This window comes from Dipodomys merriami, unplaced genomic scaffold (assembly GCF_024711535.1).
Source record: "Dipodomys merriami isolate MVZ:Mamm:240054 unplaced genomic scaffold, mDipMer1.0.p SCAF_82, whole genome shotgun sequence".
Classification (NCBI taxonomy): domain Eukaryota; kingdom Metazoa; phylum Chordata; class Mammalia; order Rodentia; family Heteromyidae; genus Dipodomys; species Dipodomys merriami.
The window spans coordinates 3,345,968-3,418,056 of NW_027206424.1; positions in this window are offsets into that span (position 1 = coordinate 3,345,968).

The window sequence follows — 72,089 nt, forward strand, 5'->3', positions numbered from 1 at the left end:
CACTTACTAGGCAAGTGCTCTGTCATTTCTTTGCTTCTATTTATTATTGATTGATTGATTGATTGATTGATTGTTGGTCCTGGGGCTTGAACTCAGAGCCTGGATGAGATCCCTCAGCTTTTTCACTCAAGGCTAACATTCTAACACTTTGAAGCACAACAACGCTTCTGGTTTTCTGGTGATTAATGAGATAGGAGAGTCTCACAGACTTTTCTGCCCGAGCTGGCTGTGAAGGGCATTCCTCAGATCTCAGCCTCCCGAGTAGCTATGATTACAGATGGAAGCCACTGGTGCCTGACCCTTTCATTAAATTTTTTTTCATACTTTCTCCCAGCGTGGCCTGAGACCTTCATCCTCCTATCTTTTCCCCCTACTGCCACCGACCTAGGGTTACAGGAATGCATTACACCCAGAATGTGTTTGTTTTTTTGTGTGTGGTTTTTGTTGCTGTTGCTGCTGTTTTTTCAGACCATGTTTTGTGAAATAGAGTCTGGCTAATTTTTGCCTGGGATGGCCTCAAACTATGTCCTTCCCAGCTCTGTCTCTCATGTAGCTGGGATTATAGATATATATACCACCACTACCATGCCTGGTCTCTTTTTAAAAGCTTTGTGTTGCATGAATAGTTGACTGAAGATTTAACACCAGAAGAAAAATTGCCTGCAGTTAAAGGAAAAATCTTTGCACCTGCCCTCAACTTAAGAGAGAATAGATTCAATGTAAGAACTGTTATGATGATACACCAAGGTGAGGGGGGAGAGAGAGGGGAGGGATCAGTGGAGGAGGAAGGAGAAGGGGGAGGAGGGAGAGGAAGTGGAGGAGGGAGAGGGACAGAGGGACAGAGGAAGAGAGAGGGGGAAAGGGGACACAGAGAGGGGGGAGAGAGATGGAAAGAGGGAGAGAGAAAGTGCCAGTCTGACAAGAAGGCGAGTCACAGCTCATTCTGTCCACCCAGAGCTTTAAGAGCTGGCAAGTCCTAAGTTGCTGTCTTCATGTCTGTGAGAGGTTCCAGGCTGTGGCTGAGCCCAGGTGGGGAAGATCTCTCACATGAATGAAGAAGAAGAGCCCAACGAGGCCCAGACATAGTTAGAAACTCAGCCTAGAGGCCAGAAAGAGAATAATAAAAGTCCAATACAATGGTGAATGTATTTGAAATGTGTCAGCTGCCAAGGGTCTCCACTACATTTGCCCCCCAGTTGGGTGAGAGTGTTCACAGGACCCAGAAAACTAGAATGGAGCTCCATGTGATTCCACTTTTGTGGACACAGCGGGAGCCAGGTGGTTCTGGAAGGTTCCCGCAGCTTCGGCCCTCCCATGGCCCCTCTGGATGCTTAGGATGTTTTCCTAAAATGAAATTGCAAACATGACTCTCCAGCATGCAAGCAAACTTTCATACCCAGTATGCCAATTACAGGCTTGTCATTTTCCCTTTGTAAACCCTCCGTTTGAGCCATAAAAATGTGCTTATGATACAAATTTTTGAGCTCAAAAGGACCAATTTGTGGGGTAGGGATTGGGGGGAATTTGCAAACATCTTCTAAGATGTCTTAAGGGAAAACAACCATATACAAATCAACCATTACTGGTTTTTATCATATTTCAGTGATCTGCATGTCTCCAAATTATTTCTATTTTTTTAATCCCTTGAATTGTAAGATGATCCTGTGAAGCGTTATAGGTAGAGGGTCTCTTAAGAGACAGAATGTGATAGATGTGATAGAGCGAATGCCCAAGGAGAAGAACACAGATTTAAGAAATAATGCAAACAGAGGATGCATAAAGTGGTTGAGAAGGAACTCCCAACTTTTGAACACCAAGTCCATCCCTCCAAACAGCTGCGCTCAGGCGCTCCAAAACCCGGACGCTGGGTGCTGGATGAACAACAGACTTTGAACCCTCAGTGGGACTTACCTGCTATTAAGAACATGAAACCATATTCTCAACACGATTTCAATGGCTGTTTCTTTTGCACAGGGTAGTTCAGTTGTACCTTTCCCCGACAGCCCTGTGCTCTTTGACACACTGCAGGATAGAAGGTCTGCAGCAAGATAGAGAGTCAAGAGCGTAGACGCTGGGTTACAGTTCACAAATGTTACAATTTAAGGGTATGATGATGGAGAAGGAGATGGCGATACACCGGCAGATGTACCAGCTGCCACCGCTACAAGTAGGTCAATTAAATCACCAACATCTGCAGAGAAGAGTGTGAAACACAGTGCTCAGGTGAATGCCTGTCCGGGGTCACATGATTTGTGGCACACACTGTCCTTGGAGGAGGGACTGCGCATCTGCCCGGCACCCAGGAGCTGGGCAGCTCAAAGACAAGGGGACGGGACAGACCCATCCCTCCCTTCACAGACTGGGGGCAAGCCAGGGTCGCTGCACTCTGACCCCTGACCCTGTTTGGCAGCTTTCCAAGTCTTGATCATCCGGCACACTAGGAACTCAGAATGCACTCTACACCTCTGGGAGGGAGGCCGGAGCGGAGCGAAGCAGCCCAAGGACTCTCTCCCAAAGCTGAGTCTCCAAGGGAGCAGCCCCTCCTCCCAAGGTTAGAACCCTCACCCAGCTTCTGTCCATCATCACAGAGCAGGTAAACAGGTTCTGCGTTGGGCACCCTCCTGGGCAGCACCCAGCCCCAGGGCCCGACTACACCCTGGTTTTCTTTGTAATTGAATCTCCAGTCTTCCTAACACTGTCTTCTTCCACCTGGGACGCAGGAAAGGACCACATGGAAGTGGATTTACCAGGCAGCATTCATGTCTGCCCTTGGGGATGCACCCAAACCATTCCTACAATGTGTCCTTCTCTGCACCCCCAATTTAATGGGGCTCAGTCCTGGAGCAAGGTGTCTCCACCAGCCAGGACCAGTAGAAGCAAAGCTCCCCACAGAGCCCCCAGATCCTAGAGGGGGCAGGAGAAAATCCCACAATCCTTGAAGACAGGCCGGCGGGACGCTGTTACAGTGCATGTCCCACCTGCAGACTCCCACCCTCACACGCCAGAGCGGCTGAAGACAGATGCTGTGGTTTGAATCTAGAAACGCCCCTAAGGCTCATGTCTCCAGGGCTTGCTTGGCAGGTAATGGGCTTTGAGACAAGGCTCGGTGTCTGTGGTGCAGCTTCACCAGTGGGCAAATCCACTGAGGAGTCCACAGCTAAGTGGAGGATCTGGAGGTGAGGCCTGGCTGGGGGAAGTGGGTTTGTGAGCCTGGTCTCTGCAGGGTGTGTCCCGTCCCCAGCCACTGCCATGGGTCAGTCTCGTATCTTCCTGTCCACCATGAGGAACAGCTCAAGTCTCCCACCACCATTCACTGGGATCCTCCCCGCCTCCGGCCCAGCCCAGCCAGTGACATAGCCAAGTCCTTCTTCCTCCACCTTGTTAACATCAGGTACTGTTATCACAGTGACACAAGGTTGGCTAACGTGACTGAAGCCCATTTACAGGTGATAAAACCCAAACAGGAGGGGAAAAGATTCACCAAGGCTCCACACCAGCCCCTCCTTGAACTGGCACAGAAAGCCCAGTCCTCCAGCTTCTTCCAGCTGTTCCACAGAGTTCCAGCTTCTTCCTGGCTGTTCCACGGAGTTTCTCCCCCTTCCTGCTACCATCTTCCCTCTTCCTACCTAAGCCAACCAGCACCTGCCTAGTGGGCACAGCCCAGCTTCCCGCTGGCTCCGCTGTGCCAACCAGGGTGTGCAGGGTGACTCGGTGAGCGGTTCCTGAGTGCGTCCCGGCCCCTGCACACCTGTGGGTTCTGTGAGTTCTGAGCTAGCACGCAAAGCAGGAGCCCCGCAAGTGGTGGGGAGCAGCAGAGGCGGGCAGAGCAGGGCCGGCGCCACGCACACCATGCTCTGTCCAGAGTGGGAGCTGTGTACAGTGCGGCCCACGTCCTCCTGGACACTGTAGTCGGCTGGGACATGATCCCCACACACACACACCAGATCCCATGTCCTAATCCCCGGAGCCTGTGACTATCGCCAGCTCTGCCAAGATGACTGTGCAGATATGATTAAGTTAAGACCCTTGCAATGGATTATCCTGGATTATCTGGGCCGGCCCTGAATCCAATCATAAATGTCCTTTGGGGACCGAAGAGGGAGGAGTGATACAGAGACTGGAGGGGGCAGCCCCTCGCCGGACAGGACTGGACCGTGGGAAGCTGAGAGAGGATGGAGAGACCCCTGGCCGGAGCCTGCGGGCGCGCAGCCCTGCCAGCGCCTGGTTCCTGGAGGACATCTGGCTTCCAAACCAGATGAAGAAATTTCCTGTTGTGTTGAGCCACCAGCTCACACTGACTGGTTACAGCCACCATCAGGGGACAGGGACGCAGTCAAAGGGTAATCCCGCAGATGCTGAAGCACGGTGCCACCCCAACCTGGGCCACCAGGCCCGCTGTATCTAGAAAGAGAAGGTGGCTGCACCCGCCCACCGCCAGGGTCCCCTCCCTCGGGCTCAAGTGATCGGGTGGGCCTCCCCAAGCCACGCAGGCCAAGCCGCACAAGCCCCCAGTGGGGGGCCAAAACCAGGGAGAGCACAGAGCCGGGCTCCCATGCCGCTGGGAAGGTCTGCCCGGCTCTGCTCATTTGCTCACCACTTCCAAACCCTACTCCAGCCTGCGTCTGTCTCCACCTGTGTCCCGGAGCCTGGAAGCGCATGGGTGTGTCTGCAGCTCCCTCCCAGAAAGCCAGTGGGCGAGCTCTCTACTATGCAGGGACTCGGGCTCAACCTAAGGGGGCACAGTTACTTTGCTGGTAAGGACATAGTTAAGCCAGCAGCATGGCTGCCCGGACCACACAGCATGCTGGCCCAAGTCTGTGTCATGAGCTCTACTGGAAATCTTGCTTCTGGTCAGTGTGGATGGGGAGCGGCTGGCTCAGGCAGCGCTGACAGGGCACCCCTCGAGCGGAGGGACAGCAGGGCATGCCCCCTGGATGGCAGAGAGTAGACAGTCAATGAATAGTCAGAAAAAGAATAAAGCATTGTCAAAGAAGCAAACCCCAGGTGTGAAGCAGCCAGAGCCAGGGAGCATGTGTGTACATCCAAGTGACACCCGGGACACACTCACCCACACACACACACATCTCCCACAGCAGGCAAAGTTGTACATGTAGGTGGGAATGGATGGCCTACAGCAATGCAGAAATAGACATTGCCGACTTAGATATTTGTTTCTGCAGAAAAGGCAACTTGAATATCAAACTCTACCCAAAAGATGATGTCCACAAGATGATTGTGCTGTGGAACAAATAGAATTGTGAGCCCTAAATACAAGGACAATGAATGCTCCCCACAAAACAGCAGCAACCCAGCAGCTGGTATAGGAAGGAAACACAGGAGCGGTGGAGCAGACACCATAGTGAGGGGAAAGAGGAGCTGCGGCTGCAGGAGGAGGAGCGGACAGGGGGAGGGGGGAGGGGGGAGGGGGCAGCGGGGGGATGGGAGGGGGGACGGGGAGACGGGAGGGGGGATGGGGGATGGGGGAGTGGGAGGGATGGGGGAGGGACGGGGGGGACAGGAGGGTTGGGGGAGGGATGGGGGAGGGACAGGGGGATGGGGGAAGGGGGAGCAGGGGGATGGGAGGGATGGGGGTTGGGGGAGTAGGGGGATGGGAGGGGGGATGGGGCGTGGGGAGTGGGGGGGATGGGAGGAGGACAGGGGTGGACGGGAGGGGGGAGGGGGGACGGGGGGACGGTGGATCAGGAGTTATATACCAGAGGCATAAATGCAACTGCAAAAACCGGGGGGGGGGGCGTCTGGCGCTTCATCAAAAACAGGTAGTGCAGATGCAGTTCTTGTCCTGAGTACAGAGAGGGGTAGGGGGTGAGCTCTCCCTCCACTCAGAAGAGGAGCTGGAAAGGGATCCAAGTCAACTCCACATCAGTGAACCTGCATCTGCATCCTATACAAGAGCAGAGCAAACGCTCCAGCTCTGAGCTGTTGGCTGCAGTCAACAAGGGCCACACACTAGAGAAGGAGGAAAGAGAAAGCAGGAAAGACGAGCATTGAGACCATCCGCACAAGCCACGAAAGCACAACCCCTCCCACTCAATGGAGCCCATGCCAAACGTGCCACACGGGAACAAAGCTCACAGAGGATACACACGGTGAAGACAACAGTCCAAACTCACGGTGGCAAAGACGAAGCAGACTAAGAATTTAAATTACATGTGCTTCATCTGTGTGCTTAGACTGCTCAAAAGTCAAATAAAACTTCTAACATCCCCGTGAGTCATGAACAAAACCAAACAAGAAAAGGAACGCGTGAAAGGGACCAGAGCGGAGAAATGAAACCCATTCTCTCAGCGCCGTCTGAAGGCATGCGTTCTAAGCAGAGTGAGAGGACTGGAGGGGTCTGACAAACCCACGGCACTCAGAAAGCAGCAAGAAATATCTTTCAACAAAATTAGACAAATATCTTTGTAAAAGAAAGTACAGAAAAGCACTGTCAAATCCCCAAGGTGGCAGTAAGTCTGTGGTAATAGAAACAATATGGGAGAACATTAGTCTGTCAATTAAATCCATAATGTGCATGTCCCCTGTAGTATAAAATGTAAATACTGAGCCAGGTGCTGGTGGCTCACGCCTGCAATCCTAGCTACTCAGAAAGCTGAGATCTGAGGATCACTGTTCAAAGCCAGCCCAAACAGAAAAGGATGTGAGACTCTTATCTCCAATTAATCACAAAAAGCCAGATGTGGCACTGTGGCTCAAGTGGCAGAGCACCAGCCTTGAGCACAAAAACTCAGGGACAGCACCCAGGCCCAGAGGTCAAGTCCCAGGACCAGCAAAAAGGAAGGAAGGAAGGAAGGAAGGAAGGAAGGAAGGAAGGAAGGAAGGAAGGAAGGAAGGAAGGAAGGAAGGAAGGAAGGAAGGAAGGAAGGAAGGAAGGAAAGAAGGGAGAGAGGGAGGGAGGGAGGGAGGGAGGGAGGAAGGGGAGGGAGGGAGGAAGGGGTAGGGAAGGAGGGGGGGGAAATATGGACCATGTATGACTATTTCTCTCTCTGTGCAAAACTGCGCATTTTCCAACACATCAGCAATAAATTTAGTGCACAAAAACCCTGTCACAATACAAGCAGGATGGAGAGGCTCTAAGACTTACCAAATTAGAGTTGCTGAGGCTGAGCATGGGAGATGAAGAGGTGGTAATTTAAAATAAATTATACCTGAGAACTGCACAGGACCGGAGACAGACATGAGCTCTCAGATTCCATAGGACTCTATAAGAATAAATGAAAATCAGCTATGCCAAGGCAGCATAGACAAACATGGAATTTCCAAAGTAAAGGAAGAGCCTTAGAAGTTTCTAAAATGGGATTGCTCATAGAGAAATAAGAGCAACAATGCCAATACATTATCATCCTTAAGGTGAGGACGTAATGTCTGAAGTTGTTAGAAGTGGGTTAAAATAATGTCAACCAACAATTTCAAACCAGTCAACTTGTCAGTCAGGTATCAAAGCAAAATAAAGAAATTTTCATATACACACAAACATACAGACTGAATTTTACGGGTCCTTAATTTTAAAAGAAGCAATGACAACATGCATTCATGCACTTTAGAGGAGGAAAAAGTATAACAAAAGAGAACAGGAACAGGGATTGTCACTGTCACATCTGTATCCCTAGCTACTCAGGAGGTTGAAATCTGAGGATCATGGTTCAGAGCCAGCCAAGGTAGGAAAGTCAGTGAGACACTTATCTCCAATAAACTACCAAAAAAGCAGGAAGTGGAACTGTGGCTCAAGTGGTAGATCCCTAACCTTGAACACAAAAACTCAGGGACAGTGCCCAGGCCCTGACTTTAAGCCCCAGGACACACACGGACACACACACGGACACACACACACACACACACGGACACACACACACACACACACACACACACACGTAATAAACTCTAAACAATACACAAGATAAAGGCTGGCTTCCAATCCACCAAGGTCTCTATTGGGTCACAAGAAAGGAAATAAACATGTGAAACAGCACTAGCCTTTGTTAGAATTTTTTGGTTAAGTATCTTTTTAATTTAAGGATAATCACCTAAAGCATGCAAACATAATCTATAACTTCCAAAGTAACAATAAACAGAGGTGTGTTCTTATTTTAAGATAATATAAAGGTATAAATAAATAGGGTAGGGACACATAAATGAGGACAAAGGGAGAAAGGAATTTATAGCAACAACTATCAAACACTAAATGGCATACACAAGGACAAATGTGTTCATCAATCACAATAAAGACTCATAGATTCAATTTGCACATTAAAAGTTATGTCATTCTATTAAGGGGTTTTAAAGAAATCTAGTTGTATGTGGCTTACACGGAAGATAGGGAGGGCAAAATTACCCTGAAAAATGGAAACAAAGAATAAGATATAACATGTACATATTACCTAAAAGAAAATGGACCCACCACATACTTGGAGCTCATACTTACAATCCTACCTACTTAGGAGGCTGAGGTCCAGAAAATCACAATCCAGAGCCTAGGAAGGTAGAGTCTGTGAGAACCCATCTCCAAAATAATTTTCATAAAGAGGGAGGGATGCATGGCTCAGGTGGTAAAGCACTAGCCATAAGCAGGAAAGACAAGCATGAGGACCTGAGTGCAAGCCCGTACGAGCTAAATAAAGAAAAGCCAAGAAAGAAAACAGTGTGCTAGCTAGCCATACTGACAAAAATATCATTTGAGGCAACAGGTATCCATATCTATAAATAGTGACATTATACCTCAGGAGGAAATGATTGTTTTTAAAGAAATCACAATTAACAGCTCTAGCATCTAACACCAAGTCTGAACTGATAGCATTACGAAAATAAGGTTTTTAAATCTACTATCATATTTGTAAACTATAGTCTAGAAATAATCAGCAACTTCCTTACCTGACAAAGATTCTTGTTCAAATCCTACAACATACACTATGCTTAATCAGGAGACTTTAAAAGGCCTTGTTAACACCAAGGATAACTTACTACATAGATTAGTATTGTTCTAGAGGTTTTAGCCCATGCAATATGAAATGAAAAATAAAGTAATGTTATGGTAGGGGGAAAACAATGGAGGAGGTAACAATGTTCAAGAGGAAGTATACTCATTACCTCACTCATGTAACTGTAACCCTCTGTATAGTATCTTTACAATAAAAAATAAAAATAAAAACAAGGGAAGATGGAAGATAGTAAATTCAAGATAACCTATAAACAAACACTGGACAGAGTGAACATGGTAATTAGCTGTGGTGGACAGAATAACAGGCCCCAAAGAGACCCATTCCTAGTGCCCAGGCCTGCAAGTCTGCTCACTACAAGGAAAGGGACTTTGCAGGACAACTTAAGATAAAGGGCCTTTGTGATGTCATAATGTCCGGGATCAGCCAAGGAGTGAGGGTATCTAACCTTGGGAGTCCTTACAAGTGGAGCTGTGGCCAAGGAAGGAATGGGGGAAATGCGGCACTGCTGTCGCTGATGCCAGGAACATGGGTATGAGCCACAGCACACAAGTCATCCCTGGAAAGTGGAAGAGAGAAGTAGTCAGAGTCGCAAAACCTTCATTTCTGCAAAACTCCAAGTCAATAAATCCATGTTGCTTTAATAAACTGAGCTTCTGACATTTATACAGCAGCAGTAGAAACCTAGTACTCAAATCAGCAAGTAGATTCAAACATCTAGTCACACAATATAAACACAAAGATTCTCCTTCACCCAAACAACAACCAAAAACTTCCCTGGAAATAAACTTAAACATATTTGAATGACACCGGTACAAAGTTACATGATCTAAATAAGTGAGACAGAGGATAAGAATTAGAACATTTTATGTCATACACATGTCAAACTTGCCAAAATTAATCTGCAAAGTTGATGTAATTATCATGATAATACCAACAGTATTTTCCACAAAATTTTACAAGCTTATCTTGAAATTCAAATGCAAGGGTAAAGGGTTAACAACAGTGAAGAGAATATTGAAGTAAATCAACATTGTGAGTAGGCCTGCCCTCTCAGTGTGAAGACTATTATAAAGTCTGATAAGACAGTGGATTCTTGTCAGGAGAGATAAAAGGCCAATGGGACATAATAAAAGTCAAAAAATAATACATTGGTATATTTCCACTTATATAAAGTTGGAAGAAAGAAAACACTGAAGACTACTGTGCAGGGACACACATCTGTGTGGGAACCTATAAAGAGACCAAGGGTTCTACAAATTGGGAGGGAAGAAGGAAGGGAACAGATCAAGAAAGTCTCATAGAAATGTTCTGAGGTACCAGGTGTGTTGCACGGTGTGGGTTTTCACATTGCCCTATTACTTTATTATTACCCATGAGTAAACAAGTGTCACTCTTATGTTCACATAGGTGTGTGTGTGTGTGTGTGTGTGTGTGTGTGTGTGAGCTCACGCATGCACATGTGTGTGCCAGTATCGGCACTTAAACTCAAGGGCTAGGTTCTGTCCCTTAGCCTTTTTCACTCAAGGCTAGCTCTCTGCCTCTCCACTTTGTTTTTGGGTAATAGTTTCCTGGACTTTCCTGCCCAGGATGGCTTCAAATTATGATCCTCAGATCTCAGCCTCCTGAATACCTAGGATTACAGGCATGAGCCACTGGCACCCAGGTGTGTAGATTTTATAGTGTAAATCTTAATTACAATCATGAAATGATTGTAATTAATGATGGACCATTCAAAGAATGAAACCTCAACAAGTTGTTTTCCTCAAGAAAAATATAAAATTATAGCCCCTTTATGCATGCAAATGTCACTGCTATGTATAAGATCTAAACGCGAAAAATAAACCTTATTGTTTTGACAAGAACATGCAGTAGGAATGCCAACAAAGACCTCTTAAGCATATAAAAGGCAGAAGACAGAAAGTACAAGATGAATGATTACTGATCATTTCAAGGCCAAGCTGTGTGTAGCTCAGTGACAGAGCATGTGCTGTAAGTCAGGAGAATCTGGGTCCAATCTTAGAAACCAAAATAAAGAAACTTGAGAATATTGGTACCAAAACATCTACTCATCAGAAGACACAGACAACAACTACAAAAGAACACACAATATGCAGGGGGCATAGGCAAGAGGATCGAGTTCAAGACCAACCTGGTCTACATTGTGAGTTCTAAGACCTCCTGAGCAACATGTCTTATCTCAAAAAAAAATTTTAAAATTAAAAGACACAGAAAACCATGCTAAGAAATAAATTACTCTACTCATGCATATATTTCATTGAAAAGCACTTTCAAAAAAAAATTGAAATCACAATTTTTTTAAATGAGCAAGAACATGAACAGGCAGGGCACTTTGCAGAAAAGGAGCTCAGGAACTGGCAGACAGGCTGTTCTGTCTCTCCAGTAGTTAGAGAAGTGCAAATTAAAGTCAGGAACTACCAATTCACACCCATGAGGTTGGTAAACATCATTAAATGTGGCCACTACTTGGCTGGCCAAGTACGAGGAAGAAAAAGAGGAGAGACTGGCATACTCAGTAGTAAGAACACACATAATTTTGGAGTCATTCAAGAGTATATGACCATAATTAACCACAGAGCTCAGCAAACGTGATTTCTTTACATAAGAGTGAATATGAATTGGAATGAGTGATGGTCAAAAATGTTCCAGCCCAGGGCTGGGATGTAGCTCAGTGGCAAAGCGCTTGCCTAGCAAGTACGACGTCCTGGGTTCGATTCTCAGTACTAGAAAAGAAAAGGAAAAAAAAAAAAAAAAGAATGTTGAGGCCCAGGGCTAGAAACTTGACTTGAGTGGTGGAAAGCAGAGGGCCATGAACTCAAACCCAGGAACACCACCAATGAGAATAAAATAAGAATGGCCAAATTCACATCCTTACATTATAGGGGAAAGTGGAAAACAGGTTAAATAGCCCTTGATAGGAGACACCCTTACAGTGAGATGACCCAGAGCAGCTGAAGAGTTACAGGTGCAACCTCCAACAACCTAGGGCCCCAAACAGATGGCTATCATACACATCGCCTAAACACCAACGCGATGTACCTGTACCATGTGGTAGGAAGACTGCTCATGCCACCAGCAGAGCTGCCTCACACGGAGGCCCTTCATCTGCAAAGCTGAGATGTGATCAGAGGGGACGTGTCTGGAGAGGTGTCCACGACTCTCTATCCTGTTGTGAAATGCCCCTAATTTTGAAACATGTATTTCCCTATAGACCACGAGCGGCTCTAGAGCGGGAAGATCGGTGGTGGCGGGAATGTGCCACTGCCCACGCGCAGGGTCACTGGATTCACACAGCCACCTTGTCATCACAGAGACAAACCCTGTCCTGGGGAACATAAACCAAATTGCCTTGTGAGACATCGGCTTCCTTGATGCCACAGTCGGATGGTCTAGAAATCAAGACGAGACGCAACCTTGTTTATGAAGCGGTGCAAACATGATGAATATTTATAGGTCATGAAACCCAAGCTGCCAAAGTGCTCTGATTAATAACTGAAAGCCTGGTAACCTTTTATGATAAATTGGAGGCGGTGTGTGTCAGGGGTCTGGGGCCTCCAGGGGTGACTGGCCGCCCCCGGCCCCTCCCGTGGAAAGGCTTCGGCTCTCTGGCTGCCCCAGACACCTGAACCCCGGTCAGTGGTCAGGCGAGGGAGTGTGACTGCGGTCAGCTTCGGGTCGCTGTCAGCGGGCCCAGCAGACGGATGTAGGGGCAGCTGGTCCGGGAGGAAAACGCAGCTGGGTGAAGAAATCCTCAGCTCAAGCTCTGTACGTCCAGGGCTGTAACGCTGAGATGCATCCCGTCTGTCCACGGCACGGAGCCCCCGTCGGACCCCGCGTCGGGACTTGGAAATAAATGGGCTGCAGCTGATACGCACGCTTGAACCTTGGTGAACATTAATGCGAGTTTTGTGTTCGTATTGATTAGCAAGCAGGCTTAAAGTTTAAAGCATTAATTCTGAATTCCAAGAGGTCTGTCAGCTCCACCCAGGCCCCGCTGCTCCCCTCCCCCCCCCCACTTGGAATGTCCAATGCTAAGCTCTGCATAGAGAAGAAACTCAGGGCTTATCCACTGGGGTCCGTGTCCCTGAAGCCCGCGTCACGGAATGGGTACATGACATGCGTCTGTATTTAGGAGAGGTGAACGGGCCTGGCCGGTGCCGCCGTGGGAGCAGGCCTGAACATCCAGCAGGAAGATAGGAACAGTGAACAGCATCGGCTATTTGGCATCGGGGCTCTCAGCCGCACTGATGTGGTTGCAGACGTGTTGAATACATCCATAATGAGCCGTGTCAAGGGGACTTGGAGCCGGGAGGGAGCTCTCCTCCCTCAAGCTCATACCACACGCACAGCCAAGGCCCGGGTAGCCTCGGCGGCAGCCAGCCACACCTTCCGAAATATGGACATATTTGGTACGCATCATCCGATGTCCCAGGCCCTGGTGGATCTCCAGAGAGGAGTGAGGAAGCATGTACAGGCAGGTCAGAGGGCGCTGCCCCTCACAGCTCTGCTCTGTGGAGAAGGCCCACTCTGAGCCCGCGGGCCCCAGCGTCCTCGGGCAGGCTGCCCACAGTGGGCACTACCCCATCCTGGTAACTTCCACACTCCACTGCTTTTACCAAGCCCCCGCCTCTGCCGGCAACCTCGGTCGACAGGGCTCAAGTTCAGTGACAGCTCTGGAGGCCACCTGCGGGCACTGCCCCTCGCGGCCAGCTTTCTGTGCCCACCACCATCTGCACACACAGCCTCCGTCCCCCGGCCTCTGGTCCTCAGCCCGGGTCTGCCTCTGGCTGTCTGCATCTCTCATGACGTGACCACCCAGCTGCGCATCTGATAAGCACCCATCACAGCCCTCTCCTCGCAACCTCTCAGCCTCACCCACCTCCCGCCTGCTCTCCCTCACCGAGCACCCTCTTCCCACGGCTCCCTGGGTGTCCTCTTCCTCTGGCTTCCTTCCCACACCTCCGACTTCTTCTGATCCACCTGTCCCTCATCTTCCTCCGTCCAGCACCGAACTATCTCGAGATCCGCTCAGCTCTCTCGTGGTTCGCTCACCCTCGGGACCTGTTCCCTGCCTTTGACTGCAAGTGCCATTTCCATTGTTGGCACTGTCTACAGGAAAACTCAGTTCACTCAAAAGTTTGTTTCCCTGCTCATCAAGTCCCAACCAGATGTGCCTTTCTAGAAGACTCTCTCCCCAGAGGAATTAGGTTAATATTATTCCCTAAAAATCCCCCAATAAATCTGTCATGAATGTAAACACTGGCTCTTCCCTGGCGGTCTCCAGGTCCTGGTCCTTCGGGGTCACGCCCGCTTCGCTTTGACACCTAACAATGGCTCCACATTAGACGTTCTGTAAATAAGTTTGTACCTAAGCAATGATCTTGATGGTTAACTACTTGTTGCTTCATCAGGAAAGAGAAGGACCTATTTACCCTAACTTAGGTAGAACTTTAATAACTGCCCCTTGTCTCATTCAAACACCAAGATATTTTTGTAAATCAAAAGCATTTCCAACATCATTCAAGATCATGGACACTAAGCACTCGTGTCTCTTGAAACCACAGCTCTGTGGCTTCCTGGCTATGGGATCAGGGTCTTAACAGATCTGAATGTCAGGCTCTTCAACTACCAGGCAGGACAAAGGATAGCTCCCTCCCTGAGGTGTTCAGCCACCACATCACATGCCTGCTGTCAAGTGGCTGGGACAGCATGTGGGGATAAACAGGATTGAATGAGTGATAGTAAGGGCTCACCCTGTAGGAAAAGTAAGGAAAGGAAACAGAAGAGAAGGGGAAATAGAACACAGGCTCACCCCCACTTCACACTGACCCAGCTATAAAACCAAGAGGCAGACTGATGCTATGCTAAACCTAACCGCGGTGCATCAGGCTTTCGCTATACATAGCCGTTTAAGGGGACGCATGGCTTAACCTGTAGTAAATTTAAATCTGTGTAACGACTTGTATTATAACACTCTCATTCCATAAATAATGATCCCCAGAAGAGGACGCAGACTTGCCTACTACTCTGTTCTTCATACGGATCACTGGAAACACAGAAGGCTGAGCTGGGTCACTGGCGCCCTTCTATCACACACATGTGTGTACATAAACATATGTACGTGTCTGTGTAAATGTGTGTGCTTGCGTGTGCATATGCATATGACCATAGGTAGAGCTAGACACCCCCCCCCAAAGCTATGAGCTGGTCTCACAATGGCAGCAAATTCCGGTTTGTCTAGGCCAAGGTCTACCTGATCCTACAAGCAGCCATCAGAAAACCACATCTCCAGGTCTCGGGACCCTCCGGGTCTCTGCACATGCCTGAGGCCAGGCCTGTAGGAGGGACCCCCCCCCCCCGTGGTGAGCACAGAGGCAGGCTGGGGATAGCTTGGGCAGCACATTTAAGCACAAATCTCAAGACGCATTCAACAGACAGCCCCATGACAGCTCTGGAATTACTGCTGATGCCAACCTACCAACAAGGTTTCTTTGAATTGCAGGAATTTTGTTGGAACCCTCTGACCCCTAGAATTTGTGAGGGAGAAATCACCTGCAAAATCACCTGCAAAATCATCTGCAAAATCTGTGCGATCTGAAAAGTGGGGAGGAACGTGTTGAGTAGGCCGCTGGACAAACAGACAGCACACTGTCTGTGTCCTCGGACCTAAAGCTTGCGGCCCTCTGGTGCTTGGCTGATGCTCCACAGCAAAGGGTCTTGCTCCTGATTCCAGTGCCGAAGACCAACGGCGGAGCAGGAGGAGGATGCAGCTGTCCTTCTGTCCTTCTGTCTGGTTGCAGGCACCACCAGAGTGAGAAAGGTGAGCAAAAATCAGCTACCGGTACTTCCAGAAGTCAGGACGGAGTGAGGGAGGGTTCCCTGTGGGGGAGGGGTGGAGGGAGGGGAGGGGTGGGCTCACTGGGGGGAGAGTGGGCCTAGGGTTATAGGGGATGGGGGTTCAAAGCCAGCCCATGCAGGAAACTGCTTTTGAGACTGATATCCACGTAATGGCTAAAAAAAAAAAAAAAAGCCAGAAGTGGCTCAAGAAGAAGAGCTCTAGTTGTTGTTGCTTTTTTGGAGGGGGGAGGCAGGGTAGACCTCAGGGACAGCACACAGGCCCTGAGTTCAAGCCCCAGAACCCATACACACACAGAAGAAAAAGTATTTGGAACACAAGTTATCCTGGAAGGGGTGGGGCTGGTGACAAGGGTGGACCAGTGCAGGGCAGAGAGGAAGGCTTCACGGCCAGGGGACCGGGGTACAGAGGGCAGCCTGGGGAAGGGGGGCAGCAGACATGGCCAGGACCAGAATGGAGGGTCCTGCAAATAGGGAACTCTCACCAGGCCTGGTGTCAGCCACATCACATGGCTTTGGGTTTTCTTATTCTGGAGAAGCTCGGTGCTGGTACAAGCAGCACGCCAGGTCCAGAGTGCCCCCTCCTGTAGCTAGGAGCGGGCTCTGAGGGGTACTGTGTGGTGGCAGCTCAGCCAGGAGCCACCCGATGATCTACTCAGTCATGTTATGGAAGCACCTTAGGTACTGATCCTTGTGCACTCAGTCACGTTAAGTGCCTTAGGTGCTGATTCACGTGTAACTCAGTCATGTGGTGTAAGCATCTTAGGTGCTGATCTGTGTGTGCTCAGTCACGTTATGCGAACATCTTGGGTTCAAGGGTGTTTTGCTAGCATAGCTTTCCGGGGACTGGATTTTCTCTGGGGTGCGAGGCAGGCTCTACATCAAAGCCTGATTGAGCAGAAAATATGTGCTAATGTTCACAGCAGTACTCTATTATAGTGTAAGTGTGCTTGTAAATATTCACTACATGTTATTACGCCATTTGAACCAAGAATATTGGAAGGTGAAAGGTCGCCCTCATGCTCTCTCCGGAGGCTGCAGTTTTGAATATAACCAAATGGGATAATGGTCAGGAATGCCCAGAGGAGCCGATGTAACACGTCGTAAAGAATTGTGCCGTGGGTTTTAAGTTTTCAGGACAACAAAGATGCTAAGGAGATGGCTCATAAGCAGTCATTATTAATGGAATGGCAAGGCTGATGTTAAGCAGAATGTCTTTGCAACCATAAATCTTGTCCCTGCACCATTAGTACACCTTACAACTGCAAATAGCCGTTAGGTTATCACCTAACACAGCAGACTTTTATCCCCTCAATCTCCGATGTGTTTTATAATGCTGTTAAAGTCAGGAATTGCAACTGTTTAAGCTCACTTAATCTAGGAGACGTTTAAACATGAATTCTAAATGCAAAAAAAAAAAAACCACCTCTGCTTTGATATTAGTTTTTCTTAATTAAATAGGCAATCTTTATAAGAAGCAGATCTGAAACACACATCATCCCGGGGTAAGTGAATATTGTTGAATTTTAAATGTCACACTTCCAATCAGGCTCAATGTGGACTGACAGAGATGAAAACTTGTTTTTAAAAAAAGAAAGAGAAAGAAGAAGAAGAATCATTGTTACAAGAGGACCAAGGTACATATTTATTCATTAAACTTCAAACCTACATAAAGTTCAAGCTCCTATTGTGAACTGATTAATGATTTTATAGCACTTATGTGTGTGTATTTTAAAACAGTTTCCTTTTGAAATTGTGTCAGCCTTCCTCATCTTTTGGTTTGGCTTTCTTTGGCTAAACAGACTATTTCAAGGGAAAGAGGAACACTATTCTCACAAGAACAGTAAGACTGGGAACAGTGTTCTTGTAATCCCAGCTTCTCAGGAGTTGCCAGCAAGAGTGGATCAAAAGTTCAAGGTTAACCTGGGAAAATTAGGGGTGACTGTTTCACAAACAAAAACCAAAAATAGAGGCCTGGGGGTGTTGCTTAAGTGGTAGAGCAATTGCTTAGCATATAGGAGGCCCTGTGTTCAGTCTCCAGTATCACTAGAAAAAGAAAAAAGAAAGTGGAAGGAGAGGACAGGAAAGAAGGGGAGGAGAGGGGAAACTAAGGCAGGGGTCCTGAGACAGGACTACCCACTCAGCTTCCTCTGGGCTGTCAGGAGACAAGCATCCCACAGATGGAGCACGTGTGAGTCAGGCATGAGGTGTAGATCGTTGTGCCAGGGCTGCCCTGGAACTGTGATCCTCCAAATCTCAGCCTTCCACCTAGTTGGGGTAACAGATGCGTACCACCGTGCTCAGCTAGTAGTTGAGTTGAGCTCTCAAACATTTTCCCGAGGCTGCTCTGGAACAGTGATCCTCCCTGTCTCTACCCTGAGTAACTGGGCACAGGCCACCAGGCAGCCTGACAACTGCCTGCCAAAGCTGATTTTAAAATGAATTGCTGAATTGCTTGTGTAGCTCCTCCAGTGCTGTGTCGGCATAAGCATCGTTGTGTGGGTACGCTTCCACCACATTTTAAATTTGGAAGCAAACAAGCAATGTAAGTTGGGACCATCTGTTGTTTTGACTGTTCTTGACATAAACTCTCCAAAAATCTCTCGACTACTCTATAACTATTGTGGAAGGAACCTTCAGCCCATTCCAGAAATGAGAACTGTGAATGCGGGGAGAAGAGGGTGCCCGGAGATGGGTCTAGTGCCTAGGCAGGTACAGGATCTCCGTCCTGAGTTTTCATCAAAGGCCACCTGGATTTCCATTCCTGCGGGGCTGCAGGCGGTCACGTGAGACAGTAATCCTGACACTCGGGAGCCTGAAGCAGGAGGATCTTGAATCTGAGGTCAGCCTAGGCTGCCTGAACAACAACAAAAAGGGACTCGATATGCTGAAATGGAAAGGACTTCCATCTGTTCTTACCACGTGCATACGTCATGTGAGTGAACATGTGTGTGCACATGCATCACACCTGCCTGCATGTGTAGTCATGTGTGTGACGTGCACGCGTGTGCATGTGGGCATAGAAGCATGTGTTCGTGCATGCCTGCACATACTCTCCTGTGCAGGCACTGGCACGTGCAAATGCACGCCACCTTTCTAGGCACGTTCACATATTCCAACGTCTAGAAGCATACCCAGGGAAACTCCATCAGTGGTTCTCACCAAGAGCGGCCTGGGTAGGAGGGCGTGGGTCGGGAGGCAGAGAAGCCTCCAGGAGAGTCTGACTCTCTTTGTTGAGAGTTGTTAACTTCACAAGACTTTTTAAAAATTCCGATAGAGAGACCCGCTCTCTGCAGATGGCTGCTGCGGAAGAGAACGGGAAGGGGCCGGTGGGCCTGAGCAGTGTGAGCAGGGCTCTGCAGCAAGCGTCCTGCAGATCTCGCCCTGCCAGGAACCCCGAGGGTCCCGCTGAGCTGACCTGACTCCCGGCCGCAGGGGTGCAGGGAGCCAGCTCTCCCCCGGTTTTCAAAGGAACCAGCTCTGCCCTGCGCAGTGGGCATCTCGGCGGGGCTGTGGCCCCCTCTGCCCAGGCCTCAGTTCTGTGAGCAGCCGGCTGAGTCTCACTCCCCAGAGCCGCCAGGGAGCCTGTGTTTGCCAGCAGCAGCTGGACTCTGAGAGGCTGCCCGGCCAGCCTCTGCCCAGCTGGGGTGGGGACAACAATCCACCACCCAGAGGGATGTGCTTTAATTGAAAATTTATGTTTAATTGAAGAGTCACCTGTTTTATGTGAGATCAGAGAGCCAGCTCCCCTCAGATTTGTAATGGGGACAAGAAGTGTATCATCACATGTTTACTGGAGGAGGAAAGGAAGTTTCATATTTAATTCATACAAGGATTCCTTGGCTAGCAAAGAAAGGTTTCTAAAAGCCAGGTTCGCATGGATATTTAAAACGTCCAACATCTCTACTGCAGAGGGGTTTGTTTTCCTGGATGATATCCTTCTAAACTTGGCACTTAGCAGAAGGGAAGAAATTAGAAAAGCCACATTGTCCTCCGATCCTTTAAGGACTGCTATGAGCTCTAGAAGCAACTTCCAAATCCTTGCCAGTAGAACAAAAAGGGTGTACGGAACTATGATTAAGGGTTAATAACTTTATTATATAAATAGTTCGTACAAATGGGTAAAGACAACATAAATATCCCAGTAGATTAATGGGAAGCAGGAAGGACTAAGCAACTCCAAGGGGAGTCATATAAATTTTAGTAAGAATAAAAATATTTAGCTATGTGATTAATCAAAAAATGAATATTAAATGTGACTCGGTTTCATACCCATTCATCGAGTGGACGTTGCTAACAAGAACGTCTGAAGCAAAGACAGGACAGGGAATAGCACCAAGACACTGCTGGGCAGAAAGAGCTGGGACAGCTCTGTGGTAAGACACTCCAGAGATAAGTGACTGGAGCCTTAGGATATTTCTGTCTGGCCTTATCGCTCATTCTGGGAAGCTAACCAAGGAAAACAATCTAAATATATAGAAAGCTTTTGAAAGATGTTCACAGGAGTGTTATTTATAATAATAATTTCTAAACAATCTAAATGCCAAAAAGGGGGGAGGGGTGATCAAGCAACTTAGAGTCAGTTCATTCTGTAGAACATTATGACATCATTTTTAACAACTTTATGTAGATTAAGTAGAATTTTTTAAATGTATCATCTAAGGTAACACAAATTGAAGTTTTATATTCTGACTGATGACAACTAAAAAATATTAACCTATGCATAAAAATAAGTCTGATACAAAAATGTAGTCCCGTTTTAATCCCATTGGGGAACAATGGGCGATTTCAATACTTTGTTCATTTGTTTATGTTGCAAAATGTCCCTCGTGGAGTATATTACATCTTTTTTAAACATGGAAACATATTTTAATCATGTTTTTCTACTTTAAACAAGCAAACGGAAACACCAGAAAGACAGACTAGTGGGAAGTTTCTGTTAACCTCTCATGTTCTGGTCAGAATTGGCAGGTGAGAGACTGCGTTGCTCTGAGCCTCAGCACTAATTAGAGAACAGCGCCTCTGTAGAATTTGTTGTTCGGTATTTGTTAATTGTATCAACTGCCATTAATTAATTAATTCTAGAGGGATATTATTTTCTAACCAGAAGCAGGTCCTAGGGAAAACCTCCACTTCGCTCATTCACCCAACAAACACGCTTTGAACCCTCATCCGGAAAAACAGACCGGTGCAGGAATGACCCCCGCGACATGCCGTGGGGGTGAGACTCGGCAAGGTACCAAATTCACCACTCACCGGAGGGCTCACAGAAGCTGTGTGAAGAGTGAAACTTCACTGACTGGCCAGACACCAAGCACCTGCCATGCGGCGGGACTCACAGCTTCACCAGCTGGAATGAAGGCTGCGGCTCTGATCAGGGCAACGCAAAACAGAGCAGGCCAAAACACGGTTGGAATTCTGTGGCCCCAGACACAGCTAAACGCATACTGTGCCGGCTCTTCCCAAGGCAGGTGGGACACAGGCTCTGTGGGGTAACCCCCAACCTCTAGCAGGTTCCCAGAGACCTTGGCCCCCTCTCTGCACCCAACCCTATCTTCTCAGACGGCGGAGGAGGCCCACGCCTGAGTCCCGGGAGCTCCCGGCCTCTGCTGACCCTGCTGCAGGTTGCAGCCTAGGCCACCACGTGTCATCTTGTTCTGCCTCTGATTCTCCATCTCCAACATGGCAGCAGACGGCTACACAGGCACCCAGTACCTGTCCAAATCGGTGGCTTTTTTAAAAGTTTAACACACGAGAATAATGCCACTAAATCCTATCAACTCAACCTAAATCACTTCCTGGTATAAAGATAAATTAGAAATACTAATGCTTAGTGAATACATTACTCTATACTTCTTTTACTTAGTGAAACATTTAATTAGTATTTACTAGAAAATTACTATCAATTACTAAAAATGACTACAAATTACCAGCAAAATGGATAAATTTTCTCTCTACCACTAAAATAAATTCAATTACTAACTTTAAGTAATTGCGGGTAATTTATTTCTTGGAGGGCAGGGAGCTATAGACAAACTGGAAGGGGATGATTAAGATGCCCAGAGTGGCTGATTTATGAGGGAAACTTAAATAGCTAAATGTTGGTGGTGAGCAGAGCAAAGAGAAACGCACACCACAAGACTTCTACAAACCGCTCCCCGGCACGTCCATCTCTGTGGCTAGAATGGCCTAGGGAGGCTGTGGTGGCCCGGAGAGCCATTTAATCTGGAGCTTTCTGCTAAAGAGGACCTAGAGGTTCTCTGGATGGCGAAATCTGAGCCACTAATGAGACTTTTCAGAGGAAGTGGTCGGAGCTCCCATCTTAGGCAGGCTGGAATGAGACAGAGGCGGGGCCGCGTAAGTCGGGAGGGTTTCCTTAGGAGGGAGATTTGCATGCTCCATTTTCTGTGGCTCAGGTTTCAGCAGGAGGAAGCCGTTTTATACCCCCATGCCACACACGGGAGCGGTCACGGGGACAGACAGATGCCCTCAGGCTGGTCATCTGTCCTGCGGCGCCACCAGCATTATGTCCTGGGGCCCACAGGGCCCCAGAGGTGGCACAGGCACTAGTGGGACCTAGGGCAGGTCATCCTTAGAACTAAATGTCCTTCAGCTGCCCTCGCTGACACGGGACACATACACCACCCACACCAGAAAGCCAATGACAAGTGATGACGTGGACCCTGCCCACCCAGGGTAGAGGGAGACAACATGGGGAGGGACAGACATGGGACTCAAATCTCATTTTGATTTCTCCAGAAAAGCATGACAATGAGGCTACTTCAGATGAAGACAATGAGTACAGTCCTTCAATGGACTCTTCAGCAGCTCACCACGAAGGAGCCCTGGTTCCAGGGATCAACACCAGTGAGCCACAGACACAGCTGCGTGGGGACAGAAGGTGCTCAGAAAGGGTTCTTGGCTTCCAGCCTGACATGCCAAAAAAGACAGAAGACAGTGGTGTCCAGCACTGGGCAAGGCAGGGTGACCCGTAGAGCACCGGGGTCACCCAAGGTCATGAGATTGTCTTGATGAACTGTAATGGCGGGTACAGTGCATGAAGTGGCACAATTGTCCCCACCCATGGACACACACACACACAGTGAGTGGATGTCAGCACCAGGGTTGATTTGTGTACCACCCTCAGATTGGAATAAATGCACCCCACCAAGGCAGGGGCAAATCACAGGAATGACTCCTTCAGAGATGGGGTTTTTTTTTTCTAATTTGTGCCCTTCTGTTTAGTAATCCTAGCTACTTAAGAGGCTATCTGAGGATTCTGGTTTAAAGCCAGCCCAGCAGACAAATCTAAGAGACTCTAACTCCAATGAGCCAGCAAAGAGCTGGAAGTAGAGGCATTGTTCAAGTGGTAGAGCATCCGCCTTGAGTAGGATAAAGCCAATTGAGGTTGTGAGGCCCAGAGTTTAAGGCCCAGTATCAGTCCTACCCCCAACCCCCAAAACCAGGAAACTGACATGGAAATCATTGTCCTTGCCACTCTATTTCCTGCATAACAACAACAAAAATCTGATTAAACAGCAAAGTCTAAACTGTAAATAGCTGCTAGCAGGGTAGCTGTAAGGACCAGGTCAGGGGGAGTCCTGACTCAGAAATGGATGCCATTGCTGGGAGCAGACAGAGGCTCCGGCTAGCCAGCGGCCATGCCTGGTGACCTGGCCACACGGTGTGGTACCCCACAGCCCCTCGTCCACACACGGTGCACCGGCTGACACCGCCAGTGTGCAGCAGCCAGGAAAGAAAGACTTCCGCATGGACAGACATCCTGCGATGGCTCCCGTGGGGAGCATGGGATGCAGAGGACTCGGCCAGGCCTGACCTCGGGCCGGCGGTCATGTGGGACGCACCTTCAGCACTAAAACACACGTCAGAGCAATCTCTGCCCGTCAGGGCACGGTAATTTGTTCCTGAGAGCCTCATTTTCCCTCCTGAGAGGGGTAGTAGAGGATGGGGACAGCAGGCTGCTTTTCTGGGGCAGAGAAGAGCAGTGCCGTTGGCTCCGGCACGTGGGGTGTGCAACAGGACCAGGCTGAGCCCATGCGCACCAGACTCACAGGTCAGAAGGAGGGCTGGCCCCCAGGGGCAGGACAGGAGTGGCTCGGAGGACCAAGAGGTGTGGTTTGCTCATACAGAACGGTGCTGCTATTCATTTGTCTGATTCATACCCACAGCAGAGACACCGGAGAACATCCTTCTACCAAAGGAAAGCAGCCCCTGTCGATGAAGCCTGGGAGACTCGTAGGAGCCCAGAGGCCGCCTGCTCGGTGCTGCTTTGGGCGGAATCAACTCCCCATGGTGAGCTGAGTTTCTCTAACTCCAGTGAAGACAGCCTCAGATTTTGTACCATGTCATACAATATCAATTTAACATTGGTGCTTCTGAAACCCACTACCACCATCTGGAAAAATCATCCCAGACTCGTTGCATGGAACTTGCAAAGGCACATTTAAATCGGCTCTGAGGATGGCCTTAAACCAGCTTGACAGATACCCTCTGCCAAGGGTTAGTTGTAACTTCACATTTTCTTCTCTGTTGCAATTATTTCTGCCACAGAGGTGGGGGGGGGGTGCTCGGTGCAATCAATCTCGGGTTTTCAGGCAGCAATGCTGGCTGCTCAGAATTTGCCTAGAAGAAGGAAATCAGATGAAAACACAAAGCTCCTTTAGCCAGCTAGAGTCAGCCACTAAGTGGGTCAGGCTCTGCTTTGGCAAGAATTAAGAGGAGGCCTGAGCACAGATGCCTTGAGCAGGAGGCTGGCATTGAGGTCTCACTCGGCATGGAGGACAGGCGGACCCCTTGCTATCCAGGATACCTGAATGGGATGCGTATCAGCGCTGCCACCTGTCCTACGTGTGTTTTCACTCTGGAACTGAACATCAAGACCCTGCATTTGGAGCTCTCAGCCATCAGGCCCGGGGCTGCCTACAAGTGCTCCTCCATGCCCAGGGAGTAAGAGATCTCTGCATCTGCCAGCTCATACCTGGCACCCCTGGGTCCCACCTTCATGTTTTCACCTCCCACACCCTAGTGCCCTCCTCCAGGCTCTGGGACCAGAACCTCTGCTCTTCCCAGCTCCTGCCTGGGGCAGGGTGGGCGCGGGGAGCAGCGTGGACGGAGTCCTAGCGGATGGAGTACTAGCGGATGGACTTCCCTGGAGTCTCAAGGCCACTCCCCCACTGCCATTTGAACCACTGGGCTCCATTCCACGGCTTCTACTTCCTGTCCCCAATCCGGCAGTGGCTTTGCGGGCTTCCCCCAGCCCAGAAAAAAAATAAGGGGCACCAGATAAGCTTGAATCTCAAGTAAAACTGGATCTTTCTATTGCAAGTATAATTATTTATATACTAAGGGTCTGGGATGTACTCTTTGTAAAAAGGCTTTTTATTTGATCCAAAGCACCATTGACTGTCCAAATTGTTATTATTCATGAAACCTAGCAACTTAGCCCAGCCCCTCTTCCGGCAGCTGAGTTTGGTGTCTAGCTTCCTGCTGTCCCTAGTTATCTTGATTAAATAAACTCATCTTCTGAAACCGTGTCTTGCCCTGGCATCAAAGCTCTCCAGCAAAAACCTTGCTCACTACTGAATTTGCTGCGAGTTCTCACCAAATCTTGTGACTCAGCGGTGAAGCGGGGTCTTACACCCCGGGTCTGAGTGTCCCAGCTCCCACCTCACCAGCCCCACGGTGTGTCACCAGGAGACCTTTCTGCAGCCAGCCATGCCATCCGGGGAAGTCGCTAGAAACAGGTCAGAGTCACACAGCTCAGGACAGTCTGGCTCTCCAGGGAGTTTGGGGCCATATGGAAAGGATTCCTTTTTCCTGGGCTTTATACTCCTGAGCTCCTTGTCCATGCGGTGGCAAAGGGGTGTGTTAGGGTGGACAGAGGGAGGGGCCACAGCTCCACAAGGGCCAGCCAGCATCGCCCTGCTCCCCAACCCAGACAAAGAAGACAACGCGGACCCCCGTGCTCCAGAGGGAGCACAGGCCCAACATGAAGGCCGTCTTAGAAGTACTGTGTTTCCTGCTGGCCGTGTGTTGGCGTGGATGAGGAACTTACACTCTGGAGACTCTGGGAAAGAAGCCGAAGAAAGTCAGGTGCAAACTGCCCTGCACCCACAACAGCTTCGTCTCCACCATCTGAGGCCCTGGTGCAGCCAGAGCTGCATGTGAGAGAGTGAACATGCTGCTCCTCACTGGGGCCCCCGAGGGCCGAGAGCTCAGGGCCGGGCAGCCAGCGGGAACCCTAAACGGCCTCTATTTCCCTCATCTGCCACACCGGCCCGCAGGCTTGGGGACCTCCAGGCTTCCTCCCTGGGTGGCAGGGATTGTGCTAAGATACCACTGTAATCACCTTCCAAGTTGATCATATCTTCACCCTCTCCCTGAAAATCCCTGTGCTCTCAGACTGTGTCTAAACAGTCTCTTAGACACACAGAATGACATAATTGCTTTGTTCTGCAAGACCTCTGAGCATCAGGCTCAGGACCACACCCTCTGCGCACTGCAGGAGTGCATGGAAAGAGTAACTCCTAGAACTTCGAGTCCTGCATTCCGATTTACCCTTGGAAAATATAGCTACACCTGTGCCATCCAGTATAAGAGAGCCGCTAGGCCCATATGGCTATTTAAACTTTAATGTTAATGAGCTCGAAATAAATCCAGTGTAAAATTTTCTTCCTCCACCACACCAGAATCATTTCAAGTGCTCAGCAGCTACAAGGGGCCTGGGGCTGCCCTCTTGGGCAGTGTGAACACAGAAGAGCAGAAAGTTCTGCAGGCGGAATGGATCTGGGCTCAAAGGCCCTCATTCTATTCCTGGAAGATAATTTCCTACTCCTTTTCTTCCCCACAGTGAAAGCTGTACCCAGGTCCTGCTGCCCTGGAGCCAAAGGCGGTGAGATCATCAGAAACTCCTGGGGTTGGGCCAAACCACGGCCTTCGCACACCTCTCCACTAACAGGAGGAAGGAGACTCACCTGGTTAAGAAAAAAACAAAGGTGTGAGTTTGGACACTCCCGGGTAGCAGACCATGTCCCTGGAAGGGACAGCCACTAGCAACCTCCTGGTAGCTAAATCTGAAAGACGCACCAGATCCTTGATCATCTTCCGTTCCTGATTTGTAGGGTCCACAGTCTTATGTCCTCCAGCTGACCTCTCACCTTCTGTCTTCTGAGGAAGGCATATATAAATAAATCTGCATCCTATTGCTGACACAGTTAACATACTGTTCCTGTTTTATGGGGTTTTGGTTTGCTTCTAGTACTGAGCCTTGAACTCAGGCCCTCACGCTTGCTTGGCTTGCTTGCTTGTGGCTATAATCCTACCACTGGACCCATGCCCCAGCTCAGCTTTTCTAGATTAGAGAAAAGGGCTGAAAGGTACCCATAGCTAATATTTTTGTATGTATCTCTCTAGACCTAAGATACACATACACGTATATATCCATACATGGACAGATGATATGTAGATGCACTTTAGACAAATGAGTCACAGACTTCATACCACCATCGCCTGCCTTTTTTACTTGAGCCAGTGCTGGGCTTGCACCCAAGGCCTTGCACTCTCACTCTGTGTTCTTGCTCACACCTGTTGTTGCACTACTCTTGGAGCCATGCCTCCAGTGTTGCACTTTGCTATTTAATTAAAGTTAGAGTCATAGACTTTGCTGTCAGGGCTGACTTTGAACTGTGATCCTGCAGATCTCAGCCTCCTAAGGATTACAGGCTTGAGCCACCAGCATCGAACTTGCTTGATTCACATTATAGTTTGAGCTTTTCTCACATTACTATATGTGTGTACACATGTGTGTGTACAATTGTATAACAATGTACACTTACAGTACGCATGTATATTCATACATATTTATAATGACTATGTACTACGTATAATGGCTGTAAACTACTTTATAATGCGGTTCTTTCATAATTTAATGAACCAGTTCTCTCTTCTTGGGCATCAACTCTTACTAGTCAATCTTTTACCTTACATCGTAGTCTGATTTCTGTCTGATTTTTGTCTGATTTTTAGTTTAAATTACTTGATCTAGTGGTATCACAGTAACTGCCTTCTGCTATGTGTTTGTGCAAGCCACTAAAGTTAGATACCACCAGTTTTGTCTCAGATCTGGGACCTCTGCAGGAGAGAGGCTAGGAGGTGCAGCCTGCATCATGGGAGCTCCGCTCCACTCCCCCTCTCCACACAGCAAGAGAAACTGTGTGCAGTGTGTGCAGCCTTTATCCACAGCACTTTGTGCTTACCTGGGTTTATATCTAAATGTTAAATTAACATGAGGGAGTTTTTATTCTTTAATAAGTACTGGTTAAAATTGGGACATTTTACTGAGTCAGTTTAGTTCTGTAAGAGAAAAAGGAAGCAGAAAAATACATTTCTGGCTACATCAGACTACATATAACCTAAGATTGCCAAAAAAGCAGTGGGAGATTAAATCCTGCCTCTTCTGTGTCCCAGTAACCTCACATTTATTCTTGTAAGCACTTAACAAGAGCCTACTGAGTGCCCACATCTCAAAGCCAAGCTCATGCAGTAGATGGAAGGTCGCTCTGGCACTCATGAGGCATGAAGCCAAGGGGCAGGAGAGTGGCGCTCCGAACCTGTCAGACTTGGAGAGAGACTGCAGCTCCCCACGGGATTTGGGAGGGGGGTCAAGGCACAGCAGGAGAGCCTTTGGTCATGGGGACTGAAGAAGAGACTTGCCCTTGTGAAGGTGAGAAAACATCCAGAAGCCATCCCTGCCAGGGCACAAGAGCAGTTGGAGTCCCAGACAACACTTGCGGGCACAAATGATCACATTGGCAGAGGTTTAAAGGTTGCTGAAACGCAGTGTGAGCCGGGGGCCAGTCTCACACATGTCACCCTAACTGCTCAGGAGGCTAAGATCTGAGGACCAAGGTTTGAAGCCAGCCCAGGCAGGAAAATCCATGAGACTCTTTATCTCCAATTAATCACCAAAAGCCAGAAGTAGAGCTATGGCTCAAGTGGTCGAATGCCAGCCTTGAGTGAAAAAGCTCAGGGATAGTGCCCAGTACTGGCACAAGACAAAATGTAGATAACAGTTTAGGAGATCCAGAAACCATAGCTGGCTGAACTTCCCCTAGAAAACCCTGGAAGGTATTTTGGCTGCACGAGCCCCTGTCATCGCACAGAAACACTCTCACAAAAATCCATGGGCATGTGGACTGTGTGGATGTTACTTCCAGTATGGCTTAGGGTAGTAATGCCCATAGACCATACAAATGTCTACCCATCCACTAGGGCTCCTCAGCTATGAACGAGGGTGAGGTACCACAGGTGCTACAGAGAGGAGAAACAGCAAGAGAGCTACAAGGAGCTAATTGGACAAATAGCAGTGCACACACACATGCCCAGGGAGATGCGTGCACACGCCTTGGTAGACGCATGCACAATGATTAGACTAGGTAACATTCACTGCCATTGCCCAAGGGACAGGATGCAGCAATGCCTTCTGTCAAGAGTCCAGTGTTCTAGGTGAGCACACTTGACTTCTGTTAAATGTGAAGCAATCAATCACAAGAACATTGAGGACTGTCAATCCCAGGCAAACCATGCTTTCCCATGGAAAGAACAGGATGCTGAGTGGTTCTGGCACCTGCTGGCTGGCAGCAGCAGGATGAGAATCCCAGGACCAGTCATGGGGCACTCCAGCAGGTGAAGGTGAACTGGGCCTTCACTCCTCAGTGGCCCAGGATCAGGAATTTCAGGGCCAGAAGGATCTCAAAAGCTTCCCAGTCCCCATGGGCAGCACACATGGACTGCACCCAAGGTCTTCCTGCTCCAACAGAGCCCTGAGCCTGGAAAGTCTTGTCTATAAGCATGTGGTGGTGCAGACACAAGTATGCCAGCCTCTGGACTGCAGGGCAAAGCCATGCTCCACCCATGAGTCCTGGGAGCCGAGTAGGTACACAGAGGACAGAGAGGCCTAGGGCTCATCAAAGCAAAGACAGAGCCATCACAGTATATATGAACCCACACACCAGAAAAATCTGCATTCATACCTTCCCAGGCACTCAGGAAAACTCATACGGTTTGGATTATTTTGGTTTTGGATGTTTGTTTCTTGCAGTGGTAGGAATGGAACCCAGGGCTAGCCCCAGCTGGGAAGTACTGTAGAGATACTCAGCGGGCACAGCCCTGCACCACATCCCAGCCCACTGTGTGGTGTCTCTTACCACTTATGAAATTAACACCAGGTGAGGACTTGCCAGAAACTAAGTTCTGACTAAAAAGATAGTAACAAATGCAGACTTGTCAAAGGAGGGAGGGAGGGAGGGAGGGAGGGAGGGAGGGTGTGTGTCTGTGTGTGTCTGTGTGTGTGTCTGTGTATGTGTCTGTGTGTCTGTGTCTGTGTGTCTGTGTGTCTGTGTAAATGCTAACATGGGAAGTTATCGAAGATGCACTGCATGAATATAAAGGCAAGTGGTGTCTATCACATGACCCTTGATGTATAAATTGTTATAAATGTGCTCTCCAAGAACCACTGGAGTCATAACGATGAACACAAAAATAAAGGATTGTCTCAGCAAGGCAAGAGCTGCGTCTGTGCAGAAGGGTGTGCCCACAGCCAAAACTCTGTCAGGCAAGTACACAGAGCAGACAGGCTGCCCCGTCCCTTTGTCCCTAAAGCCGCAGGCCCCATCCCTCTGCTCAGACTGCTTGAGCTCAGGTTCACAATCTGCTCATAACTGGCTAGTTTGAATAGGGTAGAATGTATTTACATAAAGTAATTTTGAAATAATATTAACAATACACAAGTAATCTCACCCACACCTTCAGCTATTTTGGGGATATTCTGGGGTATGTCTTAATTCCATCTTGAAAAGAAACCAGCTTAAGACAAAACTTTACACTTTAACCCCACCCCCACCCCACCCCTTGCACACAGTATGGGAAAAGATTTTTTACTAGTTATCATCAGACAAGGGCCTCAGATCTAAAAGATACTTAAGAGCTCAAAAAATTAAACTACCCAAGTCGGGTGCCAATGGCTCACACTGCAATCCTAGCTACTCAGGATGCTGAGATTTAAGGATTTAGGTTCAAAGCCAGCCCGGGCAGGAAAATCCATGAGACTCTTTTCTCCAAAAACTTCTCGGAAAAAGCTGGAAGTGGCACTGTGGCTTCAAGTGGTAGAGTGCTTGCCTTGAGCACAAAGAGGCTCAAGGACAGCTCCCAGGCCCTGAGTTGAAGGCAAAATAATAATAATAATAATAATAATAATAATAATAATAATAAACCCTCAAAGAAACAACAACCCAATTAATAAGTGGTCTAAAGACTTAAAGAATGACTTCTCAGAAGAAGTAGTAAGAATGGCCAATAGGCACATGAAGAAATGATCAACATCTTTGGACATAAAAGAAATGCAAATCCAAACAACACTGAGATCCCACCTCACCCCAATTAGAATGGCCATTATCAAGAAAACTAACAATAACAGATACTGGCAGGGATGTGGCCAAGAAGGAATGCTACCACTGTTGGTGGGATGTAAAGGTGTTCAACCACCCTGGAAAGCAGTATGGAGGTTTCTCAAAAGACTAAACATAGAGCTTCCCTATGACCCAGCAGTTCTACTCCTAAACACTTATCCAATAGACCACAAACTAGGCCACACTAAAGCTGCCACACAACCATGTTCATTACAGTATTATTGACCATAGCCATAATACAGAATCAACCCAGAGGCCTCTCAGTGGACAAATAGATCAAGAAAATGTGATACACACACACACACACACACACACACACACACACACACACACACACACACATATAAAATGGAATTCTATGCTTCTATCAGAAAGAATGATATTGCCCATTTGTAAGGAAATGGAAAGACTTGGAAAAAATTATATCAAGTGAAGTAAGCCAGACCCAAAGAAACATAGGTTGTGTGGTTTCCCCTATTCTAGGTAACTGGAATGTACCTATAAATCTACAAGTAAATATACTGGATTGTAAAAGACAAAAAATACACGGGGCTCTAGGCATTCACACAGTGAGAGCAAAGAAGTATATCTTTAGGAGAGGATAACAAAGGTTCAACAGCTATGTGCATATGATGATATAAAATGATGTTTGTCAGAATGACATCGCCCATTTGTTAGGAAATGGAAAGACTTAGAAAAAATTATATTAAGTGAAGTAAGCCAGGCCCAAAGAAACATAGGTACTATGGTTTCCCTTATTTGCAATAACTAATATATGTCTGGGACAAACACAAAAGGTCAAAAGCTATGTACATATGACCAGATAAGATGATGTTAAGCAAAATGAACCACAAGATAGAGACACAAGTAGTTTTTTCTTGCTTGCTATTGTTTCTAGAGTATTTATAAGGTACCGTGTGATTTTTTTGTTGTTGCTTTGTATGGCCCTCCCCCACGGTATAACCCCTGTTTTCACTGTATTTTATGTCAGTATAATTTGGGGAGGGAAAGGGAAAAAACAAAATGTTTAAATAGGGATACAGGTGGACCCATTGCAACAGTGAGATGTACAAGACACTATGTTGAAAAGGGAACTTCACAATTTAGGTGAGGGGTGGGGTGTAGTTGTGGAGGTGGGAGGGGATGGGAAGGGGAAACAAAGGAGGAGGCAACAATGCTTGATAAGAAATGTGCTCATGGTTGGTGGGGAGATGGGAGGAAAAGGATGGTAAGGGGAAACAAAGGAGGAGGCAACAATGCTTGATGAGAAATGTACTCATTATCTTGATCATGTAATTGTAACCCCTCTGTACAGTGTTTTCACAATAAAAAAAACTTATTAATAAAAAAAAGAAATGTACTCCTTGCCTTGCTCATGTAACTGTAACCCCGCTGTACAGTATTTTCACAATAAAAAACATAAAAATAAGACACTTCCTACAAAGTTATTTTGAGTAAGAAACTCCTGGTGATATGATTGGATTAGATAATTTTATCAATAGATTCAGTTTACAATCCATTTTTAAATGTCATCAGGCCCTCTAAACTATAAACATGCGTTACAGACAACAAGCCTTAGTCAGTTCTTAATCCTCTGGGTTTGGTGTCCTGTATTATGCTTGTTACTGTACTGTGATCCTATAGTAATTTCCTGTATTATGCTAGTTATTATACCTTGATCCTATAATAATTTTCTAAGCAGACAACCCTAGGAGGTTATAGTCTTGTTTCTTTTGCCCACTCTTTTAATATGTAATGCAATATATATACATGTATATGTATGTACATTTTTACATGTGTGTAATATACATATATATATTCATTTCATTTGGAACATTAAAAGAAATAGCCCTTCCTAAAAAATGATGCTTGTCAAAATAAATTCTAAGAGTTTGAAACAAGTGGTTTTTTGTTACTTTTGCTTTTGGGGTTTTTTTTTTTTTTTGCTTGTTTTTCTCTTTTGCCACTGCTTTTTACTTCTGTACCTTTTGTATTGTGTGTAAGTTTATCTGTTTGGGAAAAGGAAATGGGAATACAGAAATAGTGGGATAAAGGGTGAACAAATGCAGCAGAGATACTGATTACACACTATGTTGAAAATGAACTGTACAACTGGTGGAAGAGGTGTTCTACAGGGAAAATTGAGAGAAAAGGAGGGAAGAGGTGACACTGTTACAGAAGAAATGCACTCATTTCCTGACCTAGTGGTAGCCCCTCTATACATCACCTGTACAATAATAATAAAAATATATTAAAAATAAAAATAGAATGGCTTTCTTATCCCAGAGCAGTTCCTCTTTTCCTTAACAAGAGCCAAGCCACCAAGCCAAAGACATTTTCTCTCACAAAATTATACAAGGGCATGCACCTGACTATCTTTTCATGAGCATTTTTAAAGACAGTTAATTACTTTTAGGAGACCAATAAAAGGAGAATAGACTTTATGTTAAATTTTCTCACATGTAAATACTTACAACCTATAACATACTATTTTTCAACATTTTCTTCTTTTGTATCAACAGGGATTGTATATCTTGGGGTAGAAATAATGGCCTTTTTTCCTCCTGTTTGTCTCAATTCTTTCAAATGACTAATCTGTTTGTTAAAAGCAAGGTTAAAATGGAAGCTTCTGGAAGAAAATTTGGAAATTCAGGTAAGAATGACAAAGGGACACTTGGAGAAGTGCTCTCTACCAGTTGGCCAGAGCAGCTCCTTCCAGACAAGGCTGTAGAGAACCAGATGCATGTCCATTTTCTGTTGTAAGTACAGCCTTGACAAAGCTCTCCACGCTGATGGTGTCCACAGAGCCAAGCCCCAAGCATGGGGATTGGTGCTGAGTGCCCAGATGTCACAATACAACTGCCCTGAGAACGTGTGTCTTCCTTCTGCTCTTCAAAAACTCCCCTGCATAGCGCTATCCTCAGGCTTTGGGGCTGCAGGTCAGAGGTCACAGTTGGGCCTAAGAGCCCCATCCCCCCTCCCACTACTAGCAACAGCCATGGTGGGTCTGACAGCACTATCATCTTCCGACCAGTCCACTCCCACGCTTAATACTGCCTCATCTAATTAAATGTAGCACATATACACAAAAGAAAGGAAGAAGGGAAAAAAAAGAAAATCCTCAATGATACTAGCATTTGCTAGTAGCCAACTGTGAAGTTTACTGCACTACCCAGGAGCCCCTCCCTGCATAGCTTTTTGGGGTTTTTTTGGCAGTCGTGGGGCTTGAACTCTGGGCCTGGGCACTGTCCCTGGGCTCTTCAGCTCAAGGCTTAGCCACAATGCCATTTCTAGTTTTCTGGTGGTTAATTGGAAATAAGGATGGTAGGGGAAAAACAAAGGAGGTAGTAACAATGCTCAATAGGAAATGTACTCATTACCTTGTAACTGTAACCCCTCTGTACAGTATCTTTACAATAAAAAATATATATTTTAAAAAAAGAGTCTCATGGACTTTCCTGCCCACGCTGACTTTGAACTGAGATCCTCAGATCTCGGTCTCCTGAGTAGTTAGGATTACAGGCATGAGCCGCCAATGCCTGGCAGCTATGGTGATGCCATGGTGACTCAGGGAACGGCACCTCATGCTGCTGCTTCTCAGATCTCTCGTTACAAAGAAGAGTGTGTGTGGTGTGTGCTACACACCTCGTCATACACCTGTGTGCACATACAGCACGCCCATGCTCTGGCACACGCATAAGACACAGCCCCACCCACTGTCGGTGCCACCCACAGCAGCCCACCCGAGATGGCAAACGCGTGGGGACACAGCATGGACACCTCCACGTTTGTTTCCTACTCGGCCAGTTTTACTACTCCTTATGTGGCGCAACACTTTAAACCCTTTTATATGAGCAGCAAAGATGCTACCCGGACATGGAGGTTGCCACGCCCCTGGTAGAGGTCAAGTTCTCTCCCAGGCAGCCTGTGTAAACATCTCTGCGGTTGGAGACCACAGGCTGGACAGCCTCCCCCTCGTCCTCCAGCCACCCCCGCCCCCTGGTAGGTAGGTGGGATGGGGGAGGGGAGAGCAAGCCAAATCACAGGGAATTTACCAATAGCAACCAACATCACACACAGGGCAGAGAGGGCAGTCTTGTAATAAGGGAGGTCACAGAGGTTGCAAAGTTGATGATGTGTGTGTCTCCTCAGCCACGGCGGTTAAGCCGACCACCCCGTAACAGGAAAGCCCTTTTAATACCTGCGCTCCTCACTTTAAAGCCCACCAGGACGTCCAATTTAGAGACAGCTCCTGGGAGTCCACAAGTTTTCAAGTTTGCTTTCATATATACATATATATTTTTTAAATGCCCTTGTTATTAAAATTAAGTCTCTACTACGTTTGTAAAATTTATTTCCCAATTGTGTCTGCTTTATCGGCAAAAATAATCAGGAAAAGCCACTGGCTACAAAAACTGCCAGCAAAATGAACCTTTAAAGAGCTAACGACTTAAGGGTGGTATAGACACATAAAGTATGTTGGAGGCTTACACTATTTGTCATTAACACATATTCTGAAAGCTCGGCTAATATAATGTGACACAAAATTAGTCAAACACAATTCATGCAATATTGTTTAATTTTACTCCTCATTTAACTTGGTTTTAAGCAAAATCATTATGTCACATGATAACGTTCACTTGAAGAAGAAATATTTCATAATGGTCGCTGACTTTAGAAATGAGTTATTAGAGGTTTCATGCTGAACACATTCTTAACTATGGAAACTATAAAGCTAATAGCTTAATCATATTTTGACACCATCTACATACTTTATGCATTATTTACAAGAAAGATATAAAAATGAAACCACTGAATATCTCACACAATACTTCACAGTCATAGTTAACTGGTTAAAAATATAACACATTTATCTTCTGGGGACTTTATATTTGCATATAGATATTTGCATACCATGTTGCAATGTGCCGTTAATGTAAAATTTAACCTTTGTTCTTTCCCTCTGATGTGCAAGGTATACTCATTAACTTAAAAATAATGGCAAAAATAAGTCTTCTGGTGATATACATTTCATAAATTATTCCCCAGAGCAGTGAGGAAAGGTAAAATGTGGGTGGGAAAATGTTTAATTGAATTAATTCCTCATTTTCTCTATTTTTATTTTACAACTTAGAGACAGAGCCATTTGACTAGTATATGTCAACCCTCTGAATTGCAAAGAACCTCCCCTGCATTATTCAAGACATCGGCCCTCCTAATTCTATCTTAACACAATCCCACACTTCAGGTTGGAGATGGAAGTCTGGCATTATTTGCACACCTGTTACCTGGGTGGCAGCCCATGGAATGGGGGGTGGGGGAATGCTCAACCAGGACACACGCACATACCACACTGCCACTAAACACACGGCTGGAAGGGGAAAGGCTCCCAGCTCTGCAGTGCCAGTTTCTAATTAAACTCTGGCATGAGCTTTTACAGAAATGAGACAAAAGGTGAAAAATCTGGCCCTGAGCTATGGCGCCCGACCAGCTAATGCCCAGTTCCCTACGCTGCTCTTGTTCTATCCTAAATCTAAGTGTCCCATATGGTGCCGAGATCAAGAACTCCCAGACTCCATGCTCAGAGGAGATTGAAAGCCATAGACAGACAAGCAGACTGTCCAAGTCTTGCAGTGAACGATGTAAGCTGGGGCTATCTCCACCCCAAGTGACCTCAGCTCGGGATGGTGGTGGCATGCGTGGGCTCACGGTTCCTCTTGTGAGTGAGAGAGCTGGGTGGTAGAGAGTGCCTGCAAGACACAGACCATGAGCAGATCCATGGGGGATGGCGGGGGGGGGGGGAGTGCAGGGGGGGAGGGGGAAGGCTCGTGTCTGGAAGTGGCCAGGAAACCAAGCCAGGTGCCCCTGGGCAGGAGCGCGTAGCTGCATGGTCCCCAGCATACACAAGTCATATAGCCCAGGACTAACCTTCACAGCAGAGAACCCTGAAGCTGGCGACCTGGAGACGCGACATACTGAGAATCGGGTTCCACCAAGAGCCGGACAGGCCGAAGCCTCGGGTCTGGACGCCCAGCTCCTGAGGGCCTTGGGCCAGTGCTCCACACCACCTCATGGATGGGCAGTGGTGTCCCTGCCTCGTGACATTATCATCTGTCTGGGAGCCACGGTCGTTTCCTGCTTCCTCCGTAACGCTGGCACTGGCTGAGCCGCCGACCACCGCGCACCTCCGACCTCCATGGCCCAGCTCTCGGGGGAAGACACAACCCAGTCCCTGCGCGAGTCCCCTGCACGTGGTCAGAATTGTCTGCCATTCTGAGATACCAGAGACTGACTCCACGGCGGCAGTGGTGCCACCATGCCCATATCCTCTGAGCTCAGATCAGACCTGCCTGCCCGGGCCCAGAAGACCCTGCCCGCCTCTCCCTAGCCCACCCCGGCCCGCCTCGCCCCCCATTCCCCAGCGGAACCTTCCTTTCTGTTCATGAACACGCTGTTTCTAAGTAGACAGGAAACATAGGCAAGTGTGGGCACCTTTCCGAAGTGTATTTAGTCTCAGCCTTTGCTTCTTCCTTTGGGGTCCAGTGAGGAGATAGTACACTACTATGAAACCTCATTTTCTCTAAGAAAGGGAAAGTGGCCTCCACCCCAATCCAGAACACGTTTGCCAAGGCAGTACTGCCCACCCCCGCCTGCCACAGTGGCCGATGTGTTAGGCAGAAACACTGTGTGGAACTTTTACTTATTTACTGTGCTGTTTGCCGGACTCCGATGTGCGTGATTGTTCTTGTAAAGGTCTTTCCTGAGGTAAATAAAATTGTAGAATCTTGGAAACATACTATTATTACAGCGAGAGCTAAGGTGCGCGGAAGGGGAAAATAACTCTCTGAGGGATAAATTACATGTGATGAAGGCTAAAAGAATACAGCTCCTATTTCAGGCCATCTTCCAGGCGAAGATTTGGCAGTTTTAGCCTGGCTTTCAAGACAATGCGAGTACACCAAAAACATTATTCTTCACACAGCGCCCCAGGGGCCACGGCCGTCACGTGGACACGCCGTACTTCCATTCCCTCAAATTCAACACAGATCTTCTTTATTAATTTTAATTTGTCATCAATAGCCTGACAGGCACTCTTTCGGCAAGAAATACCGCGTTAGCTGTCTCACTCACTCACATTGTCAGCTATTAAAACCAGGAGGGTGATTAGCAGGAATGAGGTCAAACAGAATAATGTGAGTGTAAGTCGCTACCAGCGAAATGTGTAACACAGGAGGATTTATTATGTTCACTTGCTCAAATGTAATTTAAAAACAGGATCTCACCACCTGCTATGCCGGCTCATAGGCTTCGTCAGATCATTGCAACATTTCCTTGCTAATATGTTTATTCGCTTCTGGCATAGATTACCATTTACTGTATTTCTAATAACGACAGTTAAAAGAAACTTAATTGTTGCTATCTACTTCATGTAAACCTGGCAAGTGAATAAATCATGCCATGATTGGCTCACACAATGCAAATTAGGGGAATTTCATCATCAATATTGGCAACAGGAAAATGAGTGTTTGTAACCTCCGCACAAAGACTAGAATGTCGTTCCCCTAGACTGAAGAGTTCATTTGCTGAGGCAGTCTGTGATTGCGATGGTCAGAGACTCATCTCGGGAGGAAATAATGCTACAGACGAGTAGTGGGTTAAGAAAAGTGTGGAATTTTTGCAGATGCTGGATGCTGACTATAAACTTCACCTGTGTTCTTTTGGAAAAGTCAGAAATCCAAAAGGAGTATGCTGGGATTGACTGCTCACCTGGGAACCCTGCCCCCCCCAACACACACATGCGCGCACGCACACACGCACACACACACACACACACACACACAGACTCACTCTCTCTTCTCTCTCTCTCTCTCTCTCTCTCTCTCTCTCTCTCTCTCTCTCTCTCTCTCTCTCTCTCTCTCTCTCTCTGAATACATTTTTGAAGGATTCCAGATCAACATTGTTATCTATAACCATTTTAAACTTTTTGTTGGGGTGACATTCAAGTCAAGGACTAAAACTAGCAGACATGTCATTTTAAAAGCACAGCGTATTTCCAGCATACTGGATAAACTTTAAAGTGACAGCTCATGGAACAAAACAGCTCCCAGTAACCTTTCCCCAGGCTGTACTAGCCAGGGATCCTCACACAAACATGGTTTCAGTCACTGGGTCTAAGGTGGTCTCAGCCTCTGGTGTGCAGAGCGTGTGTAATGTGGTGTAGGCTGGGATACCAGGCAGAGGGGGTGTCCCGTCCCTGGTCATCACACCCCAGAGGGTGCTACCCATGGATGCAAGCTCAGCGGCTCGGGGGCAAGTCTGTGTGAATCATCTTCCCTGCAGTGTTCACTCCTTCACGTCCATGCGAAAGAAGAAAATGTTAGCTTAGTCATCCAAAATGGAGTGCTCCCAACCGCCGACTAGCACGCAAGGTCAAGAGTTTCATCAAAGACTTTTTGCATGTTAAGAAATGCACTGGGTTTTGAGGTTTGTTTTTATTGTGTTTGTTTTGAGCATCTTTGGAGGAGCTGTGCAGCGCCAGGGAGCCTCCATTCACCAAGTGACCGGCTTCACCACCAGGCAGAAATGCAATGGGAATCCACGTAAGTCTGTGTCTGGGCCTAAAAACACCACTCACAATAAACAGCACCCATTCGCTACAACATGCCTGCTAAGCAGAGATCTGAATGAAAGCGAAGGGAATACACGAAGAAAGAGATGCCTGCCTCTGACCACGGCGCCCCAGCACGGCCGCTGGCCGGAGTCACGCACTGCCACAGGCGGCGACCTGCGGCTGTCACACCAGACCCGCACAGAACTTTTATAAGAAAACCAATGAATGCGAAATACGGCCATCCTGTCTGCAGAGCCCCAGCTCCCGTCTCACCCACCCCGGGGGAAAACAAGCAGCCTGGTACGGAGAGGCACTTTGTCCCCACAGCCCCAGCCCAGGGAGGACAATCGGGCAGGGAGAGCCCCCTGCATCCGCTCCTCCGAGGAAGCCGGCTTTACATATCTGTTCCATTTGAATTGATGATGGGAGCGAGGTTTGTAATTCGACATCAAGCCGCCCGCCGCGGTAGCTGGCGTTTATTTGTGCTGTTGTTTTGGCAGGTTATCCAAGGGGCCCTCTCATGTGACATGTCAGGTCGACAATCAAACAAAGGACTCGTGAATTCACTTTTACAGTTAGGCAGGCTGAATGCTATTACCCCAGCATTTGTCACCGACCTGCAGATCCTAGCCTGTAATCTGCCATCCGGATGGATGGTACAAAGTAAAGAGTCAGTGGCTTGCGTTTCTCGGTAACTACCTGCTGCCAGCTATTATTTTAAGGATCCTGTGATTTTCTTTTATTTTGAGTAGAGAAAAAACAAGGCAGCCGTGGTAATAAAAAGGCATATCAACTAGGCACTTCCTGGCAGATTTGTCACTCGCGTGGATGCGACAGAGGAGGCATTTTTTTGTTGTTGTTGTTACTACAAAATGTATACACTCGAATATAATATTGTAAATCTGGAGTGTGTGCTTCAAATAAAACCCTTTTTAGTACCTTGCATACTGGTAAACAAAATAAAAACATAGGGATCGTAGAAAGAACTGCCGATCTCACATAGACACACAGGATGCTACCTACAAATCATAAGCTGACAGAAGATATTTTACGTGATATGATTTGGAGGGTGAAAGTTATTATTTTTTATTCTAAAATTGCATTAACATAGCCACAAAGCCATACATTATCACAGTTTTCCAATAATGTTTCTAAGTACTTCCTAATGATGGATTGTTTGGGAAGGCCCTGAGGACTCAAGTTTAACTATAGAATTCCAAGTTGTGAATTAAATTGCAAAACAAAAAAAAATTCTTTTATTGCTTCACACTGAGTAATCAGATCTCTTCCCCTCAATTCAGTATACAAATAGGTGTTTATAAATAATCAGTGACCAATAAAACAAGTCCTTGTTGGCTTATGGTATGTATTTTAAAACTAATTACGCAGGACTCTTAAAGAGGCCGTCAGTCCGATGATGATTATCACAAAAATTGTAACAAGGTTCTTTGACAAGCTACCTAATTGCTGGCGATCTGTCTATGATTTCTCCTCTTATGCCTTTGAAAGGTGTGTGTGACTTATGCATTGCAGTCAGATACACGGCACAACCACGCGGTTTGCCACCAGCCATGGGGGCCACCAGGTATGTCTGCTGGGCCACTAGAGGGAACAAAGACCTCAGTACCTTTGTGCTCTCCCATCCGGAGCACGAGTTGGACAATTCTGAACAATAAACCCAGGCCCAAACAAAGAGTGATTAATGACTTGCTGAGCTGCGGGGCCATGCCAAGCCGATGGGCTCAGAGTGGGTCTTTGAAGGAGAAATGAAAAGAGTTTCGGGCTTTAAATATTTACTATTTCATTCATCAATGGAGCATGTAAACGCAGAAACAAATATTCACACATGATTTTCCCAAGACTCCATTCCCCACGTTGTTCTCAAACATAATGCGTATTTATGGCAATCAGCGTAATGGAAGTGGCAGGAAGAAAACAGGTCACGGCGACAGCGGCGATTGTTCAGTGAGAGCGTAGATCCCCTCCCAGATCCCGTTTGTCACCAGGGTGTCCCGAGGGTTCCACCGGGCTGCGTAGTGGAGCCAGTGCCGAGAACCAAATTTCTACTTGCAACCCAGAATTGAGAAAGTGGCCCGTCTCGGGCCAAGCGAGCACACTGTTATTATCATCCAGAGAGGAAACAAATAGGAAACGCTCCTACAGTCCCGGCATCCTGCATTTCCTGACACCTTCTAAGACATCATTTCTGTTAGCAAAATGGTGAGGTGTGTTCACTTCCCATGAGTAAGTTTATTTCTGCTCCGTATGTATGTGTCAAAGAGCCTGCATTGTTCATTTTTAACGTACTTTGATTTTTCTAACAATTTAGGTCATAGTACATCATGCTATTATTCTGCACATGTGTACATTTATTGTGTGCTTGCTTATTTTCAACATTGCTTATTTCAACCAACACTGGCTGAGATGGGGACCGTTGTTACTTCTGTTTTACTTGTGAGAAAATCAGGGCTCTGAAAATAACGTGTGCAAGGCCAGTATTCTAATTCACGTACAGGGGGTTCCCCCCTTCCACTTCACCCAACACCTCCTGCAGTCCAGCCCGTGGCCAGCAGGAAAGGGGGCCTCAGATGCCCGCTGACACACCTCACTCTTACCACTGTAAGCCCCCTCCTTTGGGAGTTGGCTGGACCATCCCACAGCCTCACAGGCCATCACGGGAGTTTCGGGATCTGCAGAGGGCAAAGGAGAGAGGCAGAGCATGGAGAACTCTTCTCCGGCCAACAGTGGAGGAACATGGTGGCATGAAGGCCGAAATGGTGTGAATGTTGGGTTCTGAGGGCCCCAAAGTGACCACCAAAGGTAACCAGATACTTCCCAGCCAGCATCCTCTGCACACGAGGTGCTCAACAAATCCTCCTTGCTTCTCTGTTTATGTAGTTGCTTGCAACACAAAAACCTGTGCGCACAAGGCTTTGCCCAGCCTACGGTCCGCATCGGGTCTCGCCTCATCCCCTTTCACCCTCTGCTCGTCCCATGACCTGCCCTCTGGAACAGCTGCCATCTGGCTCCCTGGCCAGGGGCGTAGCAACACTCCTGAGGCCTAATTTCAGCTCTTCGCTACAGGCCTCTTCTAGGAAGCCTTCCACTGCTTCCCGGACCCGACTCCTTCCTTACCACCGCCAGCCCCAGCATTCCTCTCCTGGTGTTGCTTCCTGCCTGCGTCCTGGCTCCAAGGAACTCATATGCTGCCTTCTAGACATCAGAGCCCAGGGATCTCCCTCTCAGCCTGGCTGGGCTGCTGGAACTACAGTGAAATATCACCTGCCACCATCAAGCTAATTACCTGAACCTCCACCTCGCATGATTTTGTGCATACATGTGTAAGAACAACTCATATCCACTTACAGTAAAATTTGTGTGTGTGTGTGTGTGTGTGTGTGTGTGTGTGTGTGTGTGTGTGTGTGTGTGTGTGTGTGTGTGTGTGTGTGTGTGTGTGTGTGTGTGTGTGTGTGTGTGTGTGTGTGTGTGTGTGTGTGTGTGTGTGTGTGTGTGTGTGTGTGTGTGTGTGTGTGTGTGTGTGTGTGTGTGTGTGTGTGTGTGTGTGTGTGCCTCTCCTGGGGTTTGAACTCAGGACCTGGGAGCTGTTTCTTAGCTTTTTCACTTAAGATTGACATTCAACCACTTGAGCCACAGCTCCACTTCAGGCTTTTGTGGTGGTTAATCAGAGATAAAAGTATTACAGACTTTTCCACCGGGGCTGGCTTTGAACCACGACTCTCAGCTCTCAGCCTCCTGAGTAGCTAGGATTATAGTCATGAGCCACTGGTGCCCTGTTTACTCTCCATAAATTTAGTGGTACTTGAATCACTCACATTGTTTGTCTATTCAATCCAACTTCTCACCATATTTAGGGCTAGGTGAACTTGGTGTTAGGATACAGAAACATCTGTTCAAAGTTTACTAGAAATAGAATGTGTGTGTGTGTGTACATATGCATTCACAGGCACACATACAGCTTGGCACATTGAGAAAAAAAAATAAGCCACTACAGGTCTGCGTGACCACTTGGTGACATTTCAGCTCTGCTCTGGCAAACGCCACACTCAGCTCTGAGAACAATGCAGTTAAGTTTAACACCAGGGATTTGACAAAAAAAAGAGAGTGCTGTTATACCACTCAGCTTTCTAAAGGGGTATGTGTGTGTGTGTGTGCACGTGCGTGCGTGCATGTGTGCGTGCGCGCGTGTGTGTGTGTGTGTGTGTGTGTGTGTGTGTGTGTGTGTGTGTATGTGTGTGCTTCAATAGATCTGCCAATTTCTCCCAGCATTGCCTTTCTGGGAGAAAGGCCAATTTTCTTCATTTTTAAAATATCATAACATTTGTGTTAGCAAAATCTACTATAAGTGCCATTGGCTACAGAATTCCAGTTTTATTTCTGTTTTGACTTTATCAAAATTGGAACAAAAAAAACCCCTATCTTTGGGGAATACAATTATCTGTGCTTAGCCTCAGCCCACAAATAAACACAAACCAACTGTTCGTGCAGCGGGGAGCTGTTTGGGGAAGTCCCTGTAAGTGCAGATGCCCGCAGGCCGGCCAAGGCAAGAGCTGGAACCGTACCCCACCGTGCAGTCCAACCCACGCAGTGCAATCCCCGGGACCCACACACCATGTGGCATAACATATTGAATTTGTAAAAGTCACATTACAAACATACACAATATTTATAGAATACAAATACTAATTTGTCACACTGAGGCCCAACCTCGAATGCGGACGGATGTCTTGACGGATTCCATGTAGTGGCATAATTAAACAAGTACGAGCATTGCAATCATGGAAGGCCCAGGCATCAGAAATCGGGGCATCTTAATATTTTAATGTTTAAGGCTGCCTAGTGCTTCAGTAACGGTCAAACCTAGTTAAGCTCCCATCGATGGTGTTGATTATTCTGAGATCTAATTTTCTCCTCCCGCTTCATTTACAGTCGTCATCTTTCTCAACAGCTATCCTTTATTAGCTTTATCATCTCACTTCTTGGATATTAATGAATCTCAAGAGTTCCCACAACTATATTTGAGTATTTTAACAAGTCATTCCAAAAATATATTCGGTAAACGAATTAGACGTGGGCTGTATTTCAGCCCACCCATCTGGAATATCAGTATCCATTAATACTCTTGCAGTCCAAGCCAACTGGCCGGCCGCTGCGTCAGCACAGGGACTGGAATGACAGTGACTGGGTAAGGTGACAGGGTACAGGTGAGCAGGTACCTAGCACCCATCTTTCATTACTACTCCGATGCGCTCCAGACAGAACAGGGAAACTGACACGCACGAGTTTACCAGTGAGCCCTGGTAAGTTTGTCTCTAATACAATAAAAAAGCAATAAAAGTCTAACTCTACAACTGCATTGAGATATATCATGCCAGGCCTATTATGCCCGTGGTGAATGAATAAGTGGCAGGCAGGTCGCCCCAATTTTCAGCTATTAGCCACAGCTGGGGGAGGGGTCTCTCCCCTGTGAGGCCGTCCACAGACCCGCATCTCCTTCCTGTCGCTGCCATCTTCCGGCTTGACAAATGCCCTTCATTCTTTCTCCTTCCCTGGAACCAAAGGTGGCCGAGTCTCTTCTCCCACCTGGTTTGACGTCTCAAATTGAATCAAAACCTTTTTACCGTCCCCCGTTTTATTTGTCTTTTCACCGGGCTCTGCCCTGTGACTCCAGCACTTTGTCCCCTTCCAATCTTCCCAGTTTCCTGTCTCCTCCGTTCCGCTGTCAATCCCACAGTCCTGGGCTGCTCATGACATTCCAGCTTGGTTTCTTTAGGGATCCTTTGGAAATAATGCATGACGTGAAGAGGACGTGAAGAGGCAGTTAATGTAAGAAGCTGCGTTTAAAAATGTAGAAGTCATGGAGCTGAAAGACACTTCAGAGGTAATCTACCTCCACTACTCCACTCCGCAGAGGCTCCAAAAGGTGACAAGCCTCTCTCAAGATCGCGTGGCGCACTGGCAGCTGTTGTGGGGCTGGTGCAGGAAGCCGGGGCTCTTTACGGCTACTCCCCTGGGCAGCTGCAAGGACAACCTTTTGGTGCTTCCTGGCTTTTGCACGGAGCGTGGCATTTTCTAAGCCACATCATCCCATAAGACACCATCTCACGGTGCAGGAGACATGCCACAAGGATTCCCCAAATACGGCAAGCAAAATTCTCAGAGCACCCCACAGCAGATTCTTGGAATACAAAGAAAAGAAACCCTGATGCAGTTAGTATAGTCTCCTAGCAAAGCCCTTGAAAGCTAAATCCACATGTTTTTCCATAGACAATGGCACCAATAAGAAGGCCCTCAGTTATTGAGTGCTTATTGATTGCTATAAATAGTGGACAGTATTGGCAGTGTCCCAACATCCCAGGAAATCCTTCACAAGTGGTATGTATGTGTGTTATCTCTTCTCATTCTAAAGATAAAGAAATTGAGGGTCAAGAAACTTGAGTGGCTTGTGCCAGGATCTGAGCTAATTTGCACACAGACCTGCTCCATCCAGGGTAAGTTCAAATGAATGTCTCAGACAGCACCTTTAACCAGAGTATATTTCCATGAGAAAGTCATTCATTCATTCATCCAATCATTCATCCATTCACCTGCAGCCTCCATGATGAAGGCATTCATTCACTGGTTCATTCATTTTTCCATTCATCCATTCATCTAGAGACCATCATGCAGCAGCCTGTGTCTACTCTGAGACTATGGCCAATAAGTCCCTGTTTGTGGTCCTGTGGATGTGACTTTCAGCTTTAGTGAATTCTAAACTTGACTTTTTTTTTTTGGCTGGTAGTGGGGCCTGAACTCTGAGTCTGGGTGCTGTCCCTCAGCTCTTCAGCTCAAGGCTAGCACTTTACCACTTGAGCTACTTGAGCACCACTTCCGGCTTTTTCTGCTTATGTGGTGCAAAGGAATTGAACCCAGGGCCTCATGTATACAGGGCAAGGGCTCTACCACTAAGCACTTCCCAGCCCTAAGCTTGGCATTTTAATGCCTCTACTCCCATCCATACTGACCAGTCATAGCCTAGTCTTTATTCTTCTTCATCCATCAGCCAAACAAAAACAAAAAACTCTTCTTACTGAATGGATATATACCACTAGGGTAGGAAAAAGTCTTTGAAAAAGAAAAATGTTGATCATTTACCATGGAGGACATCTTTTAGTGGATGAAAGCATATTCCTGAGCCGGGTACCAGTGGCTCACGGCCTGTCATTCTAGCTACTCAGGAGGCTGAGGTCTGAGTGTCACAACTTGAAGCCAGCTCAGGCAGGAAAGTCCATGAGACACTAACTCCAAGTAATCAACAGAAAACCGGAAGTGGAGCTATGGTTCGAAAGGTAGAGCACTAGCCTTGAGCAAAAAAGCTCAAAGACAATGCCCAGGCCCTGAATTCAAGCCCTACAACCACCAAATATATATATATATCAGCCAACCAACTAAACAAGGAACAAAATCCATAGTTCCTTGGCCCTTCACGATATCCCTTATCAATGACAGAAGGTATGAGAGCAGGCAGGGCCGCTGCCGGCACTCAGGGCTCCGCTCACAGCCTTCTCCCACGGTGTTCCGGACTCATCTCTGTGGGAATTCCAGCCCACCCGGGCTCTTCATTCAGGTAACGACTCATACTTGGATGCTGATCAGCTACCATATCAGCTCTGCAATAAAGGCAGCTTCACCCCTAGTTTATCATTGATTTATTCTGGAGTCATTCTGAATAATATCACAAGATTGTAACGCAGTCACTGTGCCGGACAGCGGGCCGGGCCTGCGCCCCGGCTGTGGGGTCAGGGCCTGCAGGGTTCACTCCGCTTCACTTACTCACTCCACATACATTTATAAAATTAGAGTCAACAGGGCAGCATCGAGGTTGGATCTGCAGGCAGATGCTTACCCAAATTGCAATAAGATGTTCAATAGGAAGTAGTGGAAGACTTAATAACAGTAATAATAATCTGCTCTCCGAGCCAGGCTTGCTCTTGAGTTTGAAACAAGCCATTCAGTGCTCAATGAGGAGCGCGGATTGCCTTTGACTGGCAGGCTCTGCTCGACCTGAAGGGTTTATCGACAACCACTTTGCTGCTATGAAACGCTCTATTAGGAAAACTGTGTCTCCAGGCCACGAGGAGCGTGACAGCGGAGAGGTCGACTCCTCCAGAGGAGGGCTGGACGTGTGGGAGGAGGAAAGCAGAGACCCCAAAACCAGCCTGGAGAGACTGAAGGGGGCAGGAGGGGGGTAATCACAGGGCACAAACCCTGAACGGGGACACAGGAGGAGGAGGGAGGAAGGAAAGCAGCAGGCCTGCTGGGTGACAGTGGCATGACCAGAACCGGGTCCTGGGCATTGTCACCAGAACCCCCAAGGGAGGAGCTCATGCCTTTGCTAGAAACCTGTGCGAGGTTCAGCGCCCCACCCAGGCCGCACAGCTCTGGCTGCTGTACTGGTTCCGTGGCACCCGGTGTGAACGGTGAGGGATGGTGAGGGCATGCTGGTGGGAGAGAAGGTCTGCGCGTGTGCGGGGCATGCGGGGTACGGAACAACTTCCGCCTTGGCTGGCATCCCCCCTCCCTCGGGGAGGACCCACTCGGCGGGGCTCCCGGGCGCTCTGCCGCCACCCCATCTGCCTGTTCTCTGGGAGGGGCCCTGGACTCTTCCCAGCCCCGAGTGGGCTCTGGGACCGCATGACACTCACGGCTTCTGAGACATCTGGCTTGTCACAGGCCAGGCCTGGGGTCCTGGCAGAAAATGGCAGTCAGCTCGACTGGGGAGGACCGAGGAGCCAGGCCGAGGCTAAGTGCACTTCGCCAGAGAGGCAGCGTGGGGTGGGGGGGGGGGAGTCCTGGGTGTCAGAGGTCAACAGACTCCAGACAGCACACAGAGGACCCGGGGCATGTGGCAGGAAGTCATGAGGAGGGGGATGGATGGCAGGGGCGGGGCCAAGACACAGAAACAGGAACCCAGTGTCCTCTCAGAGCCGGGGGTCACAGCCAAGCCACCAGGTCAGGGCCTCCTGGGGCCCCCACAGCCGTGAACGAGGACCCCAGAGCACGCTCGGCTGGCGTGGGGAGGGGGCAGGCGCTCTGTGGGGTGCTGCGGATGGGATGGGAAAGATTGTAAGAGGAAGATGAATGTCTTCCACCTGGAAGCATCTAGAAAGGCTCCTGAAGACACAGCAGGAAAGCATTTAGCCTACTTCACCTCATGTCAGATCTCACGATGACTTCCTCTCCTCCCTCTCCTCCGCCTCTCTGGAGCACACACTCCAGCTCAAGCAGGAAACTCCTCAGGTTCTTTTATTCACCAAGATGTTGCTGTTATTTGTTGTTTAAATCTACCGAATTATCTTCTTGGATTGGGATGTTCTCTTCTTTCCAGGAAAGAGGTGGGAGGTAAATTGTAACACATTTTCTAAAGAGTCTGGTTGCACTTAAATGCTGATTGCATTTATCTGAAGGTATTTTAAATTATACATTATTTAGAAAAGTTGAGTCAAATTACATCTAACAAGCAAACAAAGGCAGCAGTTGGAAACAGCCGGGACTTGGCCCTGCCCTGGCGTGTTCGGCACGCTGTGGAGAAAGCTGCCAGCTGGGCATGGGGAGGTAGCCCCGCCAGCCATCAGGGACACAAAGACACAAGAGGGCTGCTGTGGCTCCAGCCATCACCTATGAGGAAAAGTAAAGGATGCCCCAGACATACCATCTATGTGTTTCTGGAAAACAAATGCTTCTGTGAGGCCTAGAGAACAACTGCTTGTGTCTCATGGGCCAGAACTTGGTCCTGCCACCCCCCAGGTGTGAGGGGGCTGAGGAGGGAGGGGGTGTTCCTTCTTCGCAACCTCACAGGAGAGGCGGCAACTTAGGGAATTGGGGAAGCGCTACCACTATGAGTCCTTCTGTGAAAGGCGCCCTCCCGAGCCGCCCCACACCCACAGACCACGAGGAGGCAAGGAGAGAAGGAAGCTGCTCCCCATCTCCTCCCAACGCCTGCAGCGGGCGGCCTGGGAACGGGCAGACCCAAGGTCTCAGAAGCCTTCCGGAAGACCGCGGGGAGTTCTGTCCACAGGAAGGCCACGGTGGTTCTCCTGGGGGTGCTGTGCCTTCCCAGGGACAGAGGGAGACCGCGGAAGCAAGCCATCCCGAAACGCGGTGCTCAGGGAAGAACAGAGCACGTTGCGGACCACCTCAATCTGCACCAGTGGGGCTACAAGGCCCCGGTGGGCGCTCCACCCAACAGCCCTACCCCTCACAGTCAGACAAACTTGGGAAGAGCCCTGGCCCACCAGAGACATGCCCAGCCCAAAGAAGAGAGGAGAACGCAGGGCTAGCAGACACCACACAGCCAGCGTGGTGGCTTGGCAGAGGGCAGGGCGGCATGGCGCAGCTGGGAGGCGGAGCCAACACCGGGCGGAGCAGGAAGGCGGGCCCTGGCAGGCCTGGGGTGGTGTGACCAGGGGTCGGAGGGCGGCAGTGGATGCCCTGGGCCTCCTGGGAGAGGGGGTGCATGGGAAATCCTCCTGGATGGCTTTCTTCTTACAGCTGCGCCTGGCCGCTCAGCTCCCTGAGCTCCAGAGCCCCAAGAGCCAGCTGCCCAGGTCTCCTCCACATCTGGACTTAGAGAAGGAGTTTGTCTGCCTCTCAGGACTGGTGAAACTCAGTTCATAGTCTCTCTCTCTCTGAGACACACACACACACACACACACACACTTACTTATGCATCTGCACTAAATATCTTTCCTGCCATTAGTCCCCAAACAATATCGCCTAACAATTCCCACTGGCTGCACTGTGGGAAACACCGGAAGTCACCTCGAGACAGCTTAACCACCCAGGAGATATTGCCTCGGACCCGGCAAACGTAACCGTGTGATTAGAGAAGGGACTTGCGCGCCCGCCGATGGGATTGTTGGCGTCCCTGTGCACACTTCTCCCTGCTGAGAGGACCTGTGGGTCCAGGAGACGCCCCACGGGGTCTGCTAAGCTCAGGGGCGCTCACGAACACACAGGAGACAAGCAGACATCGCTGCCCTACACGGGAGGCGGGCGGCAGCCTGTCCCTGGCACGCACCCTGAGCCACCAAGACGGGCAGCCTGGCGGTTCACAGCAAGGAGCCCAGCCGGCCTGCAGCGCGCAGGCCTGCAGCGCTCCCCCAGCTTTCCTGTGAGCCGCCCGGAAGCCAGGCAGCTTTTGTGATGGGTTTGTCCCTAGGGAAGGGAGAAAACCCACGAAGGAAACTTTGCCAGAGGTGACACTGGGGGTGGAGGTGGGGGCTGGAGGGAGGGAGGGTGCCAGCCTGAGGGGCAGTGATAGAGCAGGATGGGGGAGGATGGGCGGTGCATGCAGACCGGGAGCCAAGGACGCAGAAGAAGTCTTGTAACCAAGGGCCACATTCCCAAGGCACGTGGTACCCTGATCCCCATGGAAACCACTGCAGATGTCTGAAGGCATCAAAGCCACTGCAGAAACGACATCTTCTCTTCCCTGTCATTCCTGAGGAAGATGCAGGCACCCAGACAATCACCCTCAAGCCGGCCCACTGGCCCTCTGCCTGTCCACCGTGAGAGCATCTAGCTCCTGCGATCCAACCGGGGTGGAGCAGGCGAGCGGATTCTGCCCAGACCACCAACCTCTCCATGCGGATGACACCAAGAGGCAAAAGAAATTACAATCATGTACCTGTGCAGGGTAACACAATGACTCGGTGACCAAAAGATGATAAAGTGCAGTCCCATCCCCAAGGCCAGCAGGCAGAGGAAGCCTGGCCCTTACCTTCATCTGGAGGATTAAAAGAAGCCTAGGTAGGAAGCACGCTAAACCCATCACAGCAATGGAAGACTCGTCTGATCAGATGTCAAAACCCATGCAAAGCAATAGTGAGTGAAATGAACTGATACCATCCCAGGAGACCCAACATATCATTGGAAAGAGCTCAGAAATGTGCTCGTGGCACTGGCTTATTTGTGTAATACATGAAGTAGCATTTCAAGATAGTGGAAAAAATACACTCTATAATAATGCTATGGGGAAAACCGACTATGCATTTGAACAAAAGAAAACACTTAAACGCCATTCTTCATACCATTTCATTTCATTTCTAATGTGTGTGCATATATATATGTGTGTGTGTATATATATGTATATACATATATACATATGTAAATGTGTGTGCATACATATATATATATATAGCCAGTACCTGAGTTTTAACTCGAAGTTTCACACTTGCTCAGCTTGCTTGCTCAGCTGGCACTCTACCACTTGAACCATAACTCCATCCCTGAGTTTTGCTGGTTATTTTGGAGATCGTGCCTCACAGACTTTCCGACCTGGGCCTTCTAAATCTCAGCCCCCTAAGTTGTAAGAAAATAGGAATGAGCCCCTGGTGCTCAGCATAAATATTTTAAAAGATAATTGTAGCCAAACAGATATTTTTACATCATGGCTTTGAGCAAGCCTTATAAATCCAGAAGAAGAAAAAGTTGATAGATTTAATGTGCAGAGATTAAGAACCAGCCTATGTAAAGAAAACCTGGGAATCAATTTTGTATAAAAGACAAACAAGTCAATTGATGAATGCACAAAATGCTTAAACAGGTTCCTCGGGAACCTGTAGCAAGTCAAACACTGTAAACATTTCTCATTTCCACTCTTCCACATTGCAAGAAATAAAATTAAATGACGATGAAAAGTCTGGACCGGTGACACATGCCTGTAATTCCAGCTTAGGAAGGCAAGACAGGAGGCTCAGCCTGAGCCACATAGCAATACAGTATTGAGGGGCCAGCAAGGAAAAGACAGCTCACGCGTTCCAGCTGGCAAGAACATTTGTCTAGCCACATCAAGTGCTGACAGGCCTTAGAAGCGGACATAGCCCAGAGACAGGCACAGCCACAGAGGGAGGAGCAGGACAGACAGCACACAGGGGCACACACGGACTACCGCAGGACATTCCCACCTCACGTGTGCCTGGAGAACCAGTCCAGGGGTCGCCATGTGCAGGTGCGCAATGCTGAAGACCCTGTGTGTCCACAAACGCGTATTCCAACAATGTCCCGTGTGCTGGGTTGTGTTGCAGGATAGGACGGACCCTGAAACCATGCTGAGTTCAAATAACATGCGACCAAGGAAAGCCAGGACAGCAGTTACAGATCATGAAGTGAAAACAAAGCAACGCTGGATTTTTAAAACCGATTCTACCTCTGTGAGCCAATTTTTAAATGACCTCCTAAGATCACACAAAGCTTGCTCAGTAATGCTCAACCTTATTTCTCGACATTGCCTATTCTGGGTACTACGCTATGCTTTTTTTCCCCCAAAATTAGAACTCTACCACGGGTTTTGATCCTTTTTTTTAACCATTGCTGAACTGAATCAATGCACACATCACTATCTTTGTCCTGTCTAAACAATTGCAGAATTTGGCTACACAAAACGCAAAAAGTTCCGAACAGAAAGAAATGCTCGTAGACCCATAAAATGGACAAAACCCCAAATATCATCTCAGCAACATCAATAAAGGACGCTTCCTCATATATAAATGTTTACATCAGCAACAAGACACACCACACTGAACAACTTGGCACCGGGAGAGAAATGAGGCTCCGCCCCTCAGGGGGCACAGGTGAGCAGTTCAGGCTGGTTTGGACAGGTTCGGCAGTGCTGCCCATACTCCCTATTATCCCAGATAAAAACATCGAGAGAGTCTACCAACCAGACCAGACGCGAAGGAGGAGGGAAGACAGGGTCGAAGCACCCTCTGCTCACATACCTTGAGGCGGGCTCTTAAAGTAAGCTTCGTCCACTGTTGGGCTTGATGATCTGGTCATTCTTCCAGCCCTGAGTCTGCTGAGAGTCTGTTCTGACAGCTGTGGGCCTGAGATGAATATAAAGATAGATGAATATAAAGTACTGGGACTCACATAAACCAGAGGCCAGAGCTGGCCTTCCTTCTCTGTGCTACAGAGGCTCTGATGGAAACCTGGAGCTTCCAGGGTGGGAAAAGACAAAATGGGGTCTAGAAACTGCCAGGAGTTCATGGAGAAATGGAGACTAAATGGTGCCTACATTTGTCTTACCCCAGTTTTAAATAAGTATTTATAACCTTACAAATATAATATGTGCTGAACAGATAGTCCCTGATGTGTGTATTCTCAGGATGGATAGTGCAGGGTGTTGGTTTGAAAGAATGGGTTAAACACTGTCAAGCAGGAAGAGCAAGGAAATAAAGGTCCCAAGCCTGCTGCTTGCTAGTGTGGCCAGTGTCCTGGTCCCCGGCTCCCGGCCTCCAGAGACAGCGCTGCCTGAGCGTCTGGATGATTTTTGCTTTAGAGCCCAGAGGCAACTTTGCTATCAGAGGAAAGATTAACTCAGAAAGGAAAACTGTGACAGTTTTCAACCTCAGCTGTGTTGGAATGTATGGCTACTTTCTAGTTTGTAAGACAAAATGTAGTAAGCAGACACTAAGCAAAAGCTTGTCCGTGACTGAGGGAAGGGATCGTAGGAAAAAGAACAAAGGAGGGGTAACAATATTTGACCAGAAATGTGCTCATTACCTTACTCACGTAACTGTCACCCCTCTGTACAGTACTTTTACAATAAAATTAAAAATTAAATTAAATAACACACACCTTTTAACAAGAAGAAAAAACCATGAACAAACCAAACAACAACTTTTTCCAGGGTTTAAAAGAAAATGATCAGTGTTTCTGGAGAACTTTCTCAAGCAGTTACTTTTGTCTTTGGCAATTTTGTGTGTCTGTGTTCTGACCCCCAGCAAACTGCTGGCATAAACAAATGGGCATAAATGCTATTTTCCTTATTTTTTAACCTAAAAGAACTAAAGCTGGGTTTTCTGGAAGAGGTGGGGGAGAGGAGACCTGCGGACTCTCTCCTCGCCACATTCAGGAAGGGCACACAATTGACGCTCTGGGCCAGAGCAGGAGGACAGGCGGGGGGTGCGGTTGAGTGGCCTTGGACAGCGCTGGGGGAGAAGGCCTCTGGCTCACTTGGCAGCACTGGTCCCGCCATCCCCAAGCCGGTTACTACCGAGGAATTCATTTGCCACGTGACGGTTGCTTTTGAAAGACAAAGGGAGATTTTTTTTAACTCACCGGAGGCCTTTGGCTTCTCAAAGAGAAGATCTAGAAGAATCCGTGCACTTCGTAACGATGCAGGACTGATCTATTTCGGGATGGTGTAGTCCCGTCCTCCGCTTGCCCTTGAGCGTGGCCCGCCCCACGCCACGCTGTCAGCGTCATGTCTGTCATCGCGCCATCGTCTCAGAGTTCTCTCAAATTCCGTCCTGCCTGACGATGGCTCCCGCAGCCCCCGAGCGGGGAAACGGAGATGATGATGAGGTGAGTGGAAAGCCGCGTCAGTGACCCCAAAGGTGTTCCCTGGCGCCATGATCCCAGACTTCAGAAGTGGCTGCCCCTTCCGAGAGCCCATGTTCCCGGTGCACCCGGGCCCGCAGCTCTGGCACTCGCTGGCCGGTGGCTGGTCTTGGTTCCATTCTTTAGTCTCCCTAGACCTCCGTTTGCACATCTACACCAGGAGGAAGAACCGAAGAGCCTGCCCTGGAAGGAGTCACGCGGGCCCTGCAGTGATTTCACCTGTGGTGGGAGGGAATGCCAGGCACGGGGAGCCAGGTCCTCCCACTTAAGAGACTTTCCCTTCATCAGAGTACGCAGCCAGGTGTGCTGGCTTCAGACCCCTGTTTGGAAGTGGAGAGGATCTCAGCTCAACAGCCCCAAGCAAAAACCAAAAAGTTGGTGAGACTCCATTCTAACAAATAAAAGCTGGGCATCCACAGGTCGCCCATGCTGTGGATGAAGCACAAACAGAAGCCCAGCCTGGCCCAAACTGCAGGACCCTATTCAAAAAAGAAGTTGAACAGAAAGATTTAGGAATGTGGCTCAAGGGGTAGAGCACCCGCAGAGCATGCACAAGACGCTAAGTTCACCCCCAGTACCACCAAAAATAAAATAGCAGAGAACTGCTCAAAAAAGCCTGTAGACTTGTTCCACTTGGCATGGAGAGCGAGTTTGGGGCCAGAAAGGCGCACATGGGAAGAGCCAGGGAGGAGGGTCAGGATGGCGCTGGAGAGACAGGCTTCACACCCCTCGGCACACTCCGCCAAACTTCAGAAATGCTTTCAAATTAAAATACATGTGCTTGATATTTCACCTGTTTTATTCATTTACCTAAGACTTTGGAAAAACCTAAGATGTTTGCTCTACCCAATTCAAGACAAGGGAACATTTGAGAAAATAGTGCAGAATCCAAAGCCATGGCAGTACACATTCCCCTAGACATCTGAAAATCTAGCAGGGATCGCTTTCCTACGCCCACTGTCGCCTGCCTCAGTCATGGCTCAAGGGGCCTTGAAGTGCACTGACCTGGGAGAGATTCTGCGATCTCCCCAAAAACCTGAGTGTACAAACCCCAGCTGCTGGCTGTGTGTCTCTCATTAAGTGTGGGAGCCCCCTGCTGCACCCCAACTCTGAAGGCTTTCCACACGCAGGGCTGGTGGCTCCCTAAACTCCTTCTGTCATGGCTCCTATTTTTCTCCCATCTCTTGGCATCTGGCTTTCCTTACATCCGTGCACTTGTCTGAAGTTGAAGAGGAAAAGAATGGCCCTGTACTGCATCCAAAAGCCCACATTCTCCACAAAGAAACCCCTGTGGCTGCTCCAGGCCGAGTCTACCTGCCCAGGGTCTTTTTCAATCAGAAACAAAAAACAAAAAAGCAGCTCTAATCTTACCTTACTTTCTGAAGTAGTGTCTTGTTGGAGGTGGGGTGTGGGGGTGTATGTATGGGGTGTGTGTATGGGGTGTGGAGGTGTGGGTGCATGTAGGGGTGGGAGTGGGGGGTGGGGGGTGGGGGAGGTGTGGGTGCATGTTGGGGTATGGGGAGTGTGGGTGTGTGGGGGGGTGTAGGGGGTGGGTGTGTGGTGTGGGTGTGGGGTGGGGGGTGGGGGGGTGGGAGGGGGTGGGGGTGTGGGTGCATGTGGGGGTGGGGGGGTGGGGGGTGGGGGGTGGGGATGGGGGGTGGGGGATGGGTGCATGTGGGGGGGGTGTGGGTGTATGTGTATGTGTGGGTGTGGGCAGGGGGTATGGGGGGTATATGTGTGGGTGTGTGGGTATGTGTGAGGATGTGTCGTGGGTGTGTGAGGTGTGTGTGTGTGTGTTAGGTTTCTTCTTTTAATGCAAGTACTAAAGGATAAGGACAGGAGAGCTTTGCAATCTACCTGATGAAAAAAAAAAAAACCAAGATGGGAAATTGATCCTTGGGCTTCCACAGCCCTCCTGGGCACCTGCCTCCTGGGCCTCCCGCGTCCTGCCCCCACCAGAGGCTCCACGAAGCTCAGAAGGGACTCTGCTATCCCCTGGCTTACGCCTAGACCCCTCAACTTAAAATAAAGCCAACGCAAGTGATTTAAAGATGCCTTCCTTCCCATGATCTACAGACTGCCTGCAGAACATTAAGGAAATTGGCCATCTGCCCGAAGTGTTTTTCCAAACCACCTCTTAAATATTTTTTGGCCAGAACAATGTATAAAGCCCACACTGTCATCTCAGAAGAGGGAAGACGGCTGCTCTCCTGTTGCTCAGAGCCTCTGCTTAGCCCCAAAGCCCCCAGGTACTGTTACGTTTCATTGTGATCCAATACCCATCTGCCAGGCTAGAGCCTCGGGGTGCTTTCAATGCCAAATTTATACAGGCTGATATTTGCATGCAAATATGTAGCTAGAAAGGAATTCTATAATTAGTATCCACAGAAGCTGTGGGTTTCTGCTCTTTAAGTCTCCTGCACAATTGGGGTAGATACAAAAATTGTGGATCTAAGTACAGATTCTTTCTCATCAGATTCTGCACTCCTGCAGCTCAGCTTTGGGGACAATTAAAGGCAATTGTGGTTCTAAGTGGGAGGGATAGTCCTGGAGAGAGTAGGTGTTTACCTGGGAGGGAAATTTCATCTAATTGGAGAGTCTGGAAGGTCAGACACATAGATAAATAGCCGGAAAAAAAGAGAGAGGAGAGAGAAAAACGATTCTACTCCAAAATGCTCTCGAGAAAATATATGAGTATAATCCAAGGAAGCCCATCATTTCCTATCACCTGTGTCAAGTCTTAGATCTGGGTTGTAGGCCAGTAATTAGATGAAACAATTAAAACCTGGATGTTTGGTAAAGGAAACCAGCAAGAATTAATTCAATCCTAATTGAAGGAAGGCAGCCACGCTCGTGGATGAGTGGGCTGCAGATGAACAGCAGCCAAGCCAGGGTTGCTCAGATAAGTCCAGAGAGGTCCCCTCCATTCCATGGGGGCTCTGTGGATGGATGGATGGATGGATGGATGGATGGATGGATGGATGGATGGATGGATGGATGGATGGGAGAATATGAATGAGCTAAGCCTAAAGCCAACTCCCCACTTGTTTCTAGTTTTGAGTAACACTGCAGATTGTAGCTAATTGTGGACCAGAGCACATCTCACAACATAGGGGCAATAAAGTCCAGGTGATATTGTTATAGTCAAGAGGGTGCAGTGCATAGCACTGAGGATAGGCTCTCTCAGTAGCCCTCAGCCCGCACACAGCGTGAAGACTCTGGAAGGAATAGTCCACCTGTCCTCATCATTCAAACCCCTCCTCAAATGTAACAACGCCGTCCTTTATGAAATCGGGGATTTGTGAGCAGTTCATTTTTAATTGGTGGGTGGGGCAGATGAAGAAATGGATGGAGGTCTTGGCTCTGGGTACTGGAGGAACAAAGGAACTCTTGTGCAAACCAGGTTGAAATAAAAATGTGAACAAGGCTCCCTGAGCCTTGTCCCCATGCAGCTTTCCTGCTGCATCCCAGCCAAACACAAGGCCCCCAGCCCAGCTGATGGGACCTGATTCACTAGCATCAGCTTGGAGTGAGTGGCAAACAAACATACTTCAATTGGAATGAAGGCACAGATACACTAGTGGACTTGATCTGGTGTCTGGGCTTGGTTTGGAAAACTAGGAGGCCCGAAGCCTAGGGTTTAATTTAAGAACCTGCCAGGGTGTTACTGGATGTGGATCTGGCCGTGAAGGGACACAGGAAGCCTCTAGGGGAAAAGGAGACTCCTGATCCAGGCTCCAGACATGTTTGCTTCTGACGCTGACATTGCTGAAAGCCATTGAAAAGCCCAGTAGGACAGCTCCACATTAGACCGTGGGTAGAACAGGAGACAAGGCTGTGCTGGAAAGAAATAAATGATTTTCTAAGGGCAAGCCGTCAGTGGTGACACCCGGAAAGGTCCTGGGCCTCGTGAATTCCACTCCAGAGCTCTCCAGTCAGAAGGCCATTCGCCCTGTCAAATGTGTGGCTGGGTTTCATCTCTGCCCCGATGACGATGAAGGCCGTGGCATCTATTAATCTTCACTACGGTCCCCAGGAACTAGTTAGGCATGAAGGGTGACAGCCTCGGGCCCTGGGGGCTTTGACAACTGCAGGTCCTCCGGGCATTGCAATTCGGGGATCTCAAGAATGAGAAATAAGTTGGGCTATTTCCCCAGGCTTCTGGTCACCGGAGGCTGGACAGCCTGTCTGACCTCTAAGGACTGGCGGTTAACTGTCAAGTGCCGGCCCTGCGGCTTTGTGCAGGATCCTGAGGAAGGCAGGGGCAGGGTCTGGAAGCCAGCGGGGCCAGCAGCTGAAATACAGCCCTGTCGCTGCAAGAACGTGGCTCCCACTCTCAGAACGGGCTGGCTCTGCCAGGTCTAATATGGCTCGCTGGCTTATTGATGGGCTAGCGCCCATCCCATCTGCTCGGTGGAGGCTTGGTTATTTCCACCGCAGTCACACGGAATGACACAGGCCCGTCTTTCTCTGCTGACACAGGTGCCCTCCCATGCCTGCCTTCTAAGTCGGGTGCCCTCCGGTCCTGCCCAAACGGCCGGCATGCCCACAGACTCTGCAAGCAAACGCACTCAGGCTGGAGGGATACCAGGCGGTGCTCCTTACCTTTAAAAACAAAATGTATGAGTCCAGCTAGGGATTTATTTCCCACCTCCGTAGTCCCCACCCCTCCTTAAGTGATAAGAAACAACTAGAACAAGACTCTGGGGTGTCATGCTGTCAAAAAAATTCTTAATGAAATTAAACCCCTCACACGCTCACAACTGCTATTCCAGGCTGCAGACGGCTGAATATCTGCACGCATCTGCTGGCCTAGTGGCTCCCTCTGAAGAGCTGGCGTGTCAGCTCTTTGCCCAGGGGAACGGGGTGGAATATTTTATACCTGAAGTGGCCTTATTTCCAGGCAATGGCATACCGTGGAACGAAGCAGCTCCTGCGTGTGTGCCGGGGAGAGATGCAGGCACTTAAAATCTGGGCGAGGGAAGGTGGCGTGGAGTGAGAAAATGCCCTCCTGTGTTTCTAATTCTGACGTTTTGGGCCAGCTCCTTCCTAAGGACACAAGCTCCTTCTTTCCCTTAAAACACCTTTTGTGGCCAGATGTAGGGAAGATCTGCTTCTCAGGGAGCCTACGCCAGCGTGGAGAGCAAACAAAGCAAAACCAAACAAAAAAGATGTATGTAAATGGAAGAGGAACATCTCAAAGCCACCAGCTTTTATTGCCAGGGTCAAGTTCAAGTTCAGACTTCACTGATCTTGTTGTTTCTTTTCAAGGAATATGTTTGAAAGAGGTGTTCTCTAAATTCTTAAACATAAATTTAAATTTTTCTGCGGGAATGTTCCTCATAGATTAAAAAATTTTCTTTCTACCAATTTTTTTAAAAAGGTCATATTAAAAAAAGAAAAACAATTTAAGGAAAAGTGAATTCTAACTCCAAGCAGTCTTTCTATACCAGATTCACCAAAGTCCTGACCCATTTGACACACAAATGTCAAGTCAGTGTCATTTAAAATGAAAATGGTGGAAAGGGTGAGATTGATCAATGCTCTGCGTTCATAAACTGCCTCATCCAATGGCAACTCTTGTACGACTACTTAAAGATAATTTTTTTAATGAAAACTCTCGGAGTGGCTCACAGCTGGCTGGGGCGTGGCTGGGCTTCTGTGCTGAGCCTCTCCAGCCTCCACCCCAGTAAACCGCTCCGCTCCTGCGGGGAGGCACGGCGGCTCTTAGAAACATCCCTTGTATTCTCTGCTCAAATGTGTCTGTTAAATGTCACCGTGGTGAGAGAGCGTTCTGTGCCGCAGTTCAAGACCACTCTGAAATGTCTTGTTAATTCTGCATAACACATTGACAGGACAAGCTCAAACACAAAGCCCGGAAGAGAACGTGGCTGCTGGCTTTGCCTGCGTGCCCCTGGAGCCGGCTGCCCGGACGGCAGGAAAGGCACTTCGAACCCTGCGCTCCGCTCCTGTGCTCAACTAGCTGAGTCACACTCCTGGCACTTGATCATCTGTTTTAACTGAACACATACTACTAAACCCAAACCAAAATTCAGATTCTCTCAATTAAACGCATTTTTAAAAATCTCTATAAGGTAAAACAAAAACTACCACCACCACCACCACCAACAACAACAAAAAACAGGGAGTCACCACTGCCCATATTTATTAAAAACCATCTGTTACTCCTCTAATTAAAACCCACTTGTAATGAGCTTGTTAGTGTACAAAATGTGTCAGGTATAGGTATTATTCATGAAGCAGTTGTTTGAGTGCCTGAATAATATCTTAAAATCCTATTAGTTTAACAAAGTAACGTATTAGTATTTTGACCCAATATGCAAGAGACTTCACAACAACCTGGCACCTGACTCGTGGATTATTTTCCCCCCTCAAATATGTTGCTATTTCAACCTAATATATAGTCAGATGGCCTTTTATAATTGCAGTATCAAATCTTTGCCTCAATTTTCAACTGCAGGTGATTTCAAATGATTAAAGACGCACAACAGGGAATAAACAAAAATGCTTACATGCAATTATTTTTAATTAGTATTTGGCCATAAAGTGTATGCCTTCATAAAAAAGTCTGTTATTCACATAAACATCTGTTACCATACACACAAGAAAACACACTGTAAGCCTGTCATGGAATCACCAAAACAGAAACACAGAAGGAGGCCGGCGGACAGGAAAGCCAACACTTGGAGATTTTAAACAAAAGATAGAAGTCTAACTGCCAAAACAGACGTGAAACCACGCCTTTCAATTAACATCACTCACAATCAAAGGAAGAGTGTTGCCCGTGGAATTACACTTGAAAATGTTAAAATAGACGGAATTATTCTTTGAAAACAATAGCATCTAGGAGCACCAGACAATTTCAAATTCTTTTACTAATTTTGCATGGTATACATAATCAGACGGTTTCCTGTTTGTATGCTCTCTCCTGCTTGATAACTTTCCAGTTTCTCTGCACACTTGGCTTTTCGTTGTTGTTGCTCATTAATACAGCCAAACTTGGTGAGCTTTAAAGGCTTAAATCCCAAGTGCTGAATCTATCAGGCTTGTTTCGTGAAAGCCTCCAGCAAGGGGGTTGGGTGATATATTTTAAGTCAGCTTGCCCCACCACGTTCAAGGAATGAGATCTAGGGAAATAAATTAATACCGCTGTAACGGGTAGTGGAGATAAGGCTGCCAGGTGGAATACGGGAGGAAAGCGAAGGAGAGGTGTGAGAATCCCTCGCCATGAATTCCGGGATCCGCGGGGACTGCCAGGCTCCAGCCGGAGGAGGCTCCGGAACACACCATCTCCGGGTCACCCCAGAATCCCGGGTTAACACACGCCACTCAAAGTCCAAACGCTGAAGCGCTGAATGCTCGAGAATGGGTCTTCATGAGAATGCAGGCAATAGTTCAGTCGAGTCACACACATCGGCAGCAGAAGGTTACTGCCTCTGGTTGTCTGCGCTCAGATTAGGCTGAAACCATGAGCCCTGGCCGCGGTCCCAGACGACCAAAGAGCAGTTGTCAAGGAGATGCATCCCGAAGCCAGCTCCTGCAGGCTGTGCCCTGGGCAAGGTGGTTCGGTTCCCCGGCCCTCCCAGGCTCCCACGCCCTGTGGATGGATGCTGGCTTGAGGTCCATGGTCCCGTCTCCCTCCTCCCTGTCCACCCCTGGCCGCCCCGACCTGCTGCATCTCCCACGCAGAAGCCATGCCTAGAAAGGGGCTCCCTCGGGAGGTGAGGTCTCATCTATTCCCGTGAGGGTTTTCAAACGTGGCCGGCCAGCAGCCACGGCACAGGTTCACTCAAGGGCAACCACACAACCATGAGCAGCTCTTGTAATTTAAAAACATAGCCAAGAACAACTGAAAGGAAAAGATATACTAAGGAACTAAACCTATGGCTCAAGAGTTCCCAAAGACAGGCCATCAATAAGATGGCACAATGACCAGAAAAGGCAGGTTTTACATTAAGAGGTAGCAAATGCACGGCTGGGGTGAGCAGGGGGCCAGGCCTGAGAACTCACAGCAACCCCCTTAGCAGGAAGGTAAAAGATGGCCCCACTCCTCAGCAGGGCGACACGCCAGGCGAGCGCCAGGCTGCCCTTAGGGAAGGGCCACCTCTCCACCAGGGGGCCTCATCCTGCAGTCAGGCCTGCATGCACTTTGCTCCTCCACCGCACTTCTTGGCACTGTCCCCCCGTGGCAGGGAGGGCTGGTGGACTGTGAACACAGCATTTGGGGTCCGCGTCAGGAGGATCGTGATGTTGAGGCCAGCCAGAGCTGCATAGTGAGACTCGATCTCAAAAAAAAGAAAAAAATAGACCAGGCACCAGTGGCTCAAGCCTGTAATTCTAGCTGCTCAGGAGGCTGAGATCTGAAGATTGTAGATTACATCTGTAATCCAGGAGGCTGAGATCTAAGCACCACTGTTCAAAGCCAGCCTAGGCAGGAAAGTCTGAGACTCATTTCCTACCAGCAAAAAGCCAGAAGTAGAGCTGTGGCTCAAGTGATAGAGCACCAGACTTAAACAAAAAAGCTAAACACCTAAGCCCTGAGTTCAAGCCCTAGAACCAGCACAAAAATAAATAATTAAATTAATTATTAATTATTGCTCCTCCCTTCTAGTCCTGTGTCTGAAGTTCAGGGAAGGTTTTCTTCTCACATGCACGTTTGAGCTCCAGACCACCGCCCAGCCCACTGCCAACCCCTAGTGGACAGAGACGGACTGTGTGCTAGCATGGGTTGTGTATGGAAACTGGCCATGTCCCCTGCTTAGGTTGGTGGCGGCATCATCCAACCTTTGCTAAATGAAAGGCTGAAAATAGACGTCATTTTGAAGGGCAAACTTGCTAGAGAAAATGAAATAACCCGTATTATGAATACTGAGGTTAATCTCAGATGAGTCCAAGTAGCTTGGTTTCCATGACTGGTGTTCAGGTGTTCCAGTGATGTGCTCAGCCGGGCTGGGGCATGTGAAGACAGACAAACATATTGCTTTGGGCACAGAATTTCTGAGTATACCAGAAAGAAAAAGAATTCCAAAAAAACAATAACTGGCCCATGTTTTTAAAACCTCAAAATGAATGCATATTAGTGAGAAGCCACATCACGTCAAACCTTCAGGGACCAGGGGCAAGGTAGAACGTCACTGCCGTGGCCGCCATCTTTATGAAAATGCTCCTTTCTGACCCTCTGGATTGTCACAGGAGCGCCTTCACATCGCGTTCGAGACCATAAATGTGATTGTTACGGTTTTGACTATCCTTTTAATGTCGCATTCAAGATGGCACCTGGCTCGCCCGGTCCGGCTGGTGTTATTTGAGAGATCGGAGACAGAATGCCTGCTTCAGGCAGCTCCTCTCACTCCTGGGGTCAGTGCTGGGATTACCAACTGCGTCTCGGTCGCTGCATGGGGTCAGCTCCTTCTGCATACACACCTTACACTTTTGAAGATTACACAAAGTTTTACCAAGTGCCGTGGCTCTTGGCAATGGCTTTATTGGTTTTGTTCATTGGCAAAATATCTGTTCTCTGACTAGGAACTGGGGGTTTCCATGCGCTGGCTATGTGCTAATGGTGGTACTTTCTGTGTTGGTTTCTTCCAGGCTGTGTCACTCGAGGGCACAGAGCTGGTTTAAAACCAGTCAACATGGTTGTGTCTGTCAAGGTGCACTGATCAGAACAGATTCTCTACTTTTATAGCATTTCTGTTCCCGTTGGCAGAGAATGAAAGCAGGATCCAGAGGCAAGGCCACCAGTCAGGCCAGGGATCTCGAATCCGTGCCTCTGGTGGTGCCTCTCTCACACCCACAGACCTCTTCGGTGGTCAGCCACCTCTCGTCCCTCTGCAAGATTTCTATCATGCCTGCTGCATCACCCCGGGGCCTCCCGGCTGTGACCCTGGCCCTGCTCGCCATCCGAGAGCTGCTCCGCAGGCACTGCGCACCTATTGCCTCTGAAGACCGGATTGGTGGTCACACAAGCGAGGCTTTTGAGAATGGGAATCCACTCCTCGGGCCATCTGTGGACAGTGGGGGAAAGTTTCCTTCTGTGCTCCTCAAAGGATTATCCTGACGCTTTTCACGAGGACCCCAAACCTTAGCAGTATCAGACTCGGTGGTCACAGCGTAGTCAATGCTGTCACGCCCTGGGGCGTGGGCCCTTTTTTTTTTAATTTTATTTTATTTTATTTGAGAACATACTGTACAGAGGGGCTACAATTACATGGGCAGGATAATGCATACATTTCTTACCAAGCATTGCAGCCTCCTCCTTTGTTTACCCTTCACCTCCCTTCCCCGCCTCCCCCCTCCCCCCACCCAATTATACCCCCCTCCCCCCCCCCCCACACCGACATTGTAAAGCTGGTTTTGACATGACATTTTGTACTTCTCATTGTTGCAACAGGTCCACCTGAATCCTTAAACGACTTGTTTGTCCCCATCTCCTCCACATGTTATACTGACATCAAATATAGTGAAAGCGGGGGTTACACTGTGGGGGAGGGACATACAAAGCAACAAAGAAATAATCTTATAAATGCGTTAAAATAATCTTATAAATGCGTTACGTGGGCCCTTTTGTGCTCTTGGCTTTTCTCTGCTTCCTGGGACCGAATTCCCTGCCCTCCAGGAAAACAGCAAGACCAAGGACGTTGCCTGGGCGGCTCCTTCCTGGATGGCTAGAGTGAAAGCCAGGATCTCCAAATTCAAGGAGTTTCTTACGTATAAAATGTGAAATTAAATGCTTTCAATAGTTTAGAGAAAATAATATGTGAGCTGTCGAATGAGTGGTTGCTGGGAGCTCCACAGTGCCGGCGTGGTCATAAGGTGTATTTTCCTCTCTTCCGCTGCAGCGCAGAGGCACTGCCTGCCGGCATCCGGTTACCTTCCCCTGTGTTTCCCCATCCTCCTACCCTGGTGCAGTGGTACGGTTCATTTTGCCTGTTCCGCGTCTGTGCACCTGAGTCTGGGCTGTCCCCTTGTCCTTCTGATGTTGCTCTCATCTATCAGAAGCCCTTCACCCAGCCCCTTGGAGTGGCAGTGACCCTAGGACAGGCCAAGGCCTTGGGGCCAGTTACCGGTTCTGACCTATTTACAGATGGGCTGGTGGAGATACCCACTGGTGCCTGAATTCTTCCTCTTCCTTTTCCAAACTCTGGCTCTAGCTCTAAGAGCCACACATGGGGGCAGGAGCTGAAGAGGTGTTTGTGTAAGTCCTGTGGAAGGAGCTTTGTGCAGAACAGCTTGAGGAGGGGAGAGAAAGAGAAGGGAGAGCAGGAGGAGGAGAAGGAGGAGGAGGAGGAGGAGGAGGAGGAGGAGGAGGAGGAGGAGGAGGAGGAGGAGGAGGAGGAGGAGGAGAGAAAGGTGACAAGAAGGGAGGGAGGGGAGGTGCCCTGGGTCTAGCTGTGCAGAGTTAGGATTCTCAGTGTCATGAACCTACTTATTTCCTCCAGCTTCAGTTGAGTTCCCAGCCCTCATCACCGGTGGATCCAGCAGGACCTGTGTTCTGGGAGGGCGTGTGACAAGCGAGGCTGTGAGGCTCAGCCGAGGAAGCATGGCGTTAGCCTTTATAATCGCTGATGGAGACACACCAGCTCTTCTGTCTCCCGACGCCAGTCATTTCATGACTTTATTTATTTTCAGGGATCACTTTCTTCTGTTCTATTTGAATGTAACAACTGTGTTGTTCTGAAGAACTTTAATTGAGGAAAATGATCCAACAATGATGACATATATTTGTCTATGTTTCCCTGAAATAAAAATTATACCCTATACCCAAATCTCAGGAAAGCCTCATCAATCAATAGAAACACTTAGTGGCACACATACACAATGGAGTATTATTCAGCCATAATGAAGAACAAAACTAAATATTTGCAGGGAAGTGGATGAAACTAGAAATCATCTAGTTCTATAAATCAAGACCACCCAGACAAATATCACATGTTTTCTTTCATTTGAGGAGTCTAGAGAACACACACAAACAAAAAGGCATAAAAGGTAGAAGGGGAGATATGTGAAGAGAAAGAGGACCCAGGAAAAGGAGGAGGGAGACAAGGGGCAAATATGATCCAAGTACATTACATGCATGTATGAAATACTGTGGTGAAACCATTATTGTGTACAAGTAATATATACTAATAAAAAGTGAAAAACAAAAATAGGACCAAGGGCAAGTTACATGGAAGCAAGAGTGACCCCAAATAACACAAACCCCCTCCAGGCCTTAGAGACAAGGCCGGAGATGATTGCAGGGAAATGCGGGTGCGGTCGTTCAGGCTGTAAGTCTTGAAGGAGAGAATAATGCAAGATACCTGGACGGCCTCGGCCACTGGTGACAGCTTTACAAATGATGAAGGTTCCGAGCATCTATCAGACTTCCTGTTTTCTGACATTCCTGTGATAAAAGGAAATGTGCCTTGTCGCACAGCGGCTTGTGGTGCGTAGATGTTTGGAGGGAAGTGCCTCTGTGTGCCTCTCCATGAGTCAGGAGCCGTGAGGAAGTTATTTATAATACTCCAGGACAGAAAGAACACGAAGAATGGCATTTCCCTCCCTTTGTGTCTTTGTAGTTTTCATGTCTGGGGCCTCTTCTCTGCTATGGGGAGAGACAGTCAGACAGACACAGAGACAGAGACAGACAGAGAGACAGAGAGACAGAGAGACAGAGAGAGGGAGAGGGGGAGGGAGGGAGGGAGAGAGAGCATGCTCCATCCACGGTAGACCAGCCCAGCCCACCCAGAGCATGGATGGTTCCTAAGCCAAAGCGCTCCCTGGCCTGCAGAGCTGAGTCACCATCTTCCCTGAGGAAGCTGAAGCTGAACCACCAACTCATCCGAAAAAGACTCCACTTTGGACGGGCCTAACACATAAGTTCCCCAAGAGAGACCCCAATTCACACCCATGGCCCTGACTTGGTGGAAGAATGTGGAACTCTTTCCTGGAATCAAGTGAACCTGAGACAGGACATAGGCAGAGGAGAGTCACAGAGGCAAAGCTTTCTATGTTCAGGGTGCGCCTTGGTCGGCCAGAGTCCACTCCTGACTGCCCTGCCTTCCCAGCCAGCACGCCTTCCTCCCTGCGTGCCTTCCTCCCTGACTGGCTGACCACGAACTTGAAAGAAAGGTTCAACTGTGTCCAGGAAACATGCTTTCTACAATCTCTCTAAGATTCCCACCTTCAGAAGCGTCTAAATTCATGAGAGCCCAGGGCCCAAGTCACATTTCCTTTCCTAAAAGGGAAATGTGAAGGAATACAGTTCAGGTCAGAGGTGCATGCAAACAAGCCTGCTCCTTCAAGATTCAGTCTTGAGAGTCAAGGGTCATCGTCAGGTGATGAGAGGAAAGGAAGCCAGCTGAGGACAGGTGGAAGAGTCACTTTGTCAAAGGAGATGCTGAGAAGGAGAGGGACTTACGATGTCTCTTGGTTACTAGAACTGAATTTCCTTCTACAACAACAAAAAGAGAAAATAGATAAAACCCTCTTTCTGCCTTGCAGAAGTAATGAATTTATTTCCACAATAACTTCATTTGTCTTCCACTAAAAAAAAAAAGTTAAGATAGAAATAAAGAGGGGCTGGGAAGGTGGCTCAGTGGTAGAGCGCTTGCCTTGCATGCCTGAGGCCCTGGGTTCGATTCCTCAGCACCACATAAGCAAAAAGAAAAAAGCTGGAAGTGGTGCCGTGGCTCAAGTGGTAGAGCACTAACCTCGAGCTGAAGAGCTAAGGGACAGCACCCAGGCCCAGAGTTCAGGCCCCATGACCAGACCCACGCCCCCCCCACCACCACCAAAAAAAAGATAGAAATAAAGAGTACACACTGGACTTCTGGTTCTCTACGGAAGCCAGAGCATCTTGTTTTTCTCTGTCCTTCCTGAAACAGCACTAAAGTGACAGAGATGGAATTAGGAAAGATCTTAGCTAATTAGGACAAAGAAAACAGGACAGGAAGTGACACAAGACAATGCTGAGAAGTGGTCATAGAATGCAGATGGACAAGTATAAATTTTAGAATAGTATGACTAGCCAAAACCAACTGTGCTAATAAGAACTAAGTCAACGTATGCTGCAGCACTCCAGGAGAGCTTAGGTTGTAACACACCTGCTCTCCCTGAAAGCGTTGGTACCAAAAATGGTGGAGAGACAAGTGATTGGAAGGCTCTAGAAAGTTTTTGTGCTTACTCCCCCTCCAGGCTGCCCTGCAGTCTCCCCTCCTCTATCGTGGCAGAAGACAACAGAAGATGAGCCTCTGGGGAGGCTGGAATCCTGTAGTGTGGTCTTGGGGTGTCAGGACACTGCAGGGGGGACTCCATATGGAAGGCAGGAAGTTGTGCGAGCGTCTGATGGCTGGAAGTATGTGTAGTTGGCCTGAAAATGTGCAGCCTCCAGACAGGCATCTGGGGAGCGGAGGTTCCCTGAGGAATGCAGCCTCCACACAAAGGCCCCGTGGCCCTGCGTGGCCCAGGACGTGGCCGCAGTGTGGCCGCAGTACCAGGTGGCACAGCCACTGCCTTGCAGCCTCCTCACAGGACACCGCGAGCTCGCTGGGTAGCTTGGCTGGGCCTCTCCTCGCCCCAGCTAACGGCACCACATCTTTAAGGAAAACCACCGATCTCAGCCACAGAGGTCAAAACAAATGAACACTGTGAGGCAGCAACTCTTAGGAAACCAAGAGTGGCAGCGGTGAGCGTGCAAGTGATACTTTCCCACAGACATGTGTGCCGGCATGAAACAACAGGCATCTATTTTTAAATGAAGATTCAGAAAACAAGAGCTCCTGCAAATTAAAAGCATGGATCTTTAAAAGGTGTTTTTTTTTTTCTCATGCCACAGAAGATTCAGAAGATAAAGTTGAGGAAATCAAAAAAAGTAGGACAAGTGTTAAAGAGATGAAAAATAGGAGGGAAAAGATAAGAAGCTTAAGGGGATTAGTAAGGTCCAATATTTGCATGCTAAGTTGAGAATCACACTGGGAAAGTAGAGCAAATGAATGAGAGATAATTAAGAAGTATTGTTTTGTATAAAATATCCTAGAGGCTAAAGGCCATTGTTCAGTGGATGTCTGTCCACTAAAAGCAGAGTACAATGAATACAAATAGCCCTACACTAAGGTATGTTATCGCAGAATCTTAGAAAGCCAGGAAGAAAGGGAAGATTCTAAAAGTCTCCCACAGAGAAGGGAGAGTAAGCCACATGGAAAAGAATCAAGGAACATGACATAGCTTTCTCAACGGGAACACTGACTGCTAGGTGTCCACAGAATGATGTCTTCAAATTTCTAAGATCATTTTCAGCCTTGGCTTTTGCATACAGCCAACAAATAAGCCTTTAAGAGTCCCGCTTAAGGCTTTATTAATCAACCCGGACAAGGGAACTGATGTATGCAGTTCCACAGTCGTGAAACACTGGCTTCACAAATATTTTTTTCCTAGAATATTCCTGGGAAAGTGGAGAAGACAGGTTCCTGGGAAGAATACCTATCACTGAAACTAATAGTAATTAGCTGATGTGTGACTGTGTTGAGATGTTTTATGCTCATTGCAAAGATTTGGGGTACAAAGCAAATTGGAATTAAGCCAAGAAAGAGATAAAAGCTAAAGTCAGGAGAACTATTTGCCATATAATTTTCTCTCAGGAAGGTCACAGTCTCCCTTTTGGCCAGATCATAGATGTGGAGGGTGGACTGACCTCTTCTTCTGTGTCACAGGCCCGGCCGTAGACTGCAGGTTTGAGTTATACTGGCATTTTAGTTGTTAAGTTTCTTTTCTTGTCATCTCAAACAAACACCTAGATTGGATTTGCTTAACTTCTTCAATAATCAAATCACAAACCCTTTCCCTTGTCTCTTTCTTTATCAGGACGTAGTTGTGAGGGCTGAGGTAAAGGAACAAACTAAGAGTCCTGGGCAGGTGGGGCAGGGTGGCTATGCCGGATTCTTCATGGTGTGGGACTCCCGCCCCAGGGACAGTGCCTTCTTTCTTGTCTTGTGACTCCAGGCTGCCTGGATTCAAGTCTTGATTGTACCATCCCTGGTTGTGGTCTATCTCTGTGCCTCAGCGTCTCTCCCTGTAACAAGGGATCGATGTAGTGCTCACATCCTAAGACATTGTGAGAGACCACGGGTAAGCACTTGGAAGCAAGCCTGGCACACAGTACGTGCGTCAGGAAGTCGCCACGGCCAGCCCTCACCCCTCCTGAGGTTCACTCTCTGCCTCTGGGCAAGGAACACCTTGCGGGACCACACAGAAGCCAGGCTGAGGGAAAAGACTGACGCACCCTGCGCAGAGCCATCCAGGAGGTTAGCCTGGTCCACTGGACGTGGCCAGGTGGCCTTCATGACCGGTGAGGCAGAGGGAGCTTCTGGCTTCACTCTGGACAGCCAGGAATCTCAAAGTGTCGCTGCTGGCAAAGAAGGTGACGGTAGGAAGAGGGCCGCTAGCAGAGTTCAGCACCCCCGGTCAGTTAGGCATGTGACTCTACTCATTCTATACTTCATAACTCCTAGCCGGAAAATAAAAATGCTACAGTATCCATCTGCCAGCGCCTTCATTAAATGTTCTATATTAAAATGCATTTAATTATTCTTTGATTTTTACTCAATCCATAAATTAATTGTGTCAGTCCATACTGAAAGCAAGCTAGCTGACGAGTTCTACTGCATACAGCACACCACTTGGCTTCCCTTTAGTGAACTTGTTTGTTTGTTTTTTTAAAGGTGAAAGTTGGGCAGCAGTGGCTCATATCTGTCATCTTAGTTA